This window comes from Laetiporus sulphureus (genome assembly GCF_001632365.1).
Source record: "Laetiporus sulphureus 93-53 unplaced genomic scaffold LAESUscaffold_30, whole genome shotgun sequence".
Lineage (NCBI taxonomy): Eukaryota > Fungi > Basidiomycota > Agaricomycetes > Polyporales > Laetiporaceae > Laetiporus > Laetiporus sulphureus.
Genome location: NW_024468539.1, coordinates 34,677 through 106,765, shown reverse-complemented (window position 1 = coordinate 106,765; position 72,089 = coordinate 34,677). Strand labels below are relative to the sequence as shown.

The following is a 72,089-nucleotide window of genomic DNA, read 5'->3' as shown; positions in this document are numbered from 1 at the left end:
ATATAAGACAAGCAGTGAAAATCAAGAACTCATTTATATTTTTGCCACTCACTGTATATTAAATTTGAGCTCTGAAAATGATAAATAGTGAGTGGTCCAGTGGAAAAACATTTGATACCACTGGAGCAGTAACTGTTCTAGAAGTCTGAAGCTTGATTCTCTGCCTATACACTTTTATGCACTTCTAATTTAAGCTTGAATTGTTATACAAACAATGCTAGACTATGATGTTTGCCATTGATGCAAGTAACTAGTTGCAACAATGGCACATATCATTGCTCTCAGAGTTTAAGATACTTTGGCAACTTTGAAGTGTGAACATTTTAGATGGCTGACATCTTTCTAGATTTTGTACCTTAAATCTTCACTCTTTAAGCTAAAAAATGACCTGCATGCAGTTCTGATTGCTATGCAATGAAGATATGATCTGTTATGTATCATTGATATATTCAAACTGTTAAAAAAACTTAAAATATGAATAAATACTTACAACAATATTCAACAGCTTTTTGTAGGCTCTGCACAAATTGGTCACATCTTCTGAAATGTTTCTCTATGAATTTTATCATTATTAGCTCTCTTATATGTTTCAGTCAATAGAAAATATTATAGTCATGCAGCAGCTTCAGCATACCATCAGTCACATGCAGAGTTTTATTGCATCAACTAATCTTTCTCTACATTCAGAATGAAGGGATATTGTCTGATACACATAAGTTACAAGGGGAATAACATATTTTTGAGCCTAAGTTATGGTCAATATCTTAGTGTGCAGAGGCTTTTCCCTTTGTAGATAGCAATTCTAAATGTTATTGCAAAAATGCCTTTCTGAGGTCCTGCATGAATTATTCATATATTATGACATGAGCAATAATGCCTTTTATCATCAGTCCTCTTTTTTACTTATCTAGTTTTCAAAATACAACCTTATATAGCCTTGTGTCAGGCTTCAAAAAGTGTTAGCCACACCAAGAGCTGTGACTCAGCTGTTAAAGGCAAATGAGCACAATCAATTTACTATGACAGCTAAAAACTTGAATCACATTAACTATTCTGCTTATGTGAACAAACTTTAAAAAAAGTGTGTGTAGAGTACGATAGGCAATATATTCTAATGTATATTTTGAGATTTTCAAATGTTCATGATATCTAAGCATGCTAAGGTTTCTTCACTTCAACCACAGCAGTCCTAAATGATGTTGTAAAAATGTGTTGTTAAAACTGCACATCAATTATTTATATACTTTAGCATGTCTTATCAAGGCTCTAGTCATTATTTCTTTCCTTTGACACATTTTATGAGCAACATAACCACATATAGCAAGCTTAAAAATTATTAGCCACTGATCATGCTATGGCTCAGCCAGCAAAAGTAAATAAGGTCAATCAATTTATCTCAGTGGCTGAAAACTCATTATTGTCATTATATGCTGAGAATGGAAAAAGTGCAGAATCTCACAATTTAAGCATCAATGCACATATTTCTTAGCCAAAGACTGTGACAACTCTAAAACATGCTATATAACTCACTATTTATAAGGCACTATATTTCTGTAAAATATTAGATACATAAAAAAAGTAAATATAATGATGTGAATCACTTTCAAGCTATTGAATATAATGATTTGCCATTGAACAATCATCATATTAAAGATCATGAACATTGCTAATTTAGCACTCTAATTGATGCTGAATATTTGATTTATTTAGATCAGGCATATTGTGCAGGTTCAAACTCTAGTTTACATATATGCTCATTACAAAAATAACATGTGACAGTAAGAACAAAATGTAACTCAGTAAGAACAATTTAAAGGCAGACTTTCTCCCTTAGAACATAAGTATAAAATGAAATTACTGTGTAATGGTTCACTGTTCATACTTTAACTGTTTTACACAGATAAAAACCCACATAAATGCTCTAAATGCTTAATTCAATTTCACATTAACTTTTTCTTTATATCGCAAAACTTGTAAATGGTGACAGGTTAAAAATGCAGCATATGTTAAACTCATCACTATATCCACATGCATCACAGTGACAGAACCTTTTATAAGACAATTTAGATAAAAAAGCTATTTCTAATATAAATACTTTCTAGTTCTGAAATTCTAAGTTTTAATGTTTGAATAATATATTTTTTCGAAAAGTTCAGATATATCTTAATTATTTAACTGCTGTAAATTATTATAAATTGTAACATCTGATATAATTGAAACACCATAATATATTACAATATATATCTATATCAGTATATATTGAAGGTGCATAGGCAAAAATATAAAGAAATTTCATAAAGTCAGTATAGACTGTTACAGAGCTAAATCCATCATGTGCTTTATTGAAAAGTTTATGATCAGCTACATTTTAGTTCTTTCATGTTAAACTATTGTCAGTGGTTATTTAATTATTAAATTATATGTAATCTTTGACTGAACATCCTATATCAAATGAACAAGCTGCAGTTCTATAGATAATTAAAAGCAGCTGCTGTGTTTGAATCTTCAACATGATATTGATAGTAAATATGATAACATTGAAAAGCAGAACAGAAACTGAAGATATTTGTATATTTCTTTCTAGTAATAGAAAATGCAACAGAATCTGCACTGTAAAATATGTTATGGACAATACCTTTTGCATTTTTCACAAAGCATATATATACATATCTGTTTGTGCTGTACTGAAATATTAATAAATGTATTTAAAAATATCACTTAATGTTGATCATACATATTTATGATGTATGCATTGTCTTAAAAATGTATGTAATTTCCTTTCATGATCTGTAAAAATAAATGATGAGTATATTTTTAGTCACATCTTCTACTATATCTAGCAGCTTTTTATTGTAATGCAGCTTGATTATCTCATTGAAAAGTTCTAAATTTGTAAGTTATTATCTGAACCAGTCAATTTATAGTTATAAAAGCCTTGAACAATGATAGTGCCTTTATATATAAATCTTCTAAAAGCCAATTGTATATAAACTGGTCAAACTTGCAATTTTGAGGATCAGTCTTATAAACAGGTGTAGCACTAACATTTGGACCTTAATTATAATTTCTGAGATACAAAGAAAGAGTTTGTGTGACACTCAGCACTTGAGATGTTTACATGTATGTAATTTCATTTTTTGTCTTCGTGGGACACTTAAGCAATGCATGGAAGAGTAGACAATTACAAAGTGGTTTCATTTTCTGTCCCTGTCCTGAGGTGAGGAGAGGGCCCTTCCTTTAAAAGTTTCTTACTGTGTTACATTTTTTTCTTACTCAGTTTTGTGATCTTTTGTAATGGGCATACAAACCGGAGTTTGAACATGCAGGACACAGCTAATTTGATGAGGTGCAAATATTCAGAGCCAATCACAGCACTGAATTTGCTAAGGTTAATGCCTTAAGGGCTGATGGCTTCAAAGCTGTTCAAACTATTGTATTCAATGGCTTGAAAGTGGTTCAAACTGCAGTATCCATAGTTTTATTATATATCTCAGTATAGTGATGCAAACAATGACTGATTTAACATTTTTCAAACTCATTATGATCTCTACTTGAGAAATAAGCAGTAGATCTTCACATTCTACTGCTCTTCACTTCAATTCCTTCATTCTGAGCATACAAAAACAAGAGCTATTGATGCAATCAAAGTTTTTCATCACCACAGTATATGGATTCATATTTCGACTTTTTTTTCAACTTTTGAACATACCAATAGTACATGATAAATTAAACATTCATGCTTCACAATTAGAACTACATGTAGGCCATTTTTTGTCTCAAAAAAGCGAAGATTTAAGGTCACAGAATGTATGAAGATGTCAGCCACTCAAATTCTCACACTTTATATTGCCACAATGTGCAAATAACAACAAATTATGATGTGCATGTTCGTGCAACTAGCTAGTTGCATGAATGTGCATGTCATAGTTTATCATTGTTTGTAAAACAACAGGAGTTGCACTTTTTAAAATTAAAAGCACATAAAACTGCACAGACCAGGAATTGAACTTCAAACTTCCAGGACACTTACTTTCCAGATAGTACCAAGCATTCTATCCACTAGACCACCTGCTTTTTATTGTGAACACAGCTCAAATATTATATACAGTATTTAATAAAAGTGCACAAATATCTCCTTGATTTCACTGTTTTTCTTCTATCTTCAGATTGGGTGTAGCTATATTCACAGATAAAATAGCATTAGAAAGCTATCCTTCTCACCTTTCACCTGAGTTCTGTTGGTTGAAAATCTACATCTTGTTCTGAAGATATATGCAACTCTATCAGGTCAACTCATTTATAAACTTTTGTCACTAACAAACTTCAAAACTCTAGTAGTTGAGTAATCAATCCTTTGTCTTAAAAAGAATTTTAATCCATTCATGCATGTTTTTCATCAATTTTAGATGCACAAACCTGTCAATATTCTTTCATTTCTTTTTCAATTGCATTCACAATTGTGTGATCTCTTTCAGTGGCTCCTCATACCTTGCTAATCTTTTTGTGAGATAACTTCAAAGATGATCTATGAAATTAAGCTCTGATAATTGATCATGCCATATCTTAGTCTTAATAGTGTTCTCTTTAAGTCAGCTAAGTCATGCTTGAGATTGTTATCTTGCTAAAACACCATCTCCTTCACTTTTGCTGCAATGCTTCAAGCCATTTTGAAGCTCATTTCTCAAAATGCTAACATAAGGTCAGATTTATCTTGCCATGAGTCTTACAGGTATATCTCATTTCTTTTCAAACTATACAGCTCCACATTACCAGTGATCTTTTATCATCTTGATGATATAGCATATCTGATTACATTCAGCCAGACAAGTTCTACCCATGCTATGCTTGATGTTTCAAAATATGATTTGTATAGTGCATCAGGGTTTGATCAAAAGCATATATATACTGTACAACATACTCAATAAACATGGTGAGTGTGATTATATCTATCTATAGCAGACTGTCAGCTTAAAAGAGTGAATAATTGGGAGGGCTACAGGACCTATAAAGTTGTCAGCCACCCAGAATTTGCAAACCAAGCTTAAGATAATAAAAAGCTCTTCTGAGGTCACCCTGATATTGAAATGGCAGATAGCTTGCAGTTCTGCCAAGGTTCATGATATTCTGAGGGAGGAGATTGAATGCCCAGGAAGGGTATCAGAGTGCTTTAGTGACCTGAATGGTGGCCTCAACCAAGTTTCAGATAATGGGAAGCTCTTCTGAAGTCACTGTGAATATTGAAATGGCAGATAGCTTGCAGTTCAGCCAAGGTTCATGACATTTGGGGGAGGAGATTGTTAATGCAATCTCAGTTTTCAGCCACTATAGTAAAATATATGTTTTCATCGCTTGAAAAATGCATAGCAAAAGAGAAGTTATGATTAAGGGCTTCGCAGAACATGCTGAAGTATATAAAAGATCTATGCACAGCTTTGATAATGCATTTCTACAATAATGCTCAGTGCTGCTGTGGCTGAATTAAAAAATCTGAGCAGGCTTAGACACTGTTGATAATTTGATATCTAAACATGCACAATAGAGTATACTGCATGCTGACAGTTCACTTTGTATGCTATTTTATCATTTCATCAATACATACAAGCAGAATAGATGAGACAATCTGAGTCTTCAGCCACTATGATAAACTGTTGAAAATGCTGATCCATATTTCAACTTTTAATAATGTTTAACCACATGGATAACACGGAACACATTGTTTTTCAGCTCAGAAAAGCGAAGATTTGAGGCTAGAAGATGTCAGTCATCCAAATTTCCACACTTTAAGTTGTCATAATGTGCAAATAACACCAAACTATAATGTTTATCATTAGCACAACTAGCTACTTGCACATATGACAAACATCATAGCTTGGCATTATTCAGACAACACTTTGCACTGATCTCAATCTCATTTCTCTTAAATTGAAAGATCTTCTTTCTGAGGCTCTGCAACCTTAGAACATCATGCTTTTAGCTCAGAAAATGTTATTTTTGCTAATGCACGTGGAGCACTGGATTTGAATCTGAGTTTGAATGTGATAATGCGGCTGATAGAAATATGTGAAAATATTCGTAATCAATCAGAGTGCTGTATCTATGGTCAATATTTATTAAATTAATTGATCACTTTCAAAATAATTCAAACATTTGCATTTCATCATTTTCAGCTGTGTATAATCTGGTCTAACAATATACTATTATCTGAGTAATGTATCATTTAGCATTTTCTGGAGTTATGACAGTTTTTATTTTATGTTCAACCAGTAATTGTTGCAATTCAAGGTTTCAGCCATCAACATCAGCAAAAGGCACATTAGTACATAACTGCTGGTGAGACTTTATATACCATGCAAGAGTTGAGATAGTTGAAAAATGTAGAAAAATGCATATATGTACTTCTATACTGCTATAGGTCCCACGAGAGATTGCAAATGATCAGCAGTCTTGTGAGCTCTTGCAAACCTCACACAGATTCTGCGAGCAATTGAAAACATATATATTTATAGATAATCCTGCTCTGGTCTTGCTTTTCCTTTGCAAGCACTCAGCATGTTTTACAACTCTAACATTCCCCCAAACCCAAATACTATGTAGAATTCTCAGTTTTGATGAGTTGACTCCAATGTCATAGTTTGGCCTCATCTACTCACCTTGAAAGCAGCCCACATAGATGCTCACAGCACAGCATAAATCTAGATTAATGCCACAGCCTCAGTTGAACTGAAGCTGGGCTCAAGTAGTGCTAATAAAGTGCTGAAGATCTTCAGCCACCACTGCTGGTGATGATCACTATCTAGCATCGAGCAGATGAGCGAGTAGAATACTGCTGCCAGTGCAGATTGAGGCAACTTGTCAAGTAAATTGATTTCTGATCAGTACAATGTGTAAAAGCTGATGTCTTAATATTTGGCACTATACACATTTGTATAATACACAGCAGCTAATAAGGACTCAGTACTCAATGTCAACAATCAGGATCAGAGTTACGTTAGAAGGGCAGGTGATTGCTCAAAGAGAAAGAAAGCTCAGTCAGCACATGTTTCAAACTCAGCTTTCTCACTCACATCATAAGGACACACTCACTGTCATGTGCTTGAAGGCAACTCTTGCTCAACCTCCCTCCTCTTCTATCCTCCTGTTTCAGTGACCTCTCTCATTGTGGCATGTCAGCGCATACTGCTCTGAGCCCTTTTCATGATTGCCCCCCACCATGGCATCACAGATAACTTGCACCAACAACACATCCCATAAGACACCTTCTGACTAGAACACCTCCACAGGCTGAACACAGACACTGCTTCATTCATGCCTCTTTCCTCCTTTTTTGAAGACTTTGACTACACAGAGTGGCACCCACATTTGCCATCATGCAGCCACCCTGTGACTCCATCACCATTATCTTTATGCTCTACGCGAGTTACAACTGTGTCAGAACCTGCCTTCCAGCAGTTCTCAAAGATCCACATGTGTCTTCCACCTCTGTAACAGCACATCATTGAGTATTTAATTTTTTTTTGCTTTATGTATTTTTATCAGCCATCTATCACTGTCTCATTTTCTCTTCAAATTTGTTTACGGTGTATTATATTTTCTTATTGTACTGGCCTTGTGCAACAGATAACTTTATGCTGGGTATGCTGGGCAGAATGTTTCATCAAATGATGGTCAGATGCATGCATGTATGTGTCATGCCTTATTTGTTGTACTATTTTTTTTCCATCTCATCTCTTCGTGTCCTTCATACCATCTCTGAATTAGCCCTGCATCCTGGTATTGAACACACTTGCTGATTCTCACTCGCTCCCTCTCTTCCTTCCCCTTTCCCCATGCACTGCACTGGCATGTGGTTACACATTCACAGCCTTCATCAAATCCAGGTCAAGCCTCATGGAACAGCTCACAGTGATATTCCTGCTGTCACTGCCTGTGAAAGTGAAGCATGTGCTCAAAACTCAGCCTCGCAATGACAACAGACTCAAGCCTCAAGTCTTCAATGGGAATGTGATCACCTATGATGCCTGCAGCTTCTGCATTTGGCTTCTTTCAGCAGGTCAAAGTGAGTGTGAAAAAGGCTATGAGGAGGATGTGAGGTGCATAAGGTAGCCATGAAGACATCTGAGCTGATGACAGAGGACAGGCTGGAATTAATATTGGTCACATGGACATTCTCGTTATTATACGATATCATGCCTGCTGGGGTGGGTGCAAATGAGGAGGTTGATGAAGGGGAGAAATGGAGACAGGTGTTAACACTGACACTAATGTTGATGATGGCAGAGCGAAAATAAGCAATACAAGCTCCACCACTACACACCGCACACGTTGATATATCTCTGCCTATTGGTAAGTGCATATTGGTTGAGTGCATGTTATTCTGATAAAATGTGCAGGTGTGCTTTATGCATGTGCATGCATGACTTAGGATGAAGGCAACAACAAGGTGTTCTTCGGACTGGCCTTTGACAATAAGTGCCTCGAGTTGCTCAACAATCTGAAGATCAGAGGTCTGATACTGGAAATTTGGAACTGATACATGATTTGGACTAGCAGATGCACTTATTAATTGGTTATTTACAGAAAAATGTTTGAAAAACCAATCCGAAAATTTACGAGCAACAGTAAATGCATAAGACACTGCTCGGACCCATCGCAAGTGGACATCATTAGGCAGAAAAATGCTGCAGCAGAAAGCAGTTCCTCATGATCTTACCTGTGAATGATACACCATCTTATCATCAGACTTGTGCTCTATGTCTGCTCTCCTCAGTTTCACCTGCTCTTCTAACTCCTGCTTACATGTCTCATTCTCATTCTTGCAATGGCTGCTCTTTGTCCATCTCACTTCTTTTCACTCGGTCTTGTCACCTTCACCAGATGTGCTAGTCACATCTGATTTTTGATATCCTCGCTCATATTCTCTGCATCTGCAAAGCTCACTGATTATTGCGCTTGCTCTCATTGCTCACTGTTGTGACTCACAGTCTTAAATTTGTATCAGCATGACTGGCTGCTCTTCGTATCGCATTGGCAATGTACAGTACAGTCTAGACATGGGTGTTTATAGTGACTATATTCACAATACATATTTATAATTTGAAATGGATTAGAGTGGTTCTAAATGACTCAAAATGTGACTGAAGATTGAATAATGGCTCATAAGGCCAGGGATGTAGTGAGAAGGGCTTGACAGTTTTGGGACAAATTGCAAAGGGTACATAGATCCTGAGACTAGTTTACAATGGAACACAAAATCTTGACCTTTTTGCAAGTGAACAGAAGACCTCTGACTGGATTACAATTTCACACCAGTTATGCTACAGGTTTAGAATTACACATAAGACATGTGAGTGTTTTACAATCTCTCAGAAGACTTCAGTTATCTTTTGAGAATTGACAATTTCTCATAAATGTGTTTTATATATATATATATATATGTATATATGATCGCAAGACTTGCAAGGTAAGCAAGTCTTGGGTGGTTTATATTCATCTGCAGTTTTTGCTAGAAGGTAAAATTATTAATTGCCTTTAGTGGCTAAGCCACAGCCTACAGTATATGGCTTGTGTATTTCTGAGGCTACATAGTTTTAGTTTGTTATATGTATTTTATTGAAAACATTGGTAGAGAGACAGATGATGGTAAAAAGCATAATATTGACATACTTGAAACATAAACAATGTATGCAGAGCCTTAAAAGGGCAGTTTCACAATCACACTCATAACTGCTATATAGGGCTAAGCTGAAAACCTTAGCACACTTTGATGTTATTAATCACTTGAATGTTTAAGTGCATATACAGTATGTATGTTGTGCCCTTCTACCTCATATTGTGTGTATTTGTTATTAGTATTCATCTCTCAATGATATACCAAACATATATATATGTTTAGTCAGAACAGCCCTGACTATGCTGCATTTGATCTTTTAAAGTACAAATAATATTACAACATTACAATTTCTGAGGTATGAAGAAAGAGTTTGTACAGGACTGGGCACTTAGGATGTCTATGCAACATTTTTTAGTTTCCGTGGGATACTTAAACAAAGCGTGGGATAGTAGATCATTACAAAGTGGTTTCATTTTCTGCCCCTGTCCTGAGGTTAGGAGAGGGTCCTTCCTTCAAAAGTTTCTTACTAGATAATGTTTTGTTCTTACTGCTGTTTGTTATCTTTTCTAATGAGCATACAAGCCAGAGATTGAACCTGCATGATGTGGCTGATACAAATAGGTGCAAATATTCTGAGCCAATCACAGCACTGAATTTGCTAGGGTTAATGCCTGAAGGGCTGATGGCTTCGAAGCTATTGAAATCACTGGATTCAATGGCTTGAAAGTGATCCAAACCATGGCATTCAATGGCTTCAAAGTGGTTCAAACCATATCATTCAACATTTTGTGATCTACAATGAATGGTTTAACATTTTCGGACTTATTATAGTCTCTACTTGAGATATGAGAATAGATCTCTACATTTTATTGCTCTACACTTCAACTTCTTCATTCTAACCATACAAAAACAAGAGCTATGAGTGTAATTGAAGTTTCCACACCGGAGTAGATTGATTGGCCTTATTGCAGTTTTGCAATAATGTTCTATTGTCTGGGAAATATAACAGAAAAGTCCAATGATGGTAACATGCATGAAGAAACATGTCAAAAGGTGTCACTAATTTATGCGGAGCATCTAGAAAGAGCTTAAGCATTATTGAAATACTGACTCATATTTTGACTTTTTGTAATGTTTGAACATATCAGTAATGAATAGTTAATTACATCTCAATGGTAATACAGCCAGAACTGCATGTGGTCAATTGTTCGAGTCAAAAATGCGAAGATTTGAGACTACACAATTTATAAAGATGTTAGTCATTTAAATTCTCACACTGTAAGTTGTCACAATGTACAAATAACACCAAATTATAACATCTATTGTGCGGTGCAACTAGCTAGTTGCACCAACAGTAAATGGCATAGTTTGGCATTATTTGTACAACAATGCAAGGTACACTTTTTTAAAATTAAAAGCACGTGAAACTGCACAGATTAGGAATTGAACTCTAAACTTCCAGAACAGTTATTTTCTGGAAAGCACCAAGCATTATATCCACTACACCATCTGCTATTTACCATCTATATAGTTTAAATATCATATACAGTGAATAACAAAATGACATAGATATCTGCTTGATTTCCACTGTTGCCCTTCTATCTTCAGAATGGCTGCCAATATTCTCACAGATAATATAGCATTAGAATGCCATTCTTCTCAGCTTTCGAATGAGTATCTGTAGAATAGATATATATGTGTTATTCTAAAGATATATGCAATTCTATGAGACTCACTTATTTACCCACTTTTGTCACTAACAATCCAAAGCCTCCATATCTAAAAACCCTAGTACTCAGTTAATCAACCCTGTGCCATAAGCCCTGCCTTAAGCCATTCATGTAAACTTTTGATGAAGCTCTGATTCACAAATCTGTAAATACTCTTTCATTTCTTTTTCAATTGCTTTCACAATTTTGTAATTCCTTTAAGTGGCTTCTCATGCCTTGCTAATCTTTTGTGTGATAAACTTCAAAGATAATATAGAAATTAAGCTTTGATAATTGATCAAGCCATGCCATACTCTTAATAGTATTCTTTTTAAGTCAGCTAAGTTATGCTTGAGATTATTCTCTTGCTGAAACACTATCTTCTTCACTTTTGCTACAATGCTTCAAGCTAATTTGAAGCTCATTTCACATAAATGCTAATATAAAATCACTATACAGCTCCACATTATGAGTGATCTTTCATTATCTTGATGATATAGCATATCTGAATATGTTCAGCCAAACAAGTTCTAACTGTGCTATATTTGATGTTTCAAAGTAAGATTTGTATATTGCATCAGTGTTTGATCAAAAGCATACATACTATGCAACATACTCAATGAACATGGTCAGTGTGATTATATCTATCTATAGCAGATTTTCAGCTTAAAAGAGTGAATAATTGTGAGGGCTACAGGATCTATAAATATGCCAGCCACTCAAGATTTGCAAACCAAGTTTAAGATAATGGAAAGCTTTTCTGAGGCCACTTTGAATATTTTAACACAGCCCAAATTGTGCAATACTCCCAAGGTTGATGACATTGTGGAGGAGGAGATTGAATGCCCAGAAAGGGCATCAGAGGGCTTGAGGGCCCTGATGTGTGGTCTCAATCAAGTTTCAGATAATGGAAAGCTCTTCTACATATTACACATTGGAGACCCTGCAGCATTTTATATCACTAGAAAAGATGGCACAGATATCTACACTAGCCCATGCTGAACCTCACCTTCAGTAATGAAAACACAGTTTGCTACACACTATCACCTTTCAACTGTCTTCTTTGCCATAATATTATTATACTCTAAAAACATTTTTGATAATCACACTGTTCTTGATTTCTGTCGAAAGGACTGATATTTTAATGTGGATAACAATATATACCTCTCAATCAATGTGGTGAATATTTATAATAAACTTATCAAATTGATTATGAAGAAAATTAGGACCTCAGAAATTGTTTCTGCCAGAAATGGCCCTCTTATCCAAGTACTCAATGAGCATGATCTGTGTGATTGTACTAACCCAAAGTAAATCTTCCAGCATGAACAAGTGAATGGTGAGGGCTATAAAGTCTGTGAAAATGTCAGCGACCATGAATTCTCATATTTGATAAATAGCTAACTTTTTTCAAGGTGATAGAGCCTTAAATGTTGTTTTTTTAAGTTTAAAAATCTGCATAAAGCATGACAATCAAATCTATCACATATAATCACATGCATATTGCTCTTAAAAGTCAAGATATAGATCAGTCTTTTAAATAATGCCATCATAGTGTGAAACATATTTTCACAAACTGAGTTTTTTTTCATTTATCAAGAAAATATATCTGGACAGGATAGCCATATATATTATGGCATATGAAGTACAGATGATTTTTCATATCAATTACAAATAGCTCTTCAAAAAGCAGAGTCAATGATAAAGTCTAGAAAGGATGTGGCTGATGAAGAGACACACATTCTATAAGCTCAAACATTTTAGTGTTTGAGGAAAAAAGTGAGTTTACAAGGACACTCTGCAGATGTATTATGAATGTATGAAGTGCGAATTCCATATCAGAAAGTATTCATCATTTTTGTAGAAAAGTGATCATTGTCTTTTATAATATAAAAGCTGTTGTATTCTCTGTTAATCACAAAAAATGCAGCATAAATATCACCAGGTTATGTTCCATTATACCATTGTTATTTTCTTTTGATGTTAATCTCCATCATTCTGGTGTATATTATTGAAACAAATTAATTTCCTGTCTCTCTTTTTATCTATCTAAAACTTACTTGAGTAAGAGGGCCATTACTAGCAAAAACAATTTCTGAGATTTCAAAATTCTGAGTTTCATTTTTAAATTATTATTTTCATGATCTTTTAGAGATTTATTTGTTATTTGACTTTCATAGATCATTACTAGATTTTTACACCTGATATAACTAAGTATCACATAATGTATCAATATAGTATATGTTTGACATCATCAGTAAAGAAATTTAGTGAAATTCAACACAGTCTAGTATAGCTTATCACAAATTTAAATGTCACATATGCTCTATTGAGGAGTTTATGATTAGCGACTTTCACAGTATTCTTATATTGAACTATTGCTAGCAGTAATTTCATGATATCCTCTCTGATATATAATGTCAAATCAAGCTGAACTTACTTTTTCATTTATAATGATAAACAGCAAGAAGTCAGAGAGATTTTCAAAGCTGCATCTCCTAATCTGTCATTTGCGACATGTTTAACATGATAACTTAGGATTTTGCCGTAATTGTGAGAGCTTTTTATGATCTTTCAGATGCTTACCTTGTTAAAGCATTTTCTTAATTTGACAAGCTGTGAGCTTGTAAATAAATGAAAGCATCTGCTATATTTACATCTTTATTGCAGTACTGATAATGAAGACAGATTATAATATTGTAAGATTATCATTTAAGTGCAGCAAAATACAAACTGTAGGTATCTGTATCATTTTTACAGTAATGAAAATTGCAGCAGGGTATGCACTTGCAACATGACATGAATAACATCTCTTGCATCTTTTCTGAAGCATAAATTTGTGTATGTTCAACTGAAATGTTAATGAAATTGTGAAGAAGAATATTTTAACTTTTCACAGATTTAGTTAATTACTTTGAATTATCTTCAAACATATTAAAGCATGAAAAAATGGCTTTCGTGTGTATATCTACATATAAGTATCTTCATTTTATTTGAAACTCACTGAATCTGTGTGCATCCAATGCAGCGCAATCTGTGTATCCAGGCCCTTCAGCTCAGTCCAACAAGTGATGGGAAAACTTTCATCTTTTTTTGCTTATTGCCTTGGACATCACTGGCACGGTCATCATGAGTAAATCACCACTAATGGATGAAAATCATTTTTGTTTCTTTGACAACTATAGACTCATATATAAACTTGCTCTTCTCCTGTTTTCTGTTTTAATGAGATTTTTTTCATCTTTAGACTTTTGAGTTGTGTTTACTATTATATGTCAGAAATTGTGATGCTCTGATTCATCCAGTAGATAGAATTGATCATTACTTCACTAGAAATAATCTCCTTGAACAATTTGTGCAGTCTTAGATATACATATATATAGTTTCATTTATGATCTATCAAAGATAATGAGTGCATTTACAGTGACATCTTTGACTATATCTAGCAGCCTTTGATTTGCAATGCATCTTGACTGTCTCATTCAAAGTCATAGATCTCTGAATATTTGTATAAGTAAATCAAAGATGCTGCCAGTCAATGCATAGTCATTAAAGCCTTAAACAACAATAGTGCCTTTATATATAGACACTCTGAAAAGACAATTTTACATAACTTGCAAAGTTAATGACCAGTCTTACAAACAGATTAGTGTACACATTGTTGAACCTTTGTGTGACTCTAAGAGGTTATGTCTGTTATAGCAAAACTAAATATAAATTGTCACCTGACTTCTTACAATAGTGATTATCAGGCATAATACAAATAATCTTTATAAGCTATGTCTAATGAAAAACATTTTCAGGAAGCCCATCTAATTTAATTAGCTTAATAAAAAAAGTATCTTCAGAACCAGCTTGTAATACTATAAAGATTTTACCTTTTACTGTGCCAATACACTCTCTGCATCATTGGTAACACAACACTCTGTAGCCTTTATCCTGTAGCCTTATTAGTGTTAATTATGACTGGTGTGTCACATTATAGAGTCAATTTCTTAGGATGAATCTATTTCAATCATCAAAGACATTGCATAAACTTCTCAGTAATTCAAAATTTATCTCATTAGAAGAGCTGTACAAATTCATAAAATTTGCAGCATTATTTTTGGCCTTGAGCATTATGCTAGCCCTTTTACTGTTTGTTTTCTTATAATATGCTTTACAGGTTGACTAAAGCATTTTGAATCTCAAGTGCCTTCAACGTTTTGTTTTACTTTTATTATTATTTTAGGACTGACGTGTAGATAAATAAAATAAAGTGGTGATCAATTGACTTGCTCTAATTATATACACAAGAATGAGGGACTTCAGTGTAAAAAAGAGACACACTTCATGGACAGTCATAAGTTTCATGTATGCAGGCCATGCCTGGTTTACGATTTCTGAGGTACGAAGAAAGAGTTTGTACAGGACTGGGCACTTAGGGCATCTATGCAGCATTTTTTCATCCCCATGGGATACTTAAACAAAGCATGAGACAGTAGACCATTACAAAGTGGTTTCATTTTCCACCCCTGTCCTGAGGTTAGGAGAGGCCCTTCCTTCAAATTTTTCTTACTGGATAACATTTTGTTCTTACTGCTGTTTGTTATCTTTTCTAATGAACATACAAGCCGGAGTTTGAACCTGCACGATGCAGCTGATCCAAACAGGTGCAAATATTCAAAGCCAATCACAGCACTGAATTTGCTAGGGTTAATGCCTGAAGGGCTGATGGCTTCAAAGTGATCCAAACCATGGCATTCAATGGCTTCAAAGTGGTTTAAACCATGGCATTCATCATTTTGTGATGTAGAATGAATGGTTTAACATTTTTCGGACTTATTATAGTCTCTACTTGAGAAATGAGAATAGATCTCTACATTTTATTGCTCTACACTTCAACTTCTTCTTTCTGAGCATACAAAAAAAAGTTCTATGGGTGCAATTGAAGTTTTCCGCACCAGAGTAGATTGATTGGCCATATTTGGCTTTGGTGGCTGAGCCACAGCTCTTGGTGTGGCTAATGACTTTCTAAGCTAACTACATATGCTTTTGTTGCTCAGAAAATGTGTAGGAGCAAAGAGATTATGACGAAAGGCTTAACAGAGTATACAAATAGTTTGTGCACAGCTTCAACAATGCATTTTTACAGTAACATTCAAAGCTGCTGTGGCTAACCTTTCCATGCTTAGATATGACTTATAACTTGAAACCTTGACCTGCACAGTGGAATGTATTGTATTCTAATACCTCACTTCATAGACTGTTTCTTCATTTCATCTAAACAAGCAGAATAGTCAATGCAATCTGAGTTCTCAGCCACAATGGTAAAATTGATTGCTCTTATTTGCCTTTAGTGGCTGAGCCACAGCTTCAAGTGTGGCCAATGGTTTTCTGAGGGTACTACATATGTTTCTATTGCTTGAAAGATGCACAGAAGAAGAGACATAATGAGGAAAGGCTTTATACCATATCCTGAAATATATAAATGATCTATGCACAGCTTCAACAATGAATTTTTACAATAACACTTAGTGCTGCTGTGGCTGAACTGAAAACCTTAGCAGGCTTAGACATTGTTGACAATTTGATATGTAGACATGTACAATAGAGTATACTGCCTGCTCATGCTTCACTTCATATGATATTTCCTCATTTCATCTATACAAGCAGAATAGGTGAGACAATGTGAGTCTTCAGCCACCATGGTAAACTGTTAAAACCTCTGATCCATATTTTGACTTTTCATAATGTTTGACCATGTGGATAATCCACAATACACTACATCTTCATGCCCTGCAATGAGAACATCATGCAGATTATTTTCTGGCTCAAAAAAGCGAAGATTTGAGGCTACAGGATGTCAGCCATCTAAATTCCCACACTTTAAGTTGCCACAATGTGCAAATAAGACCAAATTATGACATTTGTCGTTAGTGCAACTAGCTAGTTGCCCAAACGATAGATGTCATAGCTTGACATTGTGCACACAATGTGTCGAGATAATCTCAATCTCATTTCTTCAAAATTGAAAGATCTTCTTCCTGAGGCTTTGGGGCCTCAAAACATCATGCTTTTGGTCCGAAAAATGTTAATTTTGCCTACGCTCATAAAGCGCTGGGTTTGAATCGGAGTTACAATCGACAAGGTGGCTGATCCAAATAACTGCAAATATTCATGGCCAATCAGAGTGCTGTATCTGCAGTCAATATTCATCAAATTAATTGAATGCTTTCAAAACACTTCAAACATTTGCAATTCATCATTTTCTGCTGTGTCTAATCTGGCCAACAGTATGCTATCATCTGATTAATGTATCATTTAGCATTTTCCGAAGTTATGACACTTTTTATTCCTTGTTTAACCAATAATTGTTACAATTAAGTTTTCAGCCACCTTAATTTTCACTGTTGCCCTTCTATCTTCAGATTGGCTGCTGCTATACTCAGGAATAATATAGCACTAGAAAGCCATTCCTTTCAGCTTTCAAATAAGCATCTGTTAATCAAAAATTTATGCTTTGTTTTGAAAATATATGCAATTCTATCAGGCTCACTCATTTACACACCTTTGTCACTAACAATTCAAAGACTTCCAACCTAAAAGCCCTGGTACTTGGTTAATCAACCCTTTGCCTTAAGCACTGCCTTAAGCCATCTATGTATACTTTTGATCAAACTCTGATGTACAAACCTGTCAATACCCTCTCATTTCTTTTTCAATTGCTTTTACAATTCTGTAATGTTCTCATATCTTGCTAATGTGTTTTTTGAGATGACTTCAAATATGATATATGAAATTAAGATTTGACAATCGATCAGACTATATCACAGTCTTGAGAGTTACGATTCCTAAGGTACGAAGGAGAGTTTGTATAGAACCGAGCATTTAGAGCATCTATGCAGCATTTTTTCATCTCCATGGGATACTTAAGCAAAGCGTGGGACAGTGTACCATTACAAAGTGATTTCATTTTCCACCCCTGTCCTGAGGTTAGGAGAGGGGCCTTCCTTCAAAATGTTCTTACTACATAATGTTTCATTGTTACTGGTGTTTGTTATCATTTCTAATGAACATACAAGCTGAAGTTTCAACCTGCATGATGTGGCTGGTTCAAATAGGTGCAAATATTCTCAGCCAATCACAGGACTGGATTTGCTACGGTTAATGCCTGAAGGGTTGATGGCTTCAAAGCCGTTGAAATTATTGTATTCAATGGCTTGAAAGTGGTGCAAAGTGATTCAAACCATGACCATGGCATTCAGCATTTTGTGATGTAGAATGAAAGGTTTAACATTTTCTGGACTTATTATAGTCTGCGCACAGTGAATGAGAATAGATCTTCACGTTGTATTGCTCTTCTTTCAAAATGTTCTTACTAGATACCGTTTTAATGTTACTGTTGTTTCAAAATGTTCTTACTACGTAACATTTCATTGTTACTAGTGCTTGTTATCATATCTAATGAACATACAAGGCAGAGTTTAAACCTGCACGACACAGCTAATCCAAACACGTGCAAATATTATGAGCCAATCGCAGCACTGAATTTGTTACAGTTAATGCCTGAAGGGCTGATGGCTTAAAAAACCATTGAAATCATTGTATTCAATGGCTTGAAAGTGGTGCAAAGCTCGGTATTCAATAGCTTGAAACCAGTTCAAACCTTGGCATTTGCCATTTTGTGATGTACAATGATTGGTTTGATATTTTCTCAATTTATTATAGTCTGGACACAGTCAATGAGAATAGATCTTCACATTGTATTGCTCTACATTTCAACTTCTTCATCCACAGCATACAAAAACTAAACATACCACTGAGATTCATCGGCCTCGTTTGGCTTTGATTTTCTCAATGGCTGATGAGGTATATATTTCTGGCATTATATGTAACTCATGTTGTCCTCTCAGTATGAACTGCCAGTACATAGAGTGTGCACCATGGATAGCACTTTCAATCTGATCCTGAGCCACCCTGTGGCAGATGTGGCCGTCTTTTGTTTGGGTGGCGAAGTCACCGATCGTGCTGAGGTCATTTTTTTTGCAGTCTCGTACATTGTGGCATTACTTTGTGGTTGTGGAAAATGTTAGGCCTGATACCAGGGCAGTCAATGTTCACTAATTTTCTTGAAATACAGGTGGCAAGTTGTTACGTGTTGAGTGATTGATAAATCACGCTCAGTGCTTATGTTTGTTCCTGAAATGGTAGCGTGGAAAATTTCCTTTAGGAGACAGGCATTTAATTCTGTATTTGATAAGTATCAGTTGTTCTCCACTGCCGCTGGGAAAAATGTTGGGCCTCATAACGGGGTGGTTGGTATCACCAATTTTTTTGAAGTATGGGCCCCAAGTCATCACTCGTTGAGATAATTGTAAGTTCCATTCAGCACTTATATTCATTCCCAAAATGGTCAGATGGGAAACCCCATTTTGTATGAGTGTCTGTTGCCAGATTAGGATGTGGTGCTTATTCATTTGACTTAGTGCCCAAATGGAAGTGTCTCTGGTGATTTGTTGACAAAGTCGCAGCCACTGCTCAGATAAGATAGTTTTTGAGGCTGCTGTATCCCAGAGGAAGTTGGAAGTTGTATGTTATAGTGGAGCTGAGAGAGATTATGCTCTGTGAATTAAAATTATCCTCAATATATTCCTCTCACAGACAGGTTTCCCAGAGGAACACATCTTCTGACTAATGCTCTGCGTTGCAGAGGCTCATGAGAAAAAGCATGTTTGCTATCACATCTGACCCCTACGTGCAAGAGGAGTCAAATGTGGTCCTCTCTGTTCTGACTGAAAGAAACGATGGTGATAGAGATGCTTTTGTAATCTCTTGATTTATTTATCGTTTATATAGATGTTTAAACGGTCTCTTTTGTCATACTGGCCATTGATGAAAAGGCTTTTCATTATTATATATCAGTCACAATTTTACACATAAACTGAATGTGGTTTTCTTCTTGTAGATTCTTCATGTCTGTATCAGTGTAGAGAGTAAATAGTAGCTCATTGAATGAAAACTTACTGCTATGCTCATGGCCCATTTGGTCGCATTTGGTTTTCATTATCGACTTTCCATCACAGCGATGGGTCAGTGTAATGCTAAATCTGTTTGCATTTGTGGAAAATGTCTGGGCTGAGGGCAGTCATGGTTTTAGCTGATAGTTTTCTTCTTCCAGTATGTACATCTATTATACAGGCATTTGAAGATGCATTTATGTGCCAATGTTGGGCGTTGTGGTGGCAGATTAATGAACTGCTTTCAGAGATTACTTTTCACATGGATATATCCTTTTCAGATTCATGGAGGTTGTGACACTGACTCGAGTTGGTAATGTGTTAATACTGTGATGTGAACTATTCTTTGTGGCTCTGGACATGCAACCCAGAGCCACCCGACATTCTGCACTGCACTTTCCTGATGTGGCTGAATGTGCATGGATCACTGATCATGACATTCTAAATGGGGTTGATCACCGGTGAGGCAGTTCTTTTCTCAAGCACAGATCAACAAGATGTGTTCATATCAGCACTCTCAATTTTCTGGGCATTGTGAGTGTTCAGTTATTGTTGGTAGTGGCCGGTAATAACATTCTCAACCAAGTTTCCAACTCAGAGATTCCTTCATTTGGTGATATCATTGTGTTTGGGGATGGTGTCATTTGTGGGAGATATTTCCTGAGGATGGCAAGTATCTGTGAGCGAGAAATACAGATTCTGTCAGTTCTTTGATGTTTTTGTGTTCGGTGTTCACACACTCCGTGTTCTGCTATTCTTCAAGGCACTTCACCCTTGCTGTGTTGGCATTGTTGAGGTATGAGTTAATCTCTGAATAGGCTGGTATTAAATGTTATATCTAGGTTTGTCTGTCCACTGGTGAGGCAGTCCTTTCATGGAGTTGAGATTAACAAGATGTGTTCATATGAGAACTCTCAGTTTTCTAGGCCTTGAAAGTGTTCAGTTAATGCTGGTGGCGGCCAGTGATAACGTTCTGGACTGAGTTTATGGGTCACATATGCCTTTATTCAGTGATAGCATTGTGTTTGAGAACAGAGTCATTGGTGAGAGACATTTGCCAAGGATGGCAAGTATCTGTGAGCAGGAAAAATTTCAGATTCCATCAGTTCTCTGATGTTCTCGTGTTCAGCATTCACACACTCTGTGTTCTGTTATTCTTCAAGGCATTTAACCCTTGCTGTGTCAGCATTGTTGAGATATGTGTTAATCTCTGAATAGACCTGTATTCAATGTTATATCTAGGTTTGTCTGTCTATGGACAGCAGTGTTTGCGTATTGTGGAGGGCCAAGCTCATTTACATGAAGGTGAGAGCTATATTTTTCCCATGAGATATGAGTACTTCTTACAGCATCCAGGAAATGAGGACGTTGCTTTCACATGCATTTATCACATGTTGGTGTCATAAAGGCAGGTCATTCAGGAGTTCTACTCCCCTGCCTCATTCTGCTCCTGGTACACCTCTGCTTGCTTTCTTCACTACCATTTCATCACTTCCACCATGTCCGCACCCTCTCAGTCAGCGATCTCAGATGATGGCACTATGTTGGTCCTGCAAGACCTGCTTCAGAACATATTGTGATGGATACTGCATGCCCAGGTGATCGTTCTGCCATGGGTCCCTCCTATGGTAGATGACACCATTAACCTCTGGTGAAGAGAGTTGTTCGAGCTCTATGGATTATTGGTAAGCTTGTACTATATTTCCTGAGTTGAATAAAATGTATTGACTATCTCCAGGGTCAGTTAGTCTTTGTTAGATATGCGCTCACTCGATATGAGGTTGCCATTGAGGAGCTGTTGGTGGATGTTCACGAGATATACACAACTGCATGCATGAGGGTGGAGATGTTGGCGCAGTCTCACTTTTACCAGTTGGAGGCCATGTGCATATTGAATACTCTTGACGACCACACAATCCTCCTCACCAGGGCTGTGACCATTTACATTTACAGTTTGCTTCATGACGCTGGTGTTACTGCACACGTCCTTCATCATGTGTTTCCTGGTCAAGCAGGTGATGTCCTTATTGAACTTCTGGATGAGGTGATTGAGGATGAGGCCCATGAGAATGCAGCCCTTGTGAGGCCCATGTTATGATCTTCAATGGATCCATCAGTGATTGCTTCATCATCTTCGACACACCCTGGAGCATCAGTAGCTGCATGATCAGTTCATCGCCAGCTATCGTGGTCAATTCTGATTTTCTCCTCCTCAGTTTCGAGGAACCAGGCTGAACCTTCAGTGTCATCTTTGCTGGCCTCTGTGGATCATGGTGCTGCAGTTGTGCTGTCTGCTGCCAGTTCATCGATTAAACACACTGGAGACTGTCACGGTCATATGGCATCTGTGCAAAGGCCCTCTGGATCAGGTGAGGTTGCCACTGATCATGGGATCAATCATGATCTGAAAGTGAGTTCAAGTTACCGAATATGTTCTTAATATTTGAGCTCTCTTCATTAGGAGCCACGCATTAGTTGTGATGACCCTGGAGAGGCAGCAAATCTGCCAAAGATGGTGAAAAAGCTGAAGATAGTGGAAAAGCCATTGCAGGTGAAGGCAGGACTTTATCAGCATGTCATTTGTTTTTTCGTTCACCATGCCGCTTTCAGATGGACACTACCATTGCTTACCGTGGAGAAAAGGATCTCGAATCAGAGATTTCAGAGGGTGGTGAAGAGCAACCAGCAGTATGATTATTTCACACTTATGTGTCGCTTGTTACTGACTCATAATTATCAGGGGTCCTTTGCACCTTTGGCAGTGGGCAATAATGCAGTTGTGGGGCCATCATGCAACTGTGCAGAAACATCATCTTTCACCATGGAGTGTGATGAACGCAGACGTGATATATCAGTCTCACCTATCGACACGCTTTCGATGGCCTCTCCTCTGGCTGGATCACCACCTCCATCTTCAGCCCCAATCATAACCAACCCTGAAGTGGCATCTCAGGTAGTGGTTCCATTTTTATATTTGAAGTGAGATTTTTACAGTTCTTGATGTCGCAGGCAGACGACCATGCATACGCCAGCATTGAGAACTTGAGCTGGCACCTGAAGCCACAGTTCACTGAGCTGCCCTGCGATCTCTGTCAAGACCTGCACATACCCTGTCGGTGGGATGGGTGTGGGCATTTCTGCCAGTGGTGTCTTTCAAGGAAGGGTGCATGCTGATTGGTGAAGCTCAACCCCTTGAAAGATAGCGATACTTGTACGTTTTTATTTATTTCCTATTCTCCAGGCTGGATGCGATCAGAGTAGAGTTTTCGCAGTTCATTAGACTGGATAATGTTATGCACGGTGAACCCATCCTCATTCAATGGCCATTGTATGGGCCACCATCTCAGGCATGAGGTGTGTTGCCAGCTGAGATTAACCCACAGCTCCATCTGCCTTCATTGATCATGCGCTCCATCAGAGGAGAGCAAGGTACCATGCTTGAGCCCATCAGCTCAACCTCACAGGGCGGTAATTCCCAATGACTGGTGAAACCTGGACCATCACATCTCCCCACTGCAGCCTCTGCTCCACAATCCAGGCTGTCTCGTCTCTGCTCATTACATTCTCGTGCAGGGCCCTCAGCTTTGGGACCTGTGCCATCGCATTTGATTCCTTATGTACTGCTCCCAGCTGCAGGCTCTCGAAGGGTTAAGCATCCATGGAAGTCCACTGCTGAGGAACACTCATCATCGTCGATGACTTTGAATGACCATGATGGAGAAGATGAGCTCAACATTATCCATACCCCATGGCAAATTTGCCAGCTTGTGCAACGATGACAGGTCGAGTCCTCAGCAAATGCATCAAATGCTAGTGCTCTGGCAGTGAATGAGCCTAGTAACAAAGGGGACAATGCAACTGAGAAGGACGATGAGGCCATCATGAGTACGAAGGGGAAGGACAAGGACAAGGAAAGGACACATGAGTAGGATGTGGATTGATAGATTCGGATGGGTTTCAACCTTCTGCACTGTATTCATGGCCTAGGGGGGTTAAAGGCCGGGTTCAACATCCTGCTAATAATGTTCAATGGCTCTTAAATGTATTTTGAAAAGTGGTCGCTTCCATTTGCATCTTTGTACCTATTGGTTGAATGTAAATTCAGTTAACGCATGCTCAGTCAATTTGAATGAAGCCAGTTTGTGAACAAATTGAAGTCCATATCTGAGCCGTGTCAGAGCCATGTCTGAGTGGAAAAATCAGTTGTTATAATTCTCATTGGAAGGTGATCATTATGTAGTAATCATGTCTCCTCGTACGGCTAGGTCTGTAGTACACTATTTGATCCATTACCCATCAATGCTTTGTTCACATGTGTCCTCATCTTCATCTGCATCATTGATGCCTTTCACGACCTTCTTTCATGGAGGGTGCAATTTACCGCTCTCTTTTGATGCTGAGTCATCCATGCCAAGTTGCGCCTTACGCTTTCGAAGTTCAGTTAAAAACTCAGCTGTCCTTGGAACCTTGCAGAGGGTATGCTCCAAAGAAATGTGGTCATATCACAGTTCTTCAATCTCTTTGACAGATAATTTATCTCGTATGAATCCATCGACTTTGTGAAGGGCATTGATCACACTTTCTTTTGCAGGCTTTTTGGTCTCCCTAAGTGGAAGGAGGTCAAGGAGCTGTAAACCTTTGAGTGCATTAGAATTCAAATTCACAGTGGAATCTGCGACCTCTTCCATGATAGGTGACTTCACGATCCTGGCGTATACCGTATCTGCACATGTGAGATACGTATTGTGTGAGAGGCTCAAAATCCTGAATTGACTTTGAAGTGGTATCCGTGAGTGCCGGCTTATCTCCTCCTTTTGCAGCTCTTCTTAACAGTTTCAGCATATCTGAAAATGCAATAGGCCCATTGTGCAGCATGTGCTTGAGATCGCAAGTATTCGTGAACTCCCACATGGCATCTGCATTCTCGACAACTTGACCTTTCTGAAATTAATTGCTGATGGTTCATCGGTTGCAGAAGAAGTTGAGGTCATCAACCTCATCTGAGAAATGTTCCTCCACTAACATCAGATATTCTTTCCAATCCTCGAGCGATGTGAAGATTGCTCTTCGATTTGCCAGTGAAAAATCTGGGTGAGTATAAGCAGGGGAGCTGAAGATGATGTGTTGATAGACCAGTGCGCTGAAAAGGTGATACGATTGATATCATCTGATGTCATTTAGTGCAAGCCCACCCAGTGCATTGTATGCTTTGCAAGAGCTATCAAACTCACGAAATGGCATGTAGTGATCAGCTCTCACTTTCATCACCTTTCGTAAGGCTGAGGGCCAGTTTTCTTTCAGTTTTTGAATGAGCTGAACTGCCTCTCTGATCAGAGTCAGGATGATATTTTTGCATTGGTCTTCTGAAAGGTCGTGCACGTCTGCTGTTCTATTTGCTGAGTGATTTTCTGCAGTGGCGATCATGTCAGCTTCAGGGAGAATGGATGATATAATGATTTGTGCTGGGTGTCCAGATGATTTGGATGGCCCTTGTGCATGCAGATCAGTCTCAGCCTGACAATCAATGCATTTTTGGTGCAGCTGTTTCAGGGAGTATGAGTCGAGGCCATCATGAAGCTGAAGAGAACTGCGATCCAAAGCATCAATAAAGTTGCTCATCATTCCAGGACACAGGTCATGTGGGCTATTTTGAATGTAGTCATTCAGTAACCAGAGAGGTGTTTTCTCATACACCTCCCAAGTTAAAGGCAATAGCAGAGCACCAGGATGGAGGTGCCTGAGAAGAATATCGATGAACTCCATGCAGAGATTTACCGTAATGTGATTCGTCACATCCATCCAACATAGAATGATATCCGTAATGATCTGTGAGATTTTCGTGTTGCTTTGGATGTCAGATAGCTGAAAGTTTTTCTTCGAGCAAGATTGATATTGGCGACTTGGAGTGAGGGATGGAAAGAAATCGTTGGAGTCTACTGTGAAATTTGCTCTCGTAAGAAGTTTGGTCTTCACCATCCAGATTAGATGTTCAAGCCAATTCACTTGCTGTCGAGCTAAGATCAGTTCAGTCGGTTCATGATAACATTTACTGAGGAGTCACTGTGTCTTTTGACGGCAGAGCTTGATAAAATGAAGAGATCCAAACCACTCTGACAGTATGATTCACTGACATGCCATTGCATGCAAAACATGCAGAAGGTTAGCATGGGCATGCAGATTCTTGTTTGTCTCCCAGTACTGTGTGGCCTTGGTAAAGGAGAGAGATTTCTTTGTGTTTCAGATCTTTACGGTGTCAAGGGAAGCTAAAACATCTTCGATGGTAGACGACATCTCTTTCTTGATGGTGTTCAGTGCCCGGTCAAATTGCACTTGTTTTTCGATGCATTTCATGGTAGTGAGAGAGTCCAGATAGAGTTTGCCTGGACAGTGAGATAGCATGGTTACAGATTGGAGGTGACACCAACAAAGTGTTGCTTATGATATAGTGGCCTTCGTGTTCCGATGGATTGAGGTATGCTCACTCTTCCACATTCATTCTTGTCACCCTCATTTTCCTCATCCACAAACATGGCTGAAGGATTTTTGTGCTCATCATCAGGCATCGCATGCATGTTTTGTAGAAAATCGAAGGTCATCACCTGATGGTCTGTACGAGTATCTGAAGTTGAGCTGTAGGCTCAGGCATTGACACATTCATTCAAGTTCTCACTTTGTGATGACATTGCATTGCAGAAAATGTGGTGGTAAGACAGTACGACCTGCAGATGATTTTCGTAATTCGCATATCGGTCATGCAATGGTGGTCTCGACACTTTTGATACCAGGGTTCGACACATTCTTCATGCTGTCTCCATACAAATCAAACTGTGTATGTTGATCACCATCCACCATCTCATACATCTCGTCATCTCGCTCTTCTTCCTCCAGAGGAAGTGGTGTGGACGCTGCACTAGCAGGTCTGATGTAGGATAATTAAGAGTGGGTGAGCTCATCATCACAAAGAGTGGCCATGCCTTGCATATACTCCGGGTTTTGAAATGCCATGGGCATGGTCCACTTTGCACTCATTGATGGTTGTACTGCTGAGTGCGTCTGAAATGCTGCATTGGTTATTTAGAGTGTGAAATGGAAGAAGATCGTGGAGCAACTCTCGCACTTTTTCTTCATTGCCTGCTTTGTTCCTCCTACAGATCATCTCCGTCCAATGATCATTTCAGTTCTATGATCATTGTTAACAAATAAACAAAACAAAAACAAAAAATGAGGAGATACAGTGACCCACAAAACTGTTGATAAGATTGCTTACTTCGACTTGTATGATAAATATCTTCTCAACCACTGGGTCAAATAGATGTTATAAGAACTCATTTAAAAGCCTATTATCATGGCTTTATAAAGCAATTTTGTTTATATTTTTAGCATATGTGGATCTCAAGATATTGGATACTCTTTGAGGGCCACTCTTATCAACAGTTTTGTGGCGCATACACAAGTTCTCAGAATATTGTGATTCTTGATGTGTTGACAGGGTTCCTTGTGGGAATATTGATTGAATGATCATGTTTCAACATGAACAATGTAGAAACAGCCATACACAACTCTTCACACTCAACCAACATCATGCCAAAAGCCGTTGCTACTAAAACTGTCAACCATGTCATCGCTTTGCTTCAGAATGGCAAATCTCTTCAAGAAAATGAAGCTTTGACTGGGCTACACTATTCTACCATCAGTGAACTGCACTCCACACACTGCCCCACCATTTCTAAGGCCAAAGGAGGGTGTCCTTCCCTTCTTACTACTGCCAATCTTCGCTATGCTACTCGACTCATTGAGACTGGCAAGGCTACCACATCTCCTGCTGTGGCCAGAGCTCTTGCAGACATTACTGGGAGGGTTGTCAGTGCAGAGACAGTGTGAAGAGGGTTGAAGAAGCAGGAATGAAGGCTGTAGTGAAGCAAAAAAGGCCTTTACTCTCTGCAAGGCATCGGAAGGAGAGGATGGACTTTGCTTTGGCTCACCAGTATTGGACTGTAGAGGACTGGAGGAGGGTGGTATGGTCAGATGAGACAAAGATTAACAGGATGGGGTCAGATGGAAGGAAATGGGTGTGGAAGAAGCCAGGGGAGAGCCTCAGTGATAGGTTGGTGGAAGGGACCCAGAAGTTTGAAGGTGGATCCTTGATGATGTGGGGCTGTATGGGCTGGGATGGTGTGGGGTATGCCTGCAAGATTGATGGAAGGATGAATGCAGACCTTTATGTCAGCATTTTGGAGGATGAGCTGCAGAATAGCCTGGAGGATTGAGGCAAAACTGTGGAGGATGTGGTGTTCCAGCAAGACAATGACCCCAAGCACACCAGCAAGAAGGCCAAGGATTGGTTCAAAGACCATGATTTCAACACCATGCTATGGCCCTCTCAATCCCCAGATCTCAATCCCATAGAGAATTTGTGGGGTCACCTCAAAAAGAAGCTTGCAGAGTATCAGGAGCCACCAAAGGGAATTACTGAGTTGTGGGAAAGGGTAGAGAAGGAATGGGAGGCTATTGGGAAGGAAGTGTGTCAGAATCTGATTGAAAGTATGCCAAGGAGGGTGGATGCAGTTGTGAAGGCAAAGGGAGGCTATACCAAGTACTGAAAGTATGAGTTTTGTAGAACCTGAATATGTGCCACAAAACTGTTGATAAGAGTGGCCCTCAAAGAGTATCAAATATCTTAAAATCAAAATATGCTAAAATATAAGCAAAGCTGCATTGGAAAGCCATGATAATAAGCTTTCAAATGAGCTCTTATAACATTTATTTGGCCCAGTGATTGAGGAGATATTTACCATACAAGTCGAAGTAAGCAATCTTATCAACAGTTTTGTGGGTCACTGTACCTTTCTTGCTTCGATAAATGGGTTTTACAGATAAGCTGGCATATTTTATTGGTGCCATAGAGATATGGTGAGCCACCTTCTCATAAAAATCACTAAGGACACATTGTCGAACATTAGACCTGGACAGCTGTCAGGACGGCATGTGTTCTGGGATGTCTTCATCATCACGATGTGAGTGTACAGCCGATCCTGAAGCCAAATCCTATCCGGGGAGGCTGACATGTTCACTTTGATCGTTACCAATGGTGAAGGATCAATGTGAATTTGATATGTCACAGGAAGCTGTGAAAACATTGTGTGGGCAAGTTGCAATGTCGCTCGGGCCATCCACGAGACATGTTCAACAGGATCCATCATGAGCTGTCCATCTTCAGCCAAGTTTGAGCGATTGGTCCAGGATCTGATCTGGGGAATGCCACGTTCATCTAACAACTGTTAAAGACAATCAAATTAAGGTTTATGATACATGGTGGGATGTGAGGACTTACTTGACACCTGTAATCTCAGGGATTATATATAGTGGCTCGTTCGACTTGGGTAATGTGGTCATAGTAAAGCTGCCATGGCATGCTTCGATGAGCCTTTGATGATTGCACTGGATGGGTATTCTATGGTGATGAATCTGTATGCCCAAGGCAGCAGTTCCTCTCCTGCAGGGGTGATGAGAGGCATTTCACCATGGTCTATGCGCCCTGTGAAGTAGATCACTCGACTAGGGGTGAGAATGAAGTATATGCCTAGACTGGGAAAAAAAAGAGTCCCTTGTCATATCCTGACAGCAAATCTGAGCCACATGTCATGCAGGACATTCCTATGACACTGTCAAAGTTGTCATGGTGTTTTTTTGCCAAAAACTCCCATCGACTTGTTGAGTTCATTTGCTGAATGTCACTGTTAAATGGGATACCGATAACATCATCAGAGCTGTCACTTACCACTATTGTCAGCTTGGGCAGGAGCGAGGTTCAATTGCCATGATGTAAAGAATACATTATCTGGACATCCAATGTGTGAAGTGTTGATCACGTTAGTGCAATCTTGCAGATTCCTGACCATCTTTGGAGGCCCCTCCTTTGAAAACTGATCTGTCGCATACGCAGATACAGTCTGTGATTGCACGTTAAGTATATACCTGCAGTGTCACATAGGTTAAAATGAGCACCTTCAAGAAATCCTATTGCATCTGGAGGTGTGGATCGTCAATATTTCCATCATAGATCTTGCCATTTGCTGCGGGCGCATTTGCCAGGTGGGGCTTTTCAACCAACAATCCAAATGGATAGCATCGTGTACCACTAACGATCAGTTTTGCTTGACCGTCTCATTTAAACGCTGTGACGTCTCTTGTATAGAATTCACGAGGACCCAAGATCTGCATTCTTCACTCTTTGAATGTGACACATAGAGCATAGCACTTTGTGAAGTACTACCACATCATCTGAACATCGTGCACAGATGTGATAATGTTTGTACATACTCAGATGGCACGAACACGATAACAGCATCATCCAGAGGGTTCCCTCTCCATCCTGATCCCTACTCATGATCCATGTGCCAGGTCCTATCTCAAAGTAACCTGGATTGCATTTAATATCATTAAATGACTTCTGCAAACATTTGCGGATGCACCTGGATACCTCCTATCCATATCATTCAGCTTTCCTAGAGGTATTTCCAAGTCCTTCACCCTTTCCAATTCCATCTTTTTTCCATCATCTGTCCCATCCACCAGTATGATGATTGTCTTTCCACACAGGACACCGGTAGGATGAAGTGGATGATGACCTTCATATTCATAGAGTCTGGGAAGGTACTCATCTTGGCTCTGAATATCGAGTGGCATAAGTGACCGATGAGCTGGCAAAAGTTCCATGGTCAAAGTGAGTGTATAGTGGGTGGGATGGTGAAGACATTCACTGCTTGTGGCAACCAGACATGAGCATTGGCAGCTGGGGGTGTCGACTGCATTGTCACTTTTATTCAGATTCACACAATAACATTCTAAAAATAATTCAAATGTATATTTTATCAAGATAGGTTGAAACTAGTATAAGATCAGTGGGTTTGCCATCGGTTTACCACATTTTCTGACTGTCCACATCAAAGTGTGACCATCCACGTGAAAAATGGGTGGTGGTGCATTTCTTGCTATTCAAATAGCGGCAAATCATGACGTCTGTCGTTCGTGCACCTAGCCAGTTGCACGAACAGTAAACATCATCGTTTGGGGTTATTTTATCTTTTTCCACCCTCCACACAAGGCAGCTATAGGATGGAGAGGCTGTGGTGCATTTTTTGATGATCAAACAACACCAAATCATGATATTTGCTGTTGGTGCAACTAGCTAATTGCACAAATGGCAAACATCATAGTTTAGGATTATTTGCACCTTTTGCAGATGGTGGCTGATGAGGATGATGGGAGGGGGAAACATTACAGCATTCGTCGATGACGCATTTGTGCCATGCATTATGGGCTCCTGATCTTTCAGCCAAGCTGGCCATCAGCAAAAAATTTGAAGCTGTGCTTCAGCTCACCTGCTTCTTCGCTGTTCCCATTGTACCATCTTGATCGTTATACTGCTGCCTCGTACCACATGGTGTTGTCTTCTCAGATAAAATCATTTTCTCTGTTGATGAATGTCGCCAATGCTGTTGACAAGGATTTTTGGAGCGAAAGCTGATGATGAGTAATGGATTGTTGTCAGGGGTTCGACATGGTGTTTGTTTCATCGCGCTCAGTGGAGGAGTCATATGGAGAGGAAGCATCGCTCTGTCTTCAGGACTATGAAAGATGGCTTCTATACTGCACCAGGAAATGTGCATCTCACATTGCTGAGGGGCTTTGAGCGATGAGAGGGAAAAACTTTGACAACTAAACAATGCCACATTATGACATTTACCGTTCATGCATCTAGCTAGTTGCACGAATGGTAGACATCATAATGTGGCTTTATTTGCGCATTTTTAGCTCTGCAGCCACAATTGGTCGAACCTGCCACTGATAGCCTGAGGTCTTCGCTCTTTTATGATGGAAAAGAAGTTTTCTTCTGAAAAATGCTGTCCGTGTTAATCCAATGTATTGTTGTATGAAAGCAATCATCTTTCCATTTCATGCTCATTGTGTTCCTCAGAAAAGTTTCACCACCACTTGACACGGTTGGAGTCTGTTCATCACTCCATTGATTTCTCGCATGCGTGCTCTCATTCATTTATATCTTGCTCAATGAAATGAAAGATCACTTCAAATGTGCTCATTTGATCTATTTGCAGAATAATGTCACCCTGGTGAATGCTCTCATTCTAAAGATGAATCCACGTGAAGCCTTTTCATGCCCTGCTTAGCCTCATCGACTACAACCTTCTCCTCATCCACATCATAACCAACTGTGGGCTTAAGTGGCCTGCGAACCTGCATACAGCCTGTGATTATATCTTCTGCCAATTTTTGATGCAGATCCTGAATGAAAAGGTGTAATGCATGGTTTGTTTTTTGAATGTGTTCCACGTACGTGTTCAACACATCTATCCATTATGCAGATTGATACCAGCTTGCTGATGAGCCTAAGTGTATCTTTCCCAGTGCGTACCATCCAGTACAATACTGGCAGTTCAACTAGATGTCCCAGCTGTATCAATGACAGATTTATGCAAGATATCTTTGCGACACCTCTGCTGATGCTAAGGTATGATTCAAATGGAGAAAGAATGACTTACTGATGAACGTGTCGCCCATAATACCCCACTTGATTGTCTTGCAGGTGTAAACAGTCCTGACCTTGATGGTGCATGAGAATACTAAATGGGTCAACATTGACAGGCAGTGCTAAAGCTGGGCCGTTATGCAAATTCCTTTTAGAGGTGAAGTACCAGTTGGAGAATTGCATAGAAACACTGTTGTTTCAGTTCTCTGACTGCCATGGTTGTAGCATGAGACCTGATTGGTTTTCTGAACATAGCTGGTGTATCGATAATGCTCCTCGCACATAATCGTTAAAAGCTTTCAAGCCTAGTCCAGTGAGCGTGACCACCTGATGAGTGTTCAGGATATGTTGAGGCAGTCTATTGCATGAAATGTGAGCATCATAGATGTGCACCTGCATATGTGGACCTACTGAGAGTTGTTCACGATAGGTGAAAGTTCTTTACCACAGATGTAACCCAATACATATAATACCACCTCCTCAGCATCATCAGGTGATGATTTTCCTGTAGACCATATCAAGTCTGCTCCTCAATAACTGTTGCCCTTTTCTGCCTGAAGCTCATACAGGCTTATGAGTTTGTTGGCCAGTTTTGCCTTGTACAGGTTCAGTTGCGACTCTTCACAGTGAAGAAGCACTCACATTTGCAAACCCTGCCAGATTCTTGTCTCCAACCTCTGCATGATGTCCATCCATGTACTTCTTGAGAGTCGCAGCTGCTACTCTATCAACATTTCTGCTCCCACATTAATGCAGAGAACAAACTATACCATATGTCTCTCTCTTCTTGTGCAAGAGTTCTAAAGCCATGGTGCTGGGAGCGATGTTTGCCTGTGGAAATTACCACCTACTTGGCCGAACGGTCCATTATCTGGAGAACATCCATCTTCAACCTTTTCTTTCTATGCTGATCTCATCACGATTATGTTCTTTGTTTCCGTGTCTTCTCCTCCTGGGTTTGAACTGCCTTTTTGAAATCACTCATCGAATACTGCTAGCCATGTCTGGGCTGCACTCCGATAAGGGCTTTGCTTTATATTTCAGATGCCATGTGGCATTTCGAACATGTGATTGAGGAGCATAAACTATACGAGACTGCGGGCATCCGAAAAATGTGTCTGCCACTCAAATATCAGTTTTACTGAACAGCGCTGGCATTCGAGACCCATTCTAGCTGCCATATCATACATGGAAGCAACTTGTTTATGCTGGATGTGGTCGTATACACCAGACACTGCGATTATGAAACGTTGTTGGTTTTGAGACCGATCACATTGAAAGTGGGGATTCATTTGTAGGCTCATGTTCATTCGGTACTTATCTTTGCAGCCGGTGGAGGTTGACGATGCTCATTGCATTACCATGAGCCAAGAAAGATCACGTTCATAATTGAACTCCGAAATCATGCTATTGCATTCGCTAATGTGCCCTGATTTGCTGATAGACAGAAACCATGTTTTTCCTTTTCATCATTTGTGCAACGTTTTGAGGCTCGTCACGGTGTACCAGTATACGATTCTGATATTTACTGGCAGGTAGTCAGAGAACAGATCTTCCATCAGATCTGACATTGGTCAGGGGTACTTAAGGTGAAGAAGGTGACCTTTGATATCACTGTCGTCCTTTTCAACGATGGTTCGAGGAAAAACCTCCGCTGCTTGGTGCTCCTTCTTTAAGATAATTCTCTCAGCCTCATTCTAATACTTTCCACAGCGGACATGCTAGAAAAGCATCGAGAAGGAGCAACCAACCAACTCCCATTTCTCCTGAAACAATCAGTGACTCTGAGAAGGAGTATGTGTGATTGCTAGTTTTTAGGATCTGACTGACATCTCGCTAGACCTACTCCACCTTCTAAGCCTGTGCTGTATGTTTCTCATATGCTTATCTCAAACTTTTGATGTTCTAATGCCCATACCTAGATTGACGCTGATGAGATGAAAGGTCTAGTACGTCGGCTATCTTTTAAGTTCACCACGTTCGGACTTATGTTGTTTCAGTGTCGCTATGTCCACGAGCAGCCACTAGTGGGTCCCACAATTGTAATACAATCCTGCACAGAGCTGCTAAAGAAATTGTGTACATCTCATCCACATATTGTAATACTGAATGATAAAACAATGTGCATAGCTATTGTAATTCTTGTAGAATGTTCCTGCTAGCATTGTAATACTTGTGCATTAGAGTTGTAATATATGCTTGCAGGTATTGTAATATCTTGGCACTTGATTGTCAAATGTTCCTGCTGACATTGTAATACTTGTGCACTGGAGTTGTAATCTTTGTAAAATGCCCCTGCAGATATTGTAATATCTTTGCAATTGACTGTAAAATCTTTCAGGCAGGCATTGTAATTCTTGTCGAATGCCCCTGCAGTCATTGTAATACTTGTGCACTGGAATTGTAACCTTTGTAAGATGCTCCTGCAGGTATTGTAATATCTTTGCACTTGATTGTAAAATGTTTTTGGCAGGCATTGTAATATCCTGTATCAAAACTGTGCTTCCTGTGAAATGTTTTCACTAGTATTATAATAATTACATAATTAAAAATGCACTGCACTGGTTTTTATTTTGCACTGTTGCAATATTCATGCTGTATTATAATTTATTATTATTTATATAGACATTCTTGACATTGTATAATTATATTATAAACACAGATGCTTGTGATAAAGATATACATAGAATAATATGCACAGCCATTGTAGTTTATATCAAAAGCTTTTAGCATATATTGTAATATATATGCATCTAAAGTATAATTTTCATAAAATGCTTCTCAAATATAATAATGTATTAGTACTTCAATTATAGTTTCTGTCAAATGTTTATAAAAATATTATAATATCAATATAATCAAATACACTATATTTAGCTTTTATAACATTTAAATATATTATTAGTTATGCACATTTTATAACATTTTATAATAAATATATATGCACTTGAGTGATAGCCTCTGTGAAATGCTCTTAGCAGATACTGTAATGTTTTGTGCTTTTTTGGTTTTAATTTTTAAAACATTTAAATAAGAAATAATCAAAATTATCTATTTGCTTGCATGATTATATGCTTTAATTCTCTACAACAAACTTTGAATCACTATTAGCTGATTTGCTTATGCTATTTTCTTCATCCTTAGCACCAACAGATTCTTTGAAGTGAGCTTCAAAATGAGATGCAAATTTTGTTATAGTTACTGTAAATGTTTGCTAATCTGCTTTGTCATGCTCATTCTCAGATAAAGAGCTTGTTAAAAGTGATATAAGCTGCACTAACAGCATCTATCATATGCGATAGTGGCTATCTCTACAAGATATCTGCATGCTAATAATTGCTCAATTGCATAAATAGTCACTATAATTTACATTTCTGTCAGATTAAAAGATTCTACAAGCACAAGCAGGAACCTTTTACTCTTTTTGCCTTCCATGTTGCCTGTTTCATATTGCAAGCTTGATATGCTTTGTGATCTGATCAATAGAAAGACAAGACATGTCTGCATTTTACATAGGCTGAAGAGTTTCTTATCAACATCTGCCTTCTTTGCTGCATCATTACTGATATGCATCCATTTTACAAGCTCAACATCTGTGGCACTGGGCAGATGGCCAACATTCAAGTGTGGAATGTATATGATCACCTACACAAAAGGTCAACTGCACTACTGCAAACTGATATACTGCATGAGCTGCATTTAGCATTTGAAGTTTAGAGGGTGATTGATTGTTCTGCTATCTGGTTCTGGCTGATACAGATCTTTCAGATTTTAGACATGACAAGCAGAGTACTAAAAAAGGTCATTATGAGCCTTGGTGCATATGAATAGGCTAATGGCAGAGAAACTGGTAAGAGAGATGCCACACTGCAAATGAGTTTAGTAATAGCATGCAAGTCAAATGAATATGAGCACAGGCAAGGACAGAGTGCTGAGATGAGAAAATTTGACTTTTTGAAAAGAAGATGTGATAAGTGCTTATGTATTTGAGGTGAAATGCAGTTTGGTAACAAAGCAAGATCGTTATAAAGGTGATCCTCCAAAAGCAGTGCATGTTAGCCTTGAAACATAGGCTAAGAAGCATGCTGCCATTTTTTAGTATCTTGCAGCTCAGTTTGCTAAATCTGATGTCACATCCTGACTCACCTATCTTTATGAATCTTTTACTTCAGTTGATCAGTGCCTCAGATGGATGAAATAGCATAAGCAAATCAGCTAATAGTGACCAAAAGCTTGTTATAGAGAATCAAAGCACATAATCGTGCAAGCAAATAGACAATTTCAATTATTTCTTATTTAGATATTTTTAAAATAAAAATCAAAAAAGCACAAAAATATTACAGTATCTGCCAAGAGCATTCACAGAGGCTATCACTCAAGTGCACATATATTTATTATAAAATGTTATAAAATGTGCACAACTAATAGTATATTATTATATAGTACAAAAGTAAATGTTATAAAAGCTAAATATAGTGCATTTGATTATATTGATATTATAATATTTTTATAAACATTTGACAGAAACTATAACTGAAGTACTAATACATTATTATATTTGAGAAGCCCTTTATGAGAATTATAATTTAGATGTATATATATTACAATATATGCTAAAAGCTTTTCATACAAAGTACAATGGCTGTGCATATTATTCTATGTACATCTTTATCACAAGCATCTGTGTTTATAATATAATTGTACAATGTCAAGAATGTCTATATAAATATTAATAAATTATAATACAGCATGAATATTACAATACTGCAAAATAAACACCAGTGCAGTGCATTTTTAATTATGTAATTATTATAATACTAGTGAAAACATTTCACAGAAAGCACAGTTTTGATACAGGATATTACAATGCCTGCCAAAAACATTTTACAATCAAGTGCAAAGATATTACAATACCTGAAAGCACATATTACAACCCTAATGCACAAGTATTACAATGCTAGCAGAAACATTCTACAAGAATTACAATAGCTGTGCACATTGTTTTATCATTCAGTATTACAATATGTGGAGGAGATATACACAATTTCTTTAGCAGCTCTGTGCAGGATTGTATTACAATTGTGGGAACCACAGCTGGGACAGCGGTCTCTCCAGCAGTGTGAAGTCAAAATGGTAAGTGTTCTATGTGAATCTATTCAATCATTGCTCTACGTGAATTTCAGGAATGCAGAAAGAAGCAATGATGCCAACCGTGAGGCTGTCAAATCATGAGTGCTGGCATCATCATTCAGATGCATTTTTGACCACTGTATAGATCGAGTGAAGGATCTGATCGTGATACTCCAGATAAACATGAGTGAGTCTCGACCATCATGATAACTCCCATCTCAACCGTGTTCAGCTTCGATAAGGCAGTGAATGAAAAAGGAAGGTATGCGGTGAGAGATGGTCCTGCAACTTTGAAAAGAAAAAATGTGTGCTTTCTGTGTATCTCCATCGGCCACTTACCGTACATCTTTATGGCAAGATGACCATTCCAACACCTTCTGAGACACCCATGACCTCCACCCTCAGTAAGACCCGGGATCATCTGTGGGGTCATTCAAGGGGTCGTGCACGCAGTGTTACAAGACCGCAGGACTTGTAAGTTGATGTTTATACCCTGAAAGGCTTCCTCTTGACCCAATTCCTCATAGTCAGTCATGATTGGAAGATGAGTCTGACAAATAGGTGTTCTGACAGCAGAGTCCAAGATGTATCATTTACGATATCTTTTTCAGCCCTTTGCTCAACAAGCATTCCAAAGCAATAGTGTAAGCGACTCCCTTTGTTTCATTGTGGATTAATGTATTGATAGTCGTCATGCCTTCAGCATCTCATCTGATAAGAAGAAACAGGACTCCAACAAGTTTGAGGTCTGCAGAGAGGATGAGTCAGCTATCGACTTTATACGGAGACAGAGAGAGTACATTGTGCGTAACATAATATTGATGGGCAAGATATAATGTATCATCACAGTAAGAATCCAATGTTCAGCCTCATAGCTAATCTAACCAACCAGAGGGATGAGCTGGACCATGAAATTCAGAGGCTTAAAATGTGTTCATTGTGGAAGAAGTATGTTTCCCTATCACCCGTATGAGTGTGTCATTTTCTGTTGACACCTGTTCCACACAATTGGTATGTGACCTGTGAACGACTTCATCGATGATGAGGTGAAGAAAAGTGATGAAGGTACAGACAATGGACAGTAGATTTACATGGAAATGTGATGTAACGTTGACATTCAATCCTTCCTCAGGCTCAATGATGATGAGGCTCTGAGTGAAGATGACTCGCTGAATGGGTTTATTGTCGATGATGAGTAAGTATCATCGCAGATCTTTTTGTACATAATTGACAGGAAAATACTAGGAATGACAGCCTTGTTCAGAAGGCAACCGCACTACAACAGGACATGGATGCATGTGTATCCTCTGAGTATATGTTTTCTGGTGGCTGCTGTTCACGTCTCACATCTCAGCAAAACATCCAAGATTTTCCGTGCTAGAAAGATTGACATGGATGACCTGTACACACCCCCTTTTCAGTTGAGGTAGAATAAATGTAAATCATTTTTAGGAAGGTAATGAAACATGACAGCAAGAACATTAAGTTACTGTTCATGGCTGAGGAGTACATCTTTTAGTTTACGTCCAGAACATGCCGTTGACCTTTCTCTCAGTGAGCATCCTACATCGAAGGGTCACAAGGATAAGAAAAAGCTGAAAAGAAAGCATATGTATGATTCATTCAATTTTCAGTCCTGTGTTGATGCAGTATGCAGGGCGAAGATTCAAGGCAAAAAGCTCCTAGGTCGTTGGATTGCTCCTTGTGAGATGATCTATTGAAAGATACTTACGCAAAGATCCCTTATACTCCGTAAGTTATCACCACATGCTACACCTTATTATAGGTTGATGGTATGCCCTCAGAACTGTTCTTGTAGATGGTGCTACACTGAAGCTGGTTCCACTCATGCAAGTGTTGACCATCGTGAAAAACCCAGTGTACGTTCAGTATGTCTCCTGCTATGGTGATTTCACTCGAGAAATTGACATATACTTTTAGGGGTATTGTTGAGCTGATGATGGCTGCTGAACCATGGCCTGGGCAGGTCATCGTTCCTGGCTGTGTCCACCCAGACAAGGTTCAAAATGTGAATCACTTTGCTTCTCTCATTCATTCAAAAGGCAGTGTGCATGACCTTCAGCATAGCTCAAGCAAGTCATCTCACCAAACCACATACATTTACATCATCAAAGGGAGAAATGCAGATCAAGGAGCTTCACATTGTTCCCATCATGCAAGAATGGGAGCTCGTGCTAGGATTTTATGGGATGCTCTTTGGCCACGACATCGAAGATGGGGGTGAAATGACCGTTAAGAATATTCATTTCAGCACATTTGGGGACATGTCATTCAGTACACGCATGTCTCATGTGGAGTTTGATGAGGTGTCTAGCAGCTGTGAGAATCATTTTATTTTCACGTTCTCATTTTGAGATCTGTCGCAGACAATGCCAAGCTGAAGACATTGCTCGGTGAACATTCCATGTCTCCAAGAAAGGCTGGACCATCCATGCACTCTTCGCCATCTGAGGTGTTACCTCTTTTTCCTAAGCTGGTGCCGGGTAATCTCCCCATTGATGACACCAGTATGCACACTGCCAGGGACTTTGTTCATTCCTCTCACAATGGTTCTTTTTAGTTCTGGTATTTGACTGCACCTACTACTTCCAGCAAAAGTGAGATGTCCCACCTCCTTTCAACCTCCAAGATGTGCCTGCTAAATGCCCCTTGCTCAAGATGGAGCTGCCAGATTGTGCATTGGTAGTGGTTCTGCACATGGTGAGTGTCTGAAACAGCGCAGATTGGGGTGATACTATGTCATTCAACATCTTGAGCATGCTGTTGTTGCTGCTCCCTAAATTGTAAATAGGCCCCTCCTGAACTGTTATCCCTCATGTCTTCGTGTCGATGAATAAAAGCTGATTAGTGAAAAGGGGTCCTCACACTTTAAAATGAGACTGCGTTGACAATGTCTCATTAATAAAATATCTTCCACGCATCACAATCATTTTTGATGATCTTAAAAGGACATGACCTTGTTCCTCCTCTGAGATTCTCGCTCATCACAGAAAATACTCGTCGTCAACGGAACCTTTAATTTTAAATATCAGCAGTTTTCTCAACTGCCAGGGTATTTTCAGAATGATGATCCACAAAAGCAGTTGTTGAGCCTATGCCCTTAACGTTCTTCATAACCTCCATCCTCCTGCTTGAAAAATGAAAATCTCGCATCCTTGAGCCCCTTTGTGGCCTTGAGTCATATTGTCGATGCAAATCCTGCTGCTGCTTATATCGCAGAATCCTCTTCGAGCTCTGAATGTGAGCACTGATGTTTCTGCGTGGCTGCCAGTCGATGATCTGCAGTGCATTGAAGTGATATACAGGATGATGGTGGATGTCCTTAAAACCTATTCTGTGCCACTCAGCGGTGGAGCCTTGGTGGATGCTTCCTACAAAAGTCTCTTACCCCTTCACCACGATCGCTCGAGTACAATGAGCTTCCTAAATTCAATCTCACTGCTACTGAGTGTTTCGATGATTGTGTATTCTGTGTATGAAATTGTGCCTCCATACCAAATGGCTGACCTCTCATATGAATCGATATCGGGAAATGTATTGTCATGGGATCTTTTATGTCTCACGTTGTTTCACGTTCACCAGGTCCATTCATCGAAGCCACTCATGGTTGCGATGATGCTTGATGGTATGTGTTATCATTCATTGACATATAATTCTCACTGCTTGTCCTTTGATCACTACTTCAGCAAGGAGATTCACTCCTAATGTGATGCCTTGCTTGGTCTCATTCAACATCACATAATCAACTCTCTATTTCAACCCATCATTTCATCGCTGCACTGGGTTACTCTGATAAGAACCCTGTTGTTGAGATATGTGACCAGATGTCACAACTTCTCTTTGTTCCTACAAAGTCGAACATCATCCTTCATATTCCTAATCAACTGGCAAATGGACATTTGCGCTCCTCACATTTTCTGAACCATTTATGAATTTTGCTTGCATTTCACAAACCGTGACCCTTCATTGCTCGGTGGAGGTTCAAAACATAGGCAAGTTTATCGATGGACTGCAGAAGAGCTATTGATCTCCATATGTTCCGCTCATCAGATCTATGTCACATGAAGTAAATCATCGAGAGAACAAGTACATGCTCTGCTTCTGGATCACCACTGCATGTCATGTCCCAAACTCTTTTTGGTATTTACATCTAAGATCACATTAACAAGCACAGAATGGTCTCAAAAAACTTGACTCAAGATGAAGAAGACAAAGATGGTCAGATTTCCTCCATCTCCTCTGATGGAAGATCTGTTCGCTCAAATGATCAATGGCTTTTGTGAAGACATCAACAAGGACAAATTCTTAAAATCTGCTTGTGTGGTGTGTGGTCAATTGTGTCTCACTTCAACTTTCTCCACACTGTCAGATTGTGACATAGACCTCCGAATACTAATGCCCACCACAAAAGCGATGACCAGGAAGGAGCGAGGAAGTATCCAAGATCCAATAGCAGAGCTGAAAGGACCAGTCATCCTACCAACTTGTGATCATGTTTGTGCAGAATGTCTACGTGATCTTGAAAAAGGTTCACTCTCGACGGATGCTCTAGCTAATGATCTTTGGATTGGAGAGATCCCTTTTCAATTGCGAGACCTAACCTGGTGTGAGAAAATGCTTACATCAAGGGTCAAGCACAACTACTGCATAATTCAGGTCAAGGTATCAGGTATGTGGAAAATGTGTGCCAATGCCATATGCCATTCTGTGCCAATGCCCAAGATTTACTGAAGCTTGCCTCTTAGCCAGGAAGAGCTTGACAAAGTCCTCGCATTTATATACATCGGACCTTGCAACTCTATGGGTAAAGAATTTGCCAGAACACCATTTTTAGTAAGGCGTAACAAGGTTGCTGAAGCGTTAGAGTGGTTAAAGCTAAACCACAAAGATTACATGGACTTGAACATCTCCTATGAGAATCTCAACACCTACTCAGAGAATGTTCCTCCTGTGATCATAGACTATCATGATGGATATATGAACAAGGCTCCAGAAGCTACTGTGATAAATGATGTGGATCCGGATGAAGGTATCATGAAAGGTCCCTGTCCATTCATCATTCACGGTCTCATCAGGGATGCCTACGTTAACCTCTTAGCAGATGATTATTAATCAATAAGGGCAAAGGCTATTCATCAGTTCAAAAAGAGCAAGGTTCCGGGTGTCAGTCAAGAACAAATCCTCAAAGCTTATATCATAACCCTCAACTGTATCCTCAAATGTTTCCCTGGCTATTTCCATATGGCTTGGGAGGCCTAAACAATGATCGTGGATCAAAACGGGTGTCCAAGTCCAAAAGAAAGCAACAGTTGCTTATGTATCATGATAAGTGTTTTCAATTGAAACTTTATTTTCCTCTCGTCACCTTTAACCATGAACAGATTAAAAATGCGACCACTGCCAGGTTTTTGCTCATCAAAAAACAAAATTTTCATGAGATTGTGAACAGAATCGTCAACTTGCCTTTGGCCACTCTGTAAAGTCTGATAACCTGACTGACAAATGGTCCTTGTAAAGCCTGAGAGTGATGAAGCGAAGGAGTGTTTCAAAATTATCAATGACTTGGACCATATTACAGCTAAAGTGCAAGGATCTTTGACGAACTGAAAGCAAATGCAAAATAAAATATGGGTGCTGACATCTTATCTGGGTGCGCCTTCTTGGTTCATCAACTTTGCCTCAGCAAATATCAATCACCCCATTGCGCTTTATTTTGCTGACATGAAACAAGAGATCATACTGGAGTTTCATACTGACAATGAACGCTGGCAGCTTATTGTGTCTAATCCAGTTGCAGGTGCTCGCTTCTTCAGAATCATGGTTGAGCTGTTCATAAAACATGTTCTAGGTGTGAATCAGAACTGCCGAGGTATATATGGAGAGACCGCTGCTTACTATGGAATGGTTGAACAGCAAGGACACCTAACATTGCACATGCATATGATGATATGGATTAAGAACTGTTTAAGTCCTCAGCAGATCTGAGAAACAATTCTTGATCACAACTCCAGTTTTCAGAGAGAGATAGTAGAATACCTTGAGAGTGTACATGTAGGGGAATTTCAGAACGGAACAATGGAGGACATTCACCAGCACATCGATAAGTTGAATGCAAAGGAAGGACATGTTCCCCCTACATTTACCCTGCCCAGACCTGTGCCTGTTCGATGTATGAAAAAAAACTGCCATGACTGTCAAAAGTGCACCACCTGGAAAAAATGGTGGAACGAACAGTCTCTTGAGGTGGATGAGCTCATTTATCTCTCAAATCATCATCGATGTCTTCACAGATGCAAGGATAACAAGTACGGAATCTGCAAGGCCCATTTTCCTTGAACAACTTATACAGAAACCACGGTCAATCCTGAAACAGGAGCTCTCAATATGAAGAAGGGTGAAGCGTGGATTAACACACTCACTCTGGTTGTTACATATCTTCTTTGATGCAACACGAACATCACAAGTCTCATGTCAGAAACTGCAATCAAATCGGTTATCACTTATGTAACTGACTACATCACAAAGACCCCTCTAAAAATGCACGTAATGTTTGAGACGGTCCACAATATACTCGATAGAAGTGAGACCCTTATCACCAGGAACATGGACAGAATACAGAAAGGCTGCATGTTGTTGACAAAAATTGTTAATGCTTTGATGGCTGGTGCAGAGATCGGTGGACCGATGGCCTGTTTGTATCTCTTGAAGCATGAAGATCACTACACAAACTACTCTTTCAATGTATACATGTGGAAAAGTTTTGTGAGAGAAGTATGTACAGCCTGGGAGGATGAGAATCCAACTGCCGCAGCAAAGATATTCACCAATCCAGAGGCTCTGGAAAAAGTCATATTGAGTCAAACTTGAGGCAAGTTTGTACCGTTCTCTGTCACAGATGATTACATATATAGACCTTCTATCTTTAATGGAATGTGCCTGTACGATTGGATACAGCGAGCGAAGAAAGAGTCACAGAAGTTTGCAAATGATGCTTCTGATCGTGACCTGTCCTCAAAGTCTATGTGATCATTCATTGATGATGAACAACAATGCCTAGAGCCTGAAGATGAAGAGGATGAACTTCTTCTCAGATCATCTTTGCACAGAATGTCAGTTTGCAGCGTGAGGAATGAAGAAAGCGAAGATGAGCTTGTGCTTGAAAAGGAAGAGAATAAAGAAAGCTCTTCTAAGGTGATCTACTCCGATGAAGAAGAAGGTTGTAAAGAACAAAGTGATGGTGATGATGAGCTGCTGCTCACCTCTCATAATGCAAAGACATTTCAGGCAGATGAGAAGGCACATATTGCTGACTGTCAACTCGAACCTGCATGCTTTTTACACGCTCACCCTCAATATCCATCCAAGGAAGTAAGGTTGCTGCCCAAGGATAAGAGCATGATTCCCAATTTCATTGGTGGTGCACTGCCTCATAGAGACAGCGACAACCAAGAGGAGTACTGCATGACCATGCTAACCTTTGCCAAGTTCTGGAGGTTAGGACAAGACCTTAAACCTAATCGTATGATGTTGTGGAATGAGGCGTTTGAGCAGCATCATTTTACTGACAGACAGAGACAGGTCATGAACTATATGCACATCAGATATGAGTGTAACGATGACAGAGACAATTTTACAAAGTAAAGAAAAGCAGGTGCAAAAATTGGGGGTATGCCATTTGGCATGAACAACAATGATATGGAGGCACTCGATGATGGTTACTGAAGACAAGATAATGCTGATGAAGTTACAGCAGACTATGATGTTCTAGGCAATGTTTCTGAGTGAAATAACTTGAGAACTAAAGCTCAATTGTGCTTGATGCACATGATGCACGTGGAAAATATCATGCACACTTCTGGATGAATGGACAATCTTCCTGAAGGCTGTGATGCTGTGGAAGCACATTTACCATCTACTGCATTTTGTGACAGAAAGGGCCACATGGCTTCAGGGTAGCAATCACTTCTTGCTGACCGAAAGCAAGAAATTATACAGTTTTGGACTGATCAAGCAGTTGCAAACAACATTGTTGACAAGGTAACTGGAGCTGCAGTAGAGAAATATGTAGATGTGATCAAAGTGATTGACATGTCTTATCTAGAGAAGGGTTTCAAGGTGAAAGACCAAAAAAACCAAAAGCTCATTGACGATACTAGCAGCCTCTTCAATCTAAACAAAGAACAGGAACATGCATTCAGAATTGTTGCCAATCACACCACGTATCTCAGTGAAGAACAGTTAAAGATGTACCTCAGTGGGATGGCAGGAACAGGTAACTCTCAGGTCATAAAGGCATTGACTTCTTCAACGAACGAAAAGAGGGTTATCAATTTCTCTGTATGGCCCTGACTGGATCTGCCACCACTTTGATTGCTGGCTCAATGTACCACTCTATACTAGGAATGAGCAAGTATACTTCAGAATCAGCCACCAGCCTTCTTCAAGTGAGAGCGTGTCTTCAGTGTGTCGAGTATATTTTTTAGATGAGGTCTCAATGGTGGACTGTCACAACTTGTACAAAATATGCTCGAGGATGTGCTCAGCAGTAAAAAATGAGGAAAACTGTTTAGAGGAATAAACATGATTTTTTCAGGAGACTTTGCACAGCTTCCCCCTGCGGGGTCAGGACATTCATTGTACTCTCATAAAGTAAGATCAGTACTGCACACCACCAGCAGTCATTATGAACAAGAATCATTTATAAACAAGGCACTTTGGCATCAGTTCACCACCGTGATGATTTTGAGAGAGAATATGAGACAAAAGCAGCAAACTCCTAACGATGCAAAGATGCGAAAGGCTTTGAAAAACCTAAGATATAAGTCCTGCACCCAGGCAGACATACAGCATCTAAAAAGACACATAGCAGGTCATGCTGCAGACAAGCCAAAGTTGAATCAACTGACATTCAGAAATGTCTCAGTCATCATGGCCTGGAATGCTTACAGAGACAAAATAAATGAGCTCAGCTGTGCCCGCTTTGCCAGAGAGACAGGACAACAACTGATTACACTTTATTCTCAAGATAAGTGGAGATCAGATGCAGAGGAAAAGAGGAGAAAACCAAAACACACTGCTGTAAATCCACAGAGGTCAACTAACGTGATAGATCCTGAGACTCAACGGGTTTTGTGGAATCTCCCTCACGATTGCACCAATAACCATTCTGTTATATTAACCCTATGTTTTGGCATGCCAGTCATGATTAAGATCAACGAGGCTACAGAGTGTTGCATGACGAATGGTGCAGAGGGTGTAGTGGCTGGATGGAAGGCAAGACCTCTGAAGGATAATAAGCTGGCCCTGGACACACTCTTTGTTTAGCTAACCTCTCCTCCTACATCTATCAAATTGGATAGGCTACCAGAAAATGTGGTCCCCATAAGTCATCAGCCCATGAAAATCACTTGCATCATGCCAAATGATCAGATGGTCACTATTGTAAGAGACCAGGTGGCAGTCATACTCAATTTTGCAATGACCGACTTCACCTCTCAGGGTCGCACCAGGCCCGACAACATGTGTGATCTCCAAAACTGCAGATCTCACCAGTTCATATACATGTGCCTTTCTAGGAGATCGATATATGTACGAAGGGACCATAATTGTTCAAGGCTTTGATGACCATAAACTGATGGGAGGCATCTTCAGTTCACTCAGGCAAAAATTTAGAGACCTTAAACTTCTAGACAAGATCACAACCCTTCGATATAATAAGAAGTTGTCAGACATAGTTCAAGGCATAACCAGAAATCCTCTCATCATATCCTATAGATCATGGAAAGGAACCCAGTACATCTCCAAAACAATGCACAGGTCTCTTAAGTGGTCTAACGAAGACCCATACCCACTGAATGACCCAGAGCCTGACAGTCCCTGACAAATTGTCAGTAAACCAACTAGATGTAGTGATGATGCAAAAAAACCTCACTAGTGCAGGATAAACTGAAGGAAATTAAATCTGTGTATAGGTATCTGCCTGCTAAGGGAACAAATGCTTTGCTCACCATTAGCAATGACCAGGGTGGAAAAAAGAAAAAGTGCATGTGTGTCAGCGATGAAACAGGCCTCGATGACAAAAAGATGAGGACCACTTCACCCCTTTCATTATACTCAAGCCCTGTCAGTTTTATATGGGATGAGAACAACTACAGTTGCGCATATGATAGCCTTTTCTCCATACTGCTCAAGATGTTCAGAGATTGTCCACAACAATGGAATGAAACTGTCAAGAATCAGAATGAATTTTTTCACAAGTTTACTAATGTCTTCACCAAGGTACTCACAGGTAAACACTCTATGGAACATGCAAGAGATGTTATCTATGCAAAACTGCATATCGCACACCCTGTGACCTTTCCCATCATGGGAAAAGAAGGCACGGACATCTACAGTTTGTGTTCTGCTTCATCCTCCAACGTCACTGTCCATCTTCGCTGCCTCCACTGCAATGTTGATGTGAATACAGAAGAGACTTCCATTTATCTATGGGACTGCAGTTTGCCCATCTGGAGAGAATCCTCTGTTAAGTTAGGTTCCTCAAAAAATAGAAAGCTGTCTGAGTGACTGCAAGCTCTTTTCCTCAGAAAGACTCACTTATCATGTCAAACCTGCCACACAAGACTGATGAGAAGGTATGTCTTCATCAATAACCCAAACTTCATGGTGTTCATAACCAATGGTAAGCAACTTCAGCTAGATTCACTGTGTACATCAGTGAAGAAGGCACAAAATTTCACTTGTGTGATATAATCTATTTTGGTGGCTTTCATTTCACTGCAAGGATTATCGATATGAATCATCAGACATGGTACAATGATGGAATTGTCACCAGTAATACTTTAACATTAGAAGATCCTCTCAAGATGGCACATCCTACTCTCCTCAGCAAAGCGCGTGGTAGAGTTAGCTCTGTGCCAATCTACACTAAACGTTTCTGAATGTTTCACCTCCATTGTGCTGGTTTGAAGTTTACTACTAAGACCTTCTCAACTAGTAATATAATTTCCATTTGCTCATCTTCATTGCCTGATCTGAATACCCATTTGATCTCATATCACTTTCTTGCACACATCTATGCAGCATGAGTCATTCACCCCAGCAATGTGTATACTGCTCAAACTGTAGTTGTAAGTATTCTTGACAAATATTATTAAAAAAGTCCTTATAACTTTTTATGATCACTAATGTGACTGTTACAATCACCTTTGACAACATATAATTTTCAAAACACCTTATAACTTTTATCATTACTGTCATGTAACTATGATTGTAATCATCTCCGATAAAGAAACATGCAAGTATGATTGCAGTTCAACAAAAGCTAAAAGAAAAGCTTAAACCATTTTATTTTCACTTCATTTAAGAATCTATATAATTATGCATTTATAACTGTATTATCTTTAAAAAATACTTGCACCTTTTAAAACTTTTCATCTTAACTTTTTCAAAAGCAATTATTTACCATCACTCTCACACAACCATGACTATAATCATCATTGACAATATGAAACTTTTATTATCACTGCATTCAAAATTTTCTGCAATCATGCATCCATCTTATATTATCATTGAATGAATAATCACAATGTTTCACATTTTCAACAGCAAGTTACACCATCACTCTCATATGACCATGACAAAAACTTCAACACTTTTATCATCACTCTCATGCAACCTTTACTATAATCATCTTCAACAACAGTTTTCTAACAACTTTAACCATTTATATCATCACTCTGTTTAAATTATTCTTACAATATCAATTCTAATCATCACTTTATTCAAATTATTTTAACAATGTTAAAGTTTTTATGTTCACTTTTTCAATAGCAAGTTTTTACCATCACTTTTATACAATCATCATTACATCATCATCTTTGACAACAGTTGTTTTTCAACTTTAAAACAATTTTGATCATCACTTTATTTGAATTATTTTTACAATTCTCAAAACTATGTACATTCACTTTTCAATAGCAAGTGTTTACTCTCACTCTTATACAATCATGAGTATAATTACCTTTGATCACAGAAAAGTCTTAAAAAACTAAAACAATTTTGATTATCACTTTGTTTGAATTGTCTTTATAATATCAATTTTTATCATTGCTCTATTGGAGTTATTTTTATAATCTTCAACATTTTTTACCTTCTGGGTGAAGCAATCAATAATTTGAGGTAAAAGATGGTAAAAATATTAAAGAAAAAGTTCAAACCTTTTAAGCATCTTCACTGTCAATTTGTGATAAAAGTTTTAAAAATATTTTTAACATCTTTTATTGTGAAAGATGATGAAAATATTGAGAGGAGATCAAATGAAATATTAATATATTTTTGTTCAATCATTTTACAATCTCTCATATAAAATTATAATGAAAAGTTTTAAAATCTTTTTTTACTCTTTTTTGATCAAAGATGATGAAAATATTGTGACTATGTCACACTTTTGTTTTCATCTACTAAGCTAGTACTAAGATATGGAGGTTAATACTCAGGCTTATATGTTAGCTAGTACTATGGTCAGAAGAGGGATACTAAGATTTTAATGTTAGCAGGATGCTAATACTAAGATCTAAATGCTAGTGCTACACTAGTACTAAGCTAGTACTTTGACATGCTCAAGCAGATAAAAGTATATTGTGCTCGAGATAACAAGAATGACAGTTTATACTCACCTACTTATGTAGATGTTAAAATCAGATAGTGCATTTATATATGTGCCTCAAAAAGAATTGTTCACCTATGGTCATTGATTATGCTTATCCTTTGATTGACATGATGCATCTCAGCATGTTCTGATCTGTCACATGAGTCACGCTGGCCCTCAAATGACTGCCACTTTCATCGTGCCACTATCTCCATTTCGTCGGCCATGTATCCTGCTTCATCGAATGAATCAGTATTGCTCTGATTGCTAACATTACCACAGCATACACCTTGTTAGGAACACAGGTAGAGAGCACCCTTCACACACAAATGAGTGATGCTGCTCCTCGATGTGCACGTTCCACAGCTGCTGTTATTCTGCTGTCTGGTCCATCATGTCAAACACCTGAGAACTTGTATGGTGGGGTCTGAGAGGAGATGAAGGAATGTATTTATGGTGGTGCAGCTGGAGCATAAGTGCACATTATAAACACAAGTTCTAACTGTAGTGCATAAGCTGCTTACATCAGACACCAAAGTGTATGCCACTCAACATGAAAGCACAAACGAATCATTCTTAAGCTCTCATAATTTTGTCTGCTGGTGCCCCTCATATAGTACTAAGGCCCTGCAAATAGTACTAAGGTTTGAAGGTTAGTACTAAGATCTGAATGCTAGTACTATGCTAGTACTAAGGTCTAAATACTAGTACTAAGGTCTAAATGCTAGTACTATGCTAGTACTAAGGTCTAAATACTAGTACTAAGGTCTAAATGCTAGTACTATGCTAGTACTAAGGTCTAAATACTAGCACTAAGGTCTGGAGATTAGTACTATGCTAGTATCAAGCTAGTACTAAAATCTGAATGCTGGTACTATGCTAGTACTAAGGTTTAAAGGTTAGTACTAAGGTATAAATGCTAGTACTATGATAGTATCAAGCTAGTACTACACTCTGAAGGTTAGTACTATGCTAGTACTATGCTAGTGCTAAGCTAGTGCTAAGATGTAGACATCGTGACTATGCTAGTGCTAAGGCTTCAATAGATAGCACTAACATTTGGAGCTAAGTATTAACCTTTATATTCGAATATTGGCTTAGTGTAGAATGATAATGATGTGACATGGTCACAATGTGTTCATTATCTTTGATAAGAAAAGAATGAAAAAGGACTTTAAAACTTTTTATCATAACTTTGTCTAAAAGATTGCCAAATGGTTGAAAAAATGATTGCTAATATGTTATCCAATCTTTTTTCAATCTTTTTATCATCTTTAACAATAAAAGATGTTTATAATATTCTGAATCCTTTTATCACAAATTGACAGTAAAGATGCTGAAAAGATTTAAACTTTTTTACAATCTCTTTACCATCTTTCACCTCAAATTATTGATTGTTTCACCCAGTGATAGCAAGTTTGTACCATCACTTGTATACAATCATTATTATACAATAATCTTTAACAACAATTGTTTTTATAACTTTAACCATTTTTAGATTATTAACTCATAAACAATCATTTAATGATTCAATGGCATGTGTGAGGTTTTCAATGTCAGCAGCAGTGAAACTAGTGTTAAGCATAGCCAACAGTTGGGCAAAGTATCACAGAAGCAGTAACATAGTGTCACATATGTTATGTTTACCTTCTCTCACCTTGTATCTGTACAAACCATACAACGGCCACCTCATCAAAATAGGGACCTGGAACATAGCATCTTTGAGGCTGTGGCAGGTCAATAGTGAGTTCTGCCCTGGCAATAAATAACCACACCATCAAACTTGAGGACCTGTCTCTTCTTTGGAGGTGATCCCTTCAATGTAGCAACAGTTTGAGATCTGGATAGACCAGTGACTGGCTGATCAGGTGCTTCCTCATCGAGCCAGAATCTAACTGTGTGGCTTGCCAGTATCACTGCATGAGGGATGCATTGGCATGGATGGGTCATGGAGGAACTGGTTCATTGATAAATGTTTTCTGCATATAGACAGAGGGAGACAGTGGGATCATTAGCTTTCTCTCATTGGCTGATCACCTTGAAATACGAATGGTGAGTGATCTCGAACGAATGATCTTGGAATATGAATGGTGAGGGATCTCGAAGGCCCAGGTGTAGCATTTCTATCACTTATCACTTTTGAGAGAGTGATTGATGCATGCTGCATCGACAATGAAGGGGTCAATTGAATCAGAGTCAGATGAGAAAATCAGTGCTAATTATAGATGATGGTGCTGGAGTTGAGTCATGGAAGAACTGATCCATTGGATCAACAATAAGACCTAGGCCAAAATATCAAGCCTTAATGCTGCTGCCTCATACTTCACCTCTTTCATACATATATGAGACTGCTAACAAATCTTTATTCTCCTTATCTACTGTCTGGCAAAAATGACAGCCAAGGAAGTGTCATCGTCCATCTTCCAGTGACAGCATTGACATTTGGAGTCAGCAAGCTTTTGAACAGGCTTGAGGAACATTTTCAGCTGCTGGATACCTTCAACCATTGATTGCAAGTAGCTTACAGAGATCATTATTCTGCTGTGCCCATAAGCTTTCAGTCATCTGAGCTTAGACATCCTCAACTGTACTGCTCTACAGTCATTTTGTGCTGCATTCAGATTAACATGCTGGAAGTCAAAGGACATAAATGATGTAGTCAGTTGACTATTGTCTTCAACATAATAGTCATCGTAATATGTGAGTCATGATAAAAAGTGTTGGAGTTCTTTTAAAACTTTTCTGTTGTTAAAGGTAATTATAATCATGGTTGAATAACAGTGATGGTAAACATTTGCTGTTGAAAAAGTGATGATAAAAGTTTTTAAAAATTGTAAAAATAATTCCAATCAAGTGATGATAAAAATTGTTAAAATTGTGCAAGCAACTGTTGTTAAAGATAATAATATAGTCATAGTTGTATAACACTAATGATAAAACTTACTGTTGAAAACATGAACATAAAAAGTTTGCAGTGTTATAAAAATGATTCAAATAAAGTGATGATAAAAATTGTTGAAGTTGCTAAAACCACTGGTATTAAAGATGATTATGTACTCATGGTTGTATAAGAGCAATGTAAAAAGTTGCTGTTGAAAAAGTAAAGATAAAAGGTTTCAAGATTTAAAATAATTCAAATAAGGTGATGATAAAAATTGTTAAAGTTGTAAAAACAACTATTGTTAAAAATGAGATAAAAATATTGTTGAAAATGATTGTAGTCAAGAAAAGTATGATAGTGATGATAAAAAGTGTTGAAGCTTTTTAAAACTTTTCTGTTGTCAAAGATGATCATAATCATAGTTGTATAAGAGTTATGGTACAAACTTGCTATTAAAAAATAATGTAAATAAAGTGAGTGTTAGAAATAATATTGTAAAAATAATTTAAATGAAGTAAAGATAAAAGTTGTTAAAGTTTTTAAAAAAAATGTTGTTGAAGATGATTGTAATCATAGTAGTATGAAAGTGATGATAAAAATTATTAGAGTTGTAAAAACAACTGTTGTAAAATATAACTATAGTCAGAGTTGTATAAGATTGATCGTGCAAACTTGCTATTGAAACAATAACTCAAATAAAGTAATGATAACAATTAATATTGTATAAATAATTTCAAGCATAAAATGAATTTTCTAAAAATAATTGAAATAAAGTAATGATAAAAATTGTTAAAGTTATAAACAATGTTGTTGAAGATAATTGTAGTCATGGGAGTATAAGAGTGATGATAAAAATTATTAAAGTTAAAAATGATTATATAATGATAATTGTATAAAAGTGATGGTTATCTGCATTCTAAGTTTGTGATCAGCATGAACCTGTTATTGGCCTAGAGGTAACAAGCATGTCCATCTGAACATCATCATTCTTCTCTTCAACAGCAGCTGCATGTAGCTTCAACAAATATCATAACAAACTTATAAAAGTACTAGTAAATCTCAGGACCTCAGGAATCGTTCCTGCCAGAAATGGCCCTCTTACCCAAGTATTCTTCTTAAGCCATCTTCATGTCTGTTTAAAGTTATGCTTGAACGTATTATCTTCCTCACACTTTTGCTGTAATGCTTTCAGCCATTCTGAAGCTCATTTCACAAAATGCTAACATAAAGGTCAGACTCATCTTGTTATCAATTCTACAAGTATATAGCCTCACATCATGAGTGATGTGTCAACATGTTCATAATATAGTAAATCTGAATATGTATTCAGCCAGACAAGTTCTAGCCATGCCATGTTTGATGTTTCAAAGTATGACTTGTATAGAGCATCAGGGTGTGATATATATACTATACAACATACTCAATGTACATGGTGAGTGTGATTATATTTATTTATAGCTGACTTCTAGCTTAAAAAAGTGAATAATTGTGAGGGCTAAAGAATCTATAACTTTGTTGGTCACTCAGAATTTGCAAATCAAGTTTCAGATAATGAAAAGCTTTTCAGAGGCCACTCTGAATATTTTGACACAGCTCAAAATGGCAGATATTTTGAAGTTTCATCAACATTCATGATATTCTCGGGGTATAGATTGAATGCTCAGGAAGGGAGTCAGAGGAGCTTAAGGATCTGAATGATGACCCCAATCAAGTTTCAGATAACAGAAAGCTTTTCTGAGGTCACTCTGAATATTTTGACACAGCTCAAAATGACAGATATTTTTAAAGTATCACCAAGGTTCATGACATTCTGGGGGTGTGGTTGAATGCTGAGCAAGGAAATCAGGGAAGCTTAGTGACCTGAGTGATGTTTTCAACTAAGTTTCGAATGATGAAAAGCAGTTCTGAGATCACTCTGAATATTTTGATACAGCTCAAAATGGCAGATATGTTGAAGTATCACCAAGGTTCATGACATTCTGAAGGGGTGAATTGAATGCTCACAAAGGGGGTCAGAGAGGCATAGGGACCTGATTGATGGCCCAACCAAGTTTCAGATAATGAAAAGCAGTTCTGAGCCCACTGTGAATATTTTGACACAGCTCAAAATGGAAGATATTTTAAAGTATCACCAAGGTTTATGAAGAATATCAGAACCTCAGAAATCATTTCTGCCAGAAATGGCCCTCTTACCCAAGTCGAAGCCATTATCATCGACAGAGAGAGCTCATTTTTCAGTGCTCTATTAAGAAATGAAAAACATTCGATGTCAATCATGTGCACTCCATCAATGAATAATACCTGCAGAACAAGATTGACTGTTGATAGAACCAATCATTTGTAGCCAGATACAATGCTTACTTCAAGAATAATCTCAGCTTTCCCTTCCTTCCTCCAATCAGCAATTTTTATGTTGATTTGATTACACAATTTGAGCTCAATCTTGCTGGTATCACCCGCAAAGAAAGCAAGGAGACCTTGTGTTTGACTGTGACATTAGATGAAGTGAAACTAAAACAGAACACGACAAGTGAGCTGCTCAGCAAATAAAACTGGAACACACATCTGTGCTCACAGCACCATCATTTCTTCATCATGCAAATGAGCAACTGAGCTTGAACACCTTATTAGAGAAACTGTCGATGATGATGACATCTGCTGCAGTTAGTTTCTCCTTGAATAGTGTACCAATCATCTTGTACCCAGATCATATACAGTTTTCAAATTTATACTTGTTATCATTCACATTGCATGTGAGATTTGAAGTAGACTTAGACATGCTTGAATGTGGGTGCCATCTTCTATGCTACTCTCTTCAGAGAAGAATGCTGTCATGCTTTCACATCTTCAACATTGGAGTCCAAGGTAGTAGTGCTGTGCACATCAAAGATTATGTAGTGCTAAATGAGATGCAGGTGAACAATACATGTGATTTGGTGGCCATCGAGATCATCCTGTGCTCAAAATTTTCATCAAAACCAATGCACTGCATTTTTCAGGTAAAGATGAGCTACCAACCATATGAGCAGTTATTATCATCTCAAAGAATGGGGTTCACTGTCAAATGATTCTCATCATCTGGTGTGAGTCAAGGGCCACCAGCATGTTTTCAGCAGTCAGGATATCTGATCTGTGCCTTGCTGTTCATGCACAGAAGAAGAGAAATAATGAGTAAAGGCCTTATACAACATCCTGAAGTATATAAATGATCTATGCACAGCTTCAACAATGCATTTCTACAATAACACTCAGTGCTGCTGTGGCTGAACTGTAAAACCTTAGCAGGCTTAGACATTATTGACACTTTGATACCTAAACATGCATTATAGAGTATACTGCATGCTGATGCTTCACTTTGTATGATATTTCTTCATTTCATACATACAAGCAGAATAGGTGAGACAATCTGAGTCTTCAGCCACCATGGTAAACTGTTGGACATTCTGATCCATATTTCGACTTTTTATAATGTTTGACCACATGGATAATACACAGTACACTGCATCTTCATGCCCTGCAATGAGAACATTATGCAAGATATTTTCCGGCTCAAAAAAGCGAAGATTTGAGGCTACAGGATGTCAGCCATCCAAACTCCCACACTTTAAGTTGCTAAAAGACACAAATAAGACCAAATTATGACTTTTGCTGTTCGTGCATTTAGCTAGTTGCACGAATGACAAACATCATCATGGCTTGGCATTGTTCACACTATACTTTGAGCTAATCTCAATCCCATTCCTTCAAAATTGAAAAACCTTCTTTCTGAGGCTCTGTGACCTCAAAATATCATGCTTTTAGTCCAGAAAATGTTATTTTGGCTAGCACACATAGAGCACTGGGTTTTAATTGGAGTGTGAATCTGACAGGTGGCTGATCAAAATAACTGCAAATATTTATGGCCAATCAGAGTGCTGTATCTGTGGTCAATATTCATCAAATCAATTGAATGCTTTCAAAACACTTCAAACATTTGCATTTCATCATTTTCTGCTGTATCTAATCTGGCCAACAGTATACTATCATATGAGTAATGTACCATTTAGCATTTTCTGAAGTTATGACACTTTTTATTCCTTGTTTAACCAATAATTGTTGCAATTAAGTTTTCAGCCACCTTGATTTTCACTGTTGCCCTTCTATCTTCAGATTGGCTGCTGCTAAACTCACAAATAATATAGGACTAGAAAGCCATTCCTTTCAGCTTTCAAATGAGTATCTGATAATCAAGGCTTTGTTTTGAAGGTATATGCAGTTCTATTAGGCCCACTTATTTACACACTTTTGTCACTAACAATTCAAAGCCTCCAATCCTAAAAACCATAGCACTTGGTTGATCAATGCTTTGTCATTTATGTACACTTTTAATCAAACTCTGATGCACAAACTTGTCAATACCCTCTCATTTCTTTTTCAATTGCTTTTACAATTCTCATATCTTGCTAATGTGTTTTTTGAGACAACTTCAAATATGATATATGAAATTAAGATTTGACAATTGATCTGACCATACCATAGTCTTGAGAGTATTCTTTTAAAGCCATCTACATGTCTGTTTAAAGTTATGCCTGAAAGTTTTATCTTCTTCACACTTTTGCTGTACTGCTTTCAGCCATTCTGAAGCTCATTTCTCAAAATGCTAACATAAAGGTCAGATTCATCTTGTTATAAATCCTACAGGCATACAGCCTCACATCATGAGTGATCTGTCAACATGTTCATAATATAGCAAATCTGAATATGTATTCAGCTGGACAAGTTCTAGCCATGCTATGTTCGATGTTTCAAAGTATGAGTTGTATAAAGCATCAGGGCTTGATCAAAAGCATACATACTTATACAACATACTCAATGCACATGGTGGATGTGATTATATTTATTTATAGCTGACTTTTAGCTTAAAAAGTAAAGAATTGTGAGGGCTACAGAATCTATTAGTATGAGAATTTGCAAACCAAGTTTCAGATAATGTGAAGCAGTTCTCAGCCCACTTTGAATATGCTCAAAATGGCAAATATTTTATAGTGTCACGAAGGTTTATGAAGAATATCAGGACCTCAGGAATCGTTCCTGCCAGAGGTGGCCCTCTTACCCAAGTTATGATGTATTTTGCCAGGATCTTATCTATACAATTGTCAATATTGAGCAACAAGCTTCAACTGGAATGAACCTGCACCTTGACTGTGACCTCACCTTATAAGTTTACCTTTGATTGACATCTACGATAGCTATGCCAGAATCAGTTTGGAGAGCTGTTATGTGCTCAGAGAGATAAAAGTGAGCCATGAGGCTCAATGAGATAGAGCCAAAGATGAAATTTTCAAAATTATAAAGGGTTTCCTAGCAAAGAAGCTGCTGTCTATATATCATAGGTTGCAGTCTTCGCTCTACTAAACTCATATCTGATAGCAGATTTTCTACAGTGAGGAAAATAGAGCACAAGCTGCAAAGGAGAACTTTGCAAAGAATGAAAAAATAGCAGAAGCCTAACATTTAGTAAACACTGGGTGAAACAATCAATAATTTAAGGTGAAAGATGATAAAGGTATTGAAGAAAAAGTTCAAATCTTTTCAGCATTTTTACTGTCAATTTGTGATAAAAGGATTCAAAATATTTTTAACATCTTTTCTTGTGAAAGATGATGAAAAGATTGGAAAAAGATTGGATGACATATTAGCAATCATTGTTTCCATCATTTTACAATTTTTAAAACAAAGTTATAATAAAAAGTTTCAAAATCTTTTTTCATTCTTTTGTCATTAAAGATAATGCACATATTGTGACCATGTCACATTGTTATTATTCTACACTAAGCTAATATTGGAATATAAAGGTTAATACTTAGGTACAAATGTTAGTACTATCTCTTGAAGCCTTAGTACTAGCATAGTATTGATCTCTACATCTTAGCACTAGCATAGTACCAGCACTAGCATAGTACCAGCACTAGCATAGTACCAGCATATGCTAGTAGTACTAACCTTCAGACTGTAGTACTAGCATAGTACTAGCATAGTACTAGCATAATACTAGCATTCAGATCTTAGTACTAGCATAGTACTAGCATAGTACTAGTGTAGCACTAGCATTCAGACCTTAGTTACCATAGTGCTAGCCTTTAGACCTTAGTACTAGCATTTAGACCTTAGTAGTAGCATTCAGACCTTAATACTAGCATAGTACTAACATTTGAACCTTATTACTAGCATTTAGACCTTAGTACTAGCATATGTAGTACTAACATTTGAACCTTAGTACTAGCATTTAGGCCTTAGTATTAGCATGGTGCTAGCATAGTACTAGCATTGAGATCTTAGTACTAACTTAGTACTAGCATAATACTGACCTTCAGACCTTAATATTAGCATAGTACTAGCATGGTACTAACCTTCAGACCTTAATACTAGTATAGTGCTAACATATAATCCTGAGTATTAACCTCCATATCTTACTACTAGCTTAGTATATGAAAACAAGGGTGTGACATAGTCACAATATTTTTATCATCTTTGATCAAAAAAGAAGTAAAAAAAAGATTTTAAAACTTTTTATCATAGTTTTGTCTAAAAGATTGTCAAATGATTAAAGAAATGATTATTAATATTTCATCCAATCTTCTTTCAATCTTTTCATCATCTTTCACAATAAAAGATGTTGAAATTATTTTAAATACTTTTATCACAAATTGATAGTGAAGATGCTTAATGATTTGAACTTTTTCTTCAATATTTTCATTATCTTTCACCTCAACTTATTGATTACTTCACCCAGTGAAAAGAAAAACTTGGCTAGTGGGAGGGATGTGTAGGTGGGTAGTGTTGAACATATGTAATGATGAGAAGGAACAGGAAGATAGTGTGAAACATTCTGACTTATTGGGTGATGACAAGAATTACGGGGATAAAGGAGCCTAAGATGATAAAGAAGAGTACAATGACTGTGAGGAAAATGAAGATGAAATGCATTTCGATTGGGCAAGAGAATGTCTTTGAAGAATATCATGATGCACTGCTCACTCATCTGACCCAAGGTGTGTCAGTCCATTATTGTCCTGAGACACATCAGTTTAATGTTACGATTCCTGAGGTACGAAGGAGAGTTTTTGTGACACTGAGCACTTAGAGCATCTATGTGACATTTTTTCATTCTTATGGAACACTTAAGCAATGCGTGGGAGAGTGGACCATTCAAAAGTGATTTCATTTTCTGCTCCTGTCCTGAGATTAGGAGAGGGCCCTCCCTTCAAAACTTTGTGACTGTGTTACATTTTGTTCTTACTCAGATTTGTTATCTTTTGAAATGTGCATACAAACCGGACTTTGAACATGCATGATGCGGCTGATTCAAACAGGTGCAGATATTCAGAGCCAATCACAGCATAAAATTTGCTAGGGTTAATGCCTTAAGGGTGGATGGCTTCATACCCATTCAAATCATTGCATGCAATGGCTTGAAAGCGATCTAAACCAAGGCATTCAATGGCTTCAAAGTGGTTCAAAGCACAGTATTCATTATTTTGCTATGTATTTCAGTACGGTGACGTAAACAATGACTGATTTAACATTTTTCAGACTCATTATAGTCTCTCCTTGAGAAATAAGCAATGGATCTTCACATTCCACTGCATTTCACTTACTTTAATTCCTTCATTCTAAGCATATTGAGACAAGAGCTATTGATGCAATTGAGATTGTTTATTACCACAGTATAGTGATCCATGTTTCGACTTTTTTCAACTTTTGAACATATGAAAAATACATGATAGGTTACATATTGATGCTCTGCAATCAAAGCTGCATGCGGACCATTTTTTGGCTCAAAAAAGCGAAGATTTGAGGTCACAGAATGTATGAAGATGTCAGCCACTCAAATTCTCATGCATTCAGGTGCCACAATGTGCAAATAACATCAAATTATGATGTTCATGCTGGCACATAGCTAGATGTGCCAGCATGCACGTCATAGTTTATCGTTGTTTATAAAACAATGGAAGTTGCGCTTTTTTAAAATTAAAAACACATAAAACTGCACAGGCCAGGAATTGAACTTCAGACTGCCAGGACGCTGGTGTCCCAGATAGTACCAAGCATTCTATCCACTAGACCACCTGTTGTTATGATAGACACAGCCTAAATATAATGATTGAATGCCCACAAAGCATATCAGAGTGCTTTAAAGATCTGACTGGCATCCTTGACCAAGTTTCAGATAATGGAAAGCTCTTCTAAGATCACCCTAAATATTTCAACACAGGTTTATATCTTGCAGTTCTGCCAAGGTTCACTGAGGGATAGTATCAAAGCCCTTTAGGGATGTGACTGATGGCCTCACCCATGTTTCAGATAATGTAAAGCTCTTCTATATATTACACATTATAGACTTTGCAGCATTTTCCATCACTAGAAAAGATGAAGCAGATATTTACAGCTTGTATTTTGTTATGTTTCAATCCTCATCCTTCAATGTTATCATCCACCTTCATTGTCACCACTGCAATGTAGTTGTGAATGTAGAACATGCTTTATTTATAGGACTGCAGTTTATCACTTTGGGGAAAGTCCTCTGTTGAGTTAGGTTCTTCAAAAAATAGAAAGATTTCAGAATGGCTGCAAGCCCTTTTGCTTAAAAAGAGACTCGCTTTGCATGCCAAAGCTGCAAAGAAAACTGGTCAACGTCCCTAACTTCTGAGCATTTATAACAAATCAGAAGCAAATTCTGCTGAATTCTGCTATATGCATTGAAGAACAAGGCATAACATATCACTTGTGTGGTATGATTTACTTTGGTGAGTTTCATTTTACTGCAATGATTGTTGACATAAATGGTCAGACACAGTACAATGATGGAATTGTTACAGATAATGCTTCAACATCAGAATACCCTGTGAAGATGGCACACCATACTCTCCTGCAAAAGCACATAGCAGATTTAGCTTTGTAGCAATCTACTCTAAACTCTGCTTAATCTAACCTTCAATAATGAAAACACAGTCTGCTACACACCATTGCCTTTCAACTGTCTTTTTTGCCATAAAATAATGTCACTCTAAATATAGCTGCTTCTCGAACAATCATACCATCCTTGATCTCTGTCATAGAGACTGATATTTTAATGTGGATAACAATATGTTTTTTCTCAATCAATGTGGTGAATATCAGGATAAACTTATTAAAGTTCATTATGAAGAACATCAGGACCTCAGGAATCATTCCTACCAGAAATGGCCCTCTTACCCAAGTGCATGAGTGTCCTCCATGATGCCACAGACAGATGATGAGAGCTATATATGTTGCAAATTGAGTTTGGCTATTATGTATTCTGGTGCCCTCAGATGATCAGCATACAGAAGATGCCATAGTGTGTGATATGGTGCATAAGCTTGCTGATCAGGAGGAGTGATGAGAGGCAAAGATCTCTTCTATAAGATGGCCAGGCAGGGGAGCATCCTTCTTCCCAAACCCATCTGCAGAGGTCACAGACATGCCTTTAAAGTCAATGAGCATGACATGCTTATATATGAAGTACAAAACTAAATTCAAGAGCCATGATCACTTCTCCACATCAACGCTATGATCTTGGATCCACAAGAATGCACAGCACAGCATGAATAGAGAAATAGCACAGGAACTGCATGTTGATGATATCACCAGACACCATCATCGACAATCCACTGGCCATTTGAGCAAATACAGAAAGGCTGTCACAGAGAGAAGGTTTGAATGAATGAACAAGGAGGTGAGGGTGCTGAGCCCAATTACAGCAAGTGTGAGCCATCAGCTGTGACTAGAAAGGGTGCAGGGCAGTCAGGTGAGAAGAAGGAGTATCACCTAGACATCACAGCATCAATAACTGGTAAGCTTGGCATACTCATTCAAGGTGGCAAGCTTAGCTCACAATGCATTTGCCCCTATCTAATCTAGTATATTCATAGATTGAGACGATAAGGCCCATCATGGTCACTGATGACATTGGGGCCACATGTCAGCATCATTCAGCCACTGTGATGCACTTTCTGAAGTTTTCTCCTCCAGCATCTGCCGCTTGCTCTTAGTGCTTCTTCTTCTTCTGCTGTCCCATTGGCATCACAGCGACAATGACTGTATACTGACCAAAATGCATCACTTTTTCCACTTTTTCTTCTGCTAGCTTTGTGACATTTCTCAAAGATGATCTCTTGTGTCTTTGGCTTCCTATCACAGGCCCCAATGTGTATTTATCACTTTGCCACTTCCACCATCTATAAGGCTGTACCACTGCAGGAGGGTCCCCCTCATATAAACTTGAGGACAGGAATGTCCCACAGTGTGCTTATGTCAGGGTCATCAAATTCATCATGTAGCTGGAGGTCATCCACTCCAGCCTGCCTGACCAATTGATCATCACCAAGGGTTTACCTGCCCCACTATTGTTCACGCTCATAGAACAAGGCCAATTTACTACACCAAGAGTCACAACCCATTGACAATATTGCATCATGGTCTTTCTCTATTCGTGCACTGTGCACTCCTTGCAAAATGTACCAAAGCAGCAATCAGAATCTTAAATTATCACATGGCTTTCCATCAAGGAGGTTTTGCACTGCTAGCAGAATGACAACCTCTCCTGCAGTAGCTCACATGCCAGGCCATAGAGAAAGCAGGCAGATTGTGATAGTGACCTGAGCAGTTCAGCAAGATTGGTCATGACAATGTGACCTCAGTGGTGACATAGAGCAGGTAGGGAACTAGTTATCACCATAGCAGCGTGTGCTTTAGTCAATATTTAGGAGAAGGTGACAATGGCTGCAAGGTCTATAGAGAGTCAGAGGTTCAATTATGCGTATAAATGCTACTTTAAACTGGTTTCTCACTCAAGCCTATGATTATAATGGACCGGAGAACAGAGGAAAAAGAGTGGTGTGCCAATTGGAGCTACTCTTAAATATCTTGTAGGATACTACATAACACTTTATATGCTCTAGTACAGTGACCCACAAAACTGTTGATAAGATTGCTCACTTTGACTTGTATAGTAAATATCTCCTCAACCAATGGGTCAACTACATTGTATGCAGACTCATTGGAAAGCGTATCATCATGGCTTTCTAATGCAGTCTTAATCATATTTTTACCATTATTTTAATTTTAAGATATTTACTAATCTTTGAGGGTCACTCTTATCAACAGTTTTGTGGCTCATATCCAGGTTCTACAAAACTTGTACTTTCAGTACTTGATATAGCCTCCCTTTGCCTTCACCACTGCATGCACCCTCCTTGGCATACTTTCAATCAGATTCTGACACACTTCCTTCCCAATAGCCTCCCATTCCTTCTCCACCCTTTCCCACAACTCAGTAATTCCCTTTGGTGGCTCCTGATACTCTGCAAGCTTCCTTTTGAGGTGACCCCACAGATGCTCTATGGGATTGAGATCTGGGGATTGAGAGGGCCATATCATAGTGTTGAAATCATGGTCTTTGAACCAATCCTTGACCTTCTTGCTGGTGTGCTTGGGGTCATTGTCTTGCTGAAACATCACATCCTCCACAGTTTTGCCCCAATCCTTCAGGCTATTCTGCAGCTCATCCTCCAGAATGCTGACATAAAGGTCTGCATCCATCCTGCCATCAATCTTGCAGGCATACCCCACACCATCCCAGCCCATACAGCCCCACATCATCAAGAATCCACCTCCAAACTTCTGGGTCCCTTCCACCAATCTATCACTGAGGCTCTCCCCTGGCTTCTTCCACACCCATTTCCTTCCATCTGACCCCATTCTGTTAATCTTTGTCTCATCTGACCATATCACCCTTCTCCAGTCCTCCACAGTCCAATATTGGTGAGCCAAAGCGAAGTCCATCCTCTCCTTTCGATGCCTTGCAGCAAGTAAAAGCCTTCTGTGCTTTACTACAGCCTTCATTCCTGCCTTCTTCAACCCTCTTCGCACTGTCTCTGCATTGACAACCCTCCCAGTAACATCTCCAAGAGCTCTGGCCACAGCAGGAGATGTGGTAGCCTTGCCAGTCCCAATGAGTTGAGTAGCATAGCGAAGATTGGCAGTAGAAAGAAGGGAAGGTTGTCCTCCTTTGGCCTTAGAAATGGTGGGACAGTGTGTGGAGCATAGTTCACTGATGGTCGAGTAGTGTAGACCAGTCAAAGCTTCAATTTCTAGAAGAGATTTGCCATTCTGAAGCAAAGTGATGACATGGTTGACAGTTTCAGTAGCAACAGCTTTTGGCATGATGTTGGTTGAGTGTGAAGAGTTGTGTATGGCTGTTTGTACATTGTTCATGTTGAAACATGAACATCAATCAATATTCCCACAAAGAACCCTGTCAACACATCAAGAATCACAATTTTCTGAGAACTTGTGTGTGTGCCACAAAACTGTTGATAAGAGTGACCCTCAAAGATTAGTAAATATCTTGGGATCAAAATATGATGAAAATATGACCAAACCTGCGTTAGAAAGCCATGATGATATGCTTTCCAATGAGTTCTTATACAATGCAGTTGACTCATTGGTTGAGGAGATATTTACTATACAAGTCGAAGTGAGCAATCTTATCAACAGTTTTGTGGGTCACTGTATGTCTTGTCATTGCTTCTGGAACAGCACTCATTCAAAAGCATCTCTGCCTTCTCAATTCTTGCTACTTTTGAAGTGTGCATAGCCTATGACCAGCTTCTGCAGAATTGGATGCAGCTGGTCTTTGGCATACATTTGGAACTTGTATGAATGTAATGAAGTTCTCATGGGCCTTAGCATATGGCATAAGAAGCGATATGTATCAGGGCACCTATGAGCTCAGTAATCACCTTTGTCATTGTTAATATCTAACAGAACAGAGGATGGTATATGCACACCTATTCAGCTTCAGGACATCTTTAAAGTGAGCAGTTATTTTTTCTCATTCTTGTCATCCCGCTATATAGATGTCCATAGGTGTATCACTTCCTTATGATGCAGAATTCCAGGAAATGTTCTTCAGGGATGAGGGAGGTGGTCCTATAAGGAGGGCACTGTAATCAGCATGATGCGAGTGATTTCCGATGACCTCTTCAGTCAATCGCTTTTGCTGCAGGACAGGCAGATAAGCTCTTTTATGGGAAGTGATGTGAAAAAGAAGGGAAGGTCATCCTCTTTGGCCTCAGAAATGGTGGAACAGTGTGTGGAGCCTAGTTTACTGTGGTGTAGTGTAGACCATTAAAGCTTCAATTTCTCGAAGAAATTTGCCATTCTGAAGCAAAGAGATGACATTGTTGACAGTTTCAGTAGCAACAGCTTTTGGCATGATGTTGGTTGAGTGTGAAGAGTTGTGTATGGCTGTTTATACATTGTTCAATCAATATTCCCACAAGGAACCCTGTCAACACATCAAGAATCACATTCTGAGAACTTGTGCATGTGCCACAAAACTGTTGATAAGAGTGACCCTCCAAGATTACACAATATCTTAGGATTCACATATGTTAAAGATATGAACAAGATGTTATTTTAAAGCTATGGTGGTAGGCTTTCAAATGAGCTCTTATATGACATATCTACCTTATTAATTGAGGAGATATTTACTATACAAGTTGAAGCAACCTTATCAACAGTTTTATGGGTCACTGTACTTTTCGGGCATTCAATCCCGTCTCTCAGAATGTGATGAACCATTGCCATACTGCAAGATATCTGCCATTTTGAACTATGTTGAAGTATTCAGAGTGACCTCAGAAGAGCTTCTCATTATCTGGAAGTGGCCAATCTCAAAATGTGTCATCTCTCTTTTGCCTCCTCCATTGATATGCATGTGATTCTTCAGAACCTTGTTCCCTTAAGCCTAGGTTATGTTTAAGGTGCTGATATGATGAGACCGTGTGTTTCGTTGAGAATAATCACCATAAATTGAACAAGGTGTTGTTTCAGCCTCCAATGTTGTGCCTTACAGTTCTGAACAGAAGTGCCATTTGTTTCTCCCAGCATCAGGCAGTTCTCATGAGGTCAGCCATTAATGCTCATGCTACTGGATTATTGCCATCCCACCAGAGTTTGTTGCAGCATAATTTATATATTAGTCGAGATTGCATTTGTGCTTCACCATGAGAGACAATGAGAGGGCAGAAATATGAATTGTCTGATGCCTTGGTCAAGGTAGCTATGTAGCAGATTTTGTCATATTGATGTCCCTCAGTTTGCTCGAGTGTTCTGCTCTCCTATGTTAATTCAGAATAGAGAAATGTAAAGCTCTCCCCTGTGCATAAATATATCAGATTCAAATGTTTGTTGTTCGAACGTTATCATGCACCACAGGTTGAATCACCAGAGTCACATTGTTCAAATTTCTCAACTGGGCCTTATATGTGATGATGAACCTAAAAGCAAATAATGGTGTTCCCATTTGTACACGAATAAGACTGATCATCATAACAACAGCATATGAGAGGTCAAGCTGTACAACCTCACTATGACGTGTTGATGAAGTTTATCAGGCTCTATTAGTAGAATTCAACATTGAGGTACATGCAATCTGCCTTCTATGTGTCGTGCATGGGGCCAAAATTGTGAACCTGATGTGCTCAAAATATAGACTACCTAACAATACAAGGCATTGAGTGCTCAGATTAGAGAAGGCTCGATTCAAGATCTGTCTCACTGGCAATTTCAGCAGATCCAAAATCTGAGAATAGTGCTCAAGCTCCAGAACCTGTACTGTCACAAGTGATCTGTCATCATTGTGCATCTGATCATCATAAGCCAAATTTTCTCTATCAGTGAGAACAGGCCACAGTTCTGGATTTACTATAATATGCATGAGCAGCACGGATATTACTGGTGAACTAAAGCTGCAGGCCATGCATGACACAGAGTAGTAGTGGTTTAAATATGACAGATACAAGGAAGATACACTTCAATAGCATGAGCTCCAAGCAAAAGGAATGTGCATGAAGCAGGCACCCACAAGACACAAAGCGTGAAATGAGCGCTAGACTGAATGTTTACTTATTAAGCAAAAAAGAGACGCACTGTGCTCCTTGCCTTATCATCAAAAAGAAAAATCATATAACTTAGCTGCAAAGTACATGAGACCAATAAGCATTCTATTCACAGTGTCTGTTCAAAGAAGTTTTTTTTTCAAAAATTGAAAGCTTATTGGTCATTTAATAAAGCTGTTTAAACAAGCCTCTTTAGGCTCAAGTACTCTGAAGTCCAGTTTCATTTCTTCATCAAACCCTCCAGTCTTCAGCTGTGCCTGGCCATAATTAGCTAAGCAACATCCAGAAACAAGGTTGCACAAGTCGAACAAGTCAAATACTTTGCTCATGTCAGGTCCTTTCTGTCAAAATTGTAGGATTCAGCATGGTCAAAGATAAGACAATCGCTGGCCATGAAATATGTCTCTCTTATCCAGCGGACACATTTACCTCCTCACTTTAGTGTCTCCTCTCTATTGCATATCTCGGTGTTCTCGCTGAAACAATGCCACCAAGCAAGCATTAAGATCATGATTATGACATGTTAGCCTGTTTATTTTATCTGGGAGATGGGAGATGGATGAGGAGAGTACTTGTGATGACAATATAAGTGCCTGTCCTTCAGCGCACTTCGTGACCCATATATCAGGTTGTTAACTTATTTGACCCTTTTGTGCAACTCAATTTAGACTACTCTGTGCTGTCATGTTAGACTTATGTTTTTGCCTTTTGTGCTCTTCGCAAGTACTTATTTTGCTAACAGCAGCTGATCAAGAGGAATGGATAAGTGTCTTCCACATTGTGTGTGTATTTGAAAGATTATGGAGCTTATGTCGCTGTATCTCGCTGTCTACTTCTTAAAGATCCATTTTGAGTGACATCATGAATACTGTCATGCTGATACAGATGATGGAGTGATCATTAACAGGAAAACCATCAAAGTGGACTGAGATGTATGAATTTGCCTCCACAGCACCAATCTCACTCGCTGATATTTTGATGCAGTCACTGAAGTGCATGGCGATCACCTCGGTGAAGGTGATGCTCAACTATGATGCATCCCAGATTGTGGTGCTTTTGCAACAGATCCAGCTTGGAGACATATTACTGCCGTTATGCAAAATATATGAAGATGACATCAAGAGTCCCTTGAAGTCAGTTTTGAGGAGGATGCTTCTATGAACACTCTTCACACAGGTTCAAAAGATCAAGGTCAGTGTTGGCTTCAACCCGTGTCTGCACTAAGCATACTCAATCTTGTAATTCACATCAGTTCAACATCCTTTGAGCACTACTGGGCATCAATAAGCTGTTCAAATTGTAAGAGCTGATGTTTACCTTTGTCAGTGTGGCTTTGGCACTCATGATCATGTATGCATTCACCGAGTACCTCAGGAGCATCTAGGTGAAAGGTCATATGAGGAGCACTATCATAGCTAGAAGAGGAGGGCATGTGTCTGGCTCAAAGTCTGGTAAGCTCGCTAAGATTGTTATGTACAACTATACTCATGTATTCATCTTCATTACAAAACTGGATCAAGCATCTTCTTATCACATCACTGCAGTCAATGCAAGGCCACATACCTAGGCTGCATGAGACTCCACAGCCCCTAATCCTATCATTGACATCGGCGCTCCTCCTGCTCTTGGTCAGCCACCCACGCACTTATGCCGAATAGTGTCTTCCTGCAAACTCACATTCAAGCGAAGGGTTCATCGAGAATGTTACTGGCCTGGAGGGGCATGTGAAAAAACTCCACATGCTCAAATGGATGTGACAGTGTTGGGGCAGAATGCTGAGGTGAATGAATGTGGTTCACTCCTAAAGTGGGTGTCTGCCAGATGTTCTGTTTTCCTTGGCAGACGATGTTCTGATCGCTTTTCTTTGAACTGATTCACCACCTTATCGAGTTGAACATTGAGCAAGATAATGTCCATCATTCATGCATCAGAACCTCAAGACAGTCCAGCCCCATCATATGCCTGCACAATACTCTGCTATCCATTCTGTGGTCAAGACATTCATGAAATCAGCCTCAGAGGAGCTGCAGGTGCATCTTAAAGCATATGCAGCTGACTCCAACATGTGGAGTTGACTGTCAGAATGGTGACATGACATCACATACTTGGGCTACCATGATCTATTGGAGGTGTACGTGGGTGTCACGGTATTTTCACGCCACATGTCCTCATGTGACATATTCATATGCCACAGTAATTCACATGCCACTGGCATCACATGCTTACCTAAGATCTTATGCCACATATCATACAGAGATCAGGGAGTAGTCTTACAAACATATTTTGGGTTCAGATCTTCAGATGACAAGATCAGACCCATCTATTCCAGAATACAATAGCAGCACCCCCTTGAGAACAATGGGAACAAGGACTATTGTTAGAGATTATCCACGCAATCTGCTAAAATAGCTATTGCTCAGATGGGAACGATCATCTCACTGCTGCTACAGATAAAGAGTGATCTTTCCACTTATTGTTCTAGTTTAGGATAGATCTTTTCACTTCGCATTTCACATACAGATTTATAAGCTTACTAAATAGATGACCAATCATTTGTAGTGCAATGTAAAGGTTAGATAAGCAGGCCTCTGTATGTGTATATAAGGCCAGCCATGTAGGGGAGAAACCTTAGATTGTTTCTTCTCATCGTATATGCACTCCACTATTCACTGGCTTAACAAACCCACTATATTTGTCTATCACAATTTCAGCCTTATTCCACATCAGTGAGTAGGCCCTTGAGTTTGAAGTTGCACATAAGGGATCTGGAGGACAGCGATGCCTAGTGTCTGCCTTTGTTATTTTGTCCTTTTGCCCTGCATCGCTGTGACATGAAAAACAATCTGACATCTTTTGTGCCTTTGCTGAGTGTTTAACATTAGTGGCCAACTGTTCAGCACAAAGAGGTTCTGCCATAGTGTGCAACTTTTTTGACACAACATCTACCCAGCATCAGCCTTCGCAAGACTTTGAGCAGTCCCATTCGACACTCAAGCACAAGGCCACCCCGGCCATGGATATCCATGCCCACTATAAGCATAGGGCAACCAACAAGGAGCACAAGCATGAACCTTTATTCACCTCACTTCTCCCATCTTCTACACACTGCCAGCGAGCAGCTGCCAGAGTTGTTGACACTATGCACATCAAACAATTCAGTATCATCCACTGCCCTTGCAGTCACACTCCACCACTCAAGTGCATTCACCCTCATCCAGGTCATCGCTCAACCAATCTCAACAAACCCAGTCATGCAGAGATCGTTACATCCCATGCGGTTCCTCTACCCATCATCGCTCTCATTCTCAGGTTGACCTTTGTAAAGAAGAACACCATCACTCACCCAATCAAGCCTCTGCCTACCAGAGCATGCCCCACTATGCACATTGACACCCTCATCAATCAGATTAATGCTATACATCACCAATTGTCACTGTATCATCAGCCGCACATTAAAGCATGCATCTCAAAGGTCAAATACCATCACACATACAATGAGCTCAGTAGACACCTCAACGAGGCCCTAGCTAACCTGCTCTGTAGCCCGCATACATGCACGTTCATTGAGAAGCAGGTA

At 38.7% G+C, this 72,089-nt stretch overlaps 9 protein-coding genes across 9 annotated transcripts; all 9 read left to right on the top strand.

Moving 5' to 3' along the window:
- Nucleotides 1-7,887: 7,887 nt before the first annotated feature.
- Nucleotides 7,888-8,530, top strand: LAESUDRAFT_715295 (uncharacterized protein; the record flags this gene model as incomplete). The annotated part of the gene is made up of 4 exons (XM_040907136.1): nucleotides 7,888-8,056; nucleotides 8,131-8,243; nucleotides 8,278-8,343; nucleotides 8,423-8,530. 4 exons carry the CDS (start codon nucleotides 7,888-7,890, stop codon nucleotides 8,528-8,530), a joined length of 456 nt encoding a protein of 151 aa, XP_040762465.1.
- A 29,823-nt stretch (nucleotides 8,531-38,353) lies between these two features.
- On the top strand, nucleotides 38,354-40,849 carry LAESUDRAFT_715294 (uncharacterized protein; the record flags this gene model as incomplete). The annotated part of the gene is made up of 16 exons (XM_040907135.1): nucleotides 38,354-38,469; nucleotides 38,607-38,639; nucleotides 38,684-38,798; nucleotides 38,888-38,943; nucleotides 39,128-39,190; nucleotides 39,250-39,293; nucleotides 39,515-39,549; nucleotides 39,630-39,699; nucleotides 39,734-39,747; nucleotides 39,782-39,788; nucleotides 39,815-39,875; nucleotides 39,937-40,024; nucleotides 40,059-40,335; nucleotides 40,383-40,523; nucleotides 40,646-40,716; nucleotides 40,808-40,849. 16 exons carry the CDS (start codon nucleotides 38,354-38,356, stop codon nucleotides 40,847-40,849), a joined length of 1,233 nt encoding a protein of 410 aa, XP_040762464.1.
- Nucleotides 40,850-42,231: 1,382 nt separating this feature from the next.
- On the top strand, nucleotides 42,232-42,747 carry LAESUDRAFT_657237 (uncharacterized protein; the record flags this gene model as incomplete). The annotated part of the gene is made up of 1 exon (XM_040904670.1): nucleotides 42,232-42,747. One exon carries the CDS (start codon nucleotides 42,232-42,234, stop codon nucleotides 42,745-42,747), a length of 516 nt encoding a protein of 171 aa, XP_040762463.1.
- A 24-nt stretch (nucleotides 42,748-42,771) lies between these two features.
- Nucleotides 42,772-43,128, top strand: LAESUDRAFT_657345 (uncharacterized protein; the record flags this gene model as incomplete). The annotated part of the gene is made up of 1 exon (XM_040904677.1): nucleotides 42,772-43,128. A coding segment is annotated over one exon (357 nt), but the record flags the coding sequence as incomplete, so codon positions are not given.
- Nucleotides 43,129-43,196: 68 nt separating this feature from the next.
- On the top strand, nucleotides 43,197-43,496 carry LAESUDRAFT_657176 (uncharacterized protein; the record flags this gene model as incomplete). The annotated part of the gene is made up of 1 exon (XM_040904664.1): nucleotides 43,197-43,496. A coding segment is annotated over one exon (300 nt), but the record flags the coding sequence as incomplete, so codon positions are not given.
- Nucleotides 43,497-44,649: 1,153 nt separating this feature from the next.
- Nucleotides 44,650-44,967, top strand: LAESUDRAFT_635667 (uncharacterized protein; the record flags this gene model as incomplete). Its single annotated transcript, XM_040903449.1, is given in 2 exon segments — nucleotides 44,650-44,872; nucleotides 44,885-44,967. Coding segments are annotated over 2 exon segments (306 nt in total), but the record flags the coding sequence as incomplete, so codon positions are not given.
- A 2,704-nt stretch (nucleotides 44,968-47,671) lies between these two features.
- Nucleotides 47,672-48,258, top strand: LAESUDRAFT_609174 (uncharacterized protein; the record flags this gene model as incomplete). Its single annotated transcript, XM_040903145.1, has 2 exons — nucleotides 47,672-47,888; nucleotides 47,951-48,258. Coding segments are annotated over 2 exons (525 nt in total), but the record flags the coding sequence as incomplete, so codon positions are not given.
- Nucleotides 48,259-48,749: 491 nt separating this feature from the next.
- Nucleotides 48,750-48,956, top strand: LAESUDRAFT_657212 (uncharacterized protein; the record flags this gene model as incomplete). The annotated part of the gene is made up of 1 exon (XM_040904668.1): nucleotides 48,750-48,956. A coding segment is annotated over one exon (207 nt), but the record flags the coding sequence as incomplete, so codon positions are not given.
- Nucleotides 48,957-62,304: 13,348 nt separating this feature from the next.
- LAESUDRAFT_657306 (uncharacterized protein) lies at nucleotides 62,305-62,487 on the top strand (the record flags this gene model as incomplete). The annotated part of the gene is made up of 1 exon (XM_040904675.1): nucleotides 62,305-62,487. A coding segment is annotated over one exon (183 nt), but the record flags the coding sequence as incomplete, so codon positions are not given.
- Nucleotides 62,488-72,089: the final 9,602 nt, after the last annotated feature.